The 52,132-nt window shown below is 37.1% G+C and overlaps 6 protein-coding genes and 1 non-coding gene across 10 annotated transcripts; 4 read left to right on the top strand and 3 right to left on the bottom strand.

Moving 5' to 3' along the window:
• Positions 1-8,934: 8,934 nt before the first annotated feature.
• LOC149405689 (bromo-adjacent domain protein, putative (DUF3527)) lies at positions 8,935-12,798 on the top strand. 3 transcript variants are annotated; one of them, XM_089607957.1, is made up of 4 exons: positions 8,935-9,126; positions 9,250-9,371; positions 9,843-11,230; positions 12,170-12,798. In XM_089607957.1, exons 3-4 carry the CDS (start codon positions 9,845-9,847, stop codon positions 12,512-12,514), a joined length of 1,731 nt encoding a protein of 576 aa, XP_089464083.1. In that variant the 5' UTR covers positions 8,935-9,126; positions 9,250-9,371; positions 9,843-9,844; the 3' UTR covers positions 12,515-12,798. The 3 variants fall into 3 exon arrangements, with proteins under 3 accessions (XP_089464083.1, XP_089464084.1, XP_089464085.1); XM_089607958.1 differs by having other exon boundaries at positions 8,935-9,136; XM_089607959.1 differs by lacking the exons at positions 8,935-9,126; positions 9,250-9,371 and adding an exon at positions 9,558-9,715.
• Positions 12,799-13,207: 409 nt separating this feature from the next.
• On the bottom strand, positions 13,208-13,279 carry TRNAD-GUC (transfer RNA aspartic acid (anticodon GUC)). Its single transcript has one exon. It is a non-coding gene; the product is annotated as a tRNA-Asp (tRNA).
• A 386-nt stretch (positions 13,280-13,665) lies between these two features.
• Positions 13,666-18,093, bottom strand: LOC149405687 (Mitochondrial substrate carrier family protein). The gene is made up of 10 exons (XM_089607956.1): positions 18,003-18,093; positions 17,494-17,601; positions 15,941-17,162; positions 15,735-15,853; positions 15,184-15,308; positions 14,959-15,058; positions 14,341-14,415; positions 14,169-14,252; positions 14,005-14,090; positions 13,666-13,897 (listed from the first exon to the last, which is right to left on the bottom strand). Exons 3-10 carry the CDS (start codon positions 17,109-17,111, stop codon positions 13,699-13,701), a joined length of 1,959 nt encoding a protein of 652 aa, XP_089464082.1. The 5' UTR covers positions 17,112-17,162; positions 17,494-17,601; positions 18,003-18,093; the 3' UTR covers positions 13,666-13,698.
• A 2,935-nt stretch (positions 18,094-21,028) lies between these two features.
• LOC149405686 (P-loop nucleoside triphosphate hydrolases superfamily protein with CH (Calponin Homology) domain-containing protein) lies at positions 21,029-28,323 on the bottom strand. 2 transcript variants are annotated; one of them, XM_089607954.1, is made up of 22 exons: positions 28,140-28,323; positions 27,419-27,523; positions 27,154-27,317; positions 26,967-27,065; positions 26,626-26,851; positions 26,433-26,536; positions 26,236-26,319; positions 26,018-26,095; positions 25,774-25,866; positions 25,614-25,643; positions 25,186-25,527; positions 25,027-25,108; positions 24,527-24,622; positions 24,255-24,428; positions 24,023-24,129; positions 23,740-23,918; positions 23,485-23,649; positions 23,145-23,398; positions 22,871-23,034; positions 21,892-22,451; positions 21,570-21,670; positions 21,029-21,464 (listed from the first exon to the last, which is right to left on the bottom strand). In XM_089607954.1, exons 2-22 carry the CDS (start codon positions 27,513-27,515, stop codon positions 21,385-21,387), a joined length of 3,279 nt encoding a protein of 1,092 aa, XP_089464080.1. In that variant the 5' UTR covers positions 27,516-27,523; positions 28,140-28,323; the 3' UTR covers positions 21,029-21,384. The 2 variants fall into 2 exon arrangements, with proteins under 2 accessions (XP_089464080.1, XP_089464081.1); XM_089607955.1 differs by having other exon boundaries at positions 28,145-28,311.
• Positions 28,324-32,240: 3,917 nt separating this feature from the next.
• On the top strand, positions 32,241-34,578 carry LOC149405685 (uncharacterized). The gene is made up of 5 exons (XM_089606449.1): positions 32,241-32,535; positions 33,358-33,424; positions 33,570-33,618; positions 34,098-34,142; positions 34,276-34,578. The coding sequence occupies exons 1-5, from the start codon at positions 32,293-32,295 to the stop codon at positions 34,340-34,342; spliced, it is 471 nt and encodes a 156-aa protein (XP_089462575.1). The 5' UTR covers positions 32,241-32,292; the 3' UTR covers positions 34,343-34,578.
• Positions 34,579-38,856: 4,278 nt separating this feature from the next.
• Positions 38,857-42,116, top strand: LOC149405684 (uncharacterized). Its single transcript, XM_089607857.1, has 6 exons — positions 38,857-39,278; positions 40,352-40,592; positions 40,638-40,811; positions 40,902-41,102; positions 41,220-41,536; positions 41,618-42,116. The coding sequence occupies exons 1-6, from the start codon at positions 38,857-38,859 to the stop codon at positions 42,114-42,116; spliced, it is 1,854 nt and encodes a 617-aa protein (XP_089463983.1).
• Positions 42,117-45,476: 3,360 nt separating this feature from the next.
• LOC149405683 (transcription factor GLABRA 3-like) lies at positions 45,477-49,797 on the top strand. The gene is made up of 8 exons (XM_089607952.1): positions 45,477-45,799; positions 46,806-47,063; positions 47,275-47,371; positions 47,477-47,491; positions 47,599-47,655; positions 47,751-48,437; positions 48,707-49,135; positions 49,216-49,797. The coding sequence occupies exons 1-8, from the start codon at positions 45,681-45,683 to the stop codon at positions 49,291-49,293; spliced, it is 1,740 nt and encodes a 579-aa protein (XP_089464078.1). The 5' UTR covers positions 45,477-45,680; the 3' UTR covers positions 49,294-49,797.
• Positions 49,798-52,132: the final 2,335 nt, after the last annotated feature.

Genomic DNA, 52,132 nt, shown 5'->3' with positions numbered 1-52,132 from the left:
GTATCAAGCTAATCCCAAAGTTAGCCATCTTTCTCAGTCTAAGCGCACTGTAAGGTACATCTCTGGAACTGCTGACTTTGGGCTCTTATATTCCTGTGATGCTACTTCTACTCGTGTGGGGTACTGTGACACTGACTGGGCAGGAAGTGCAGTTGATAGAAAAAGCATTTCAGAGTCTGAATATATTGAAGCTGGTAGCAGCAACACTCTACTCTTGTGGTTGAAACAAATGAGTGCTGAGTATGATGTCGGCCAAGATATCAAGACATTGTTCTGCAACAACATCAGTGGTATGATTATCTCTAAAACTCAACTAGCTGACATTTTTGCTAAGATTTTGGATGCTGATAGTTTTGGAGATCTTCGGTCCTCTATTGAGCTGTGTGTTATTGGTCAATAGCAATTACTGGGTCTAGGCCAGTATTGTCTTTTGAGGGCCTTTGATTATGATATGGTGTTTTATGTGGATGATTACTATTGGAATTTCTTCTCTTTTTATTCATGGGCCCATTTATCTGGTTGGCTCATTCGACGCGCGTACAGGGCTCTTATGCCATTTTGGTTCATAGTTTGGGCTTTGTACTTGCTCTGGCCCAGTTGCTCTCCTTTGGTTGTTCGGGAAAACTCTATCACTCTTTGCCTTGATGTCATGCAGCCATATTTTTTGAGCTTGACTAATCTCTCGGCTCAGCTTTTCTCACGACGATGTTTTGGACTTCTCTGGTTCTCAGCTCTTACTATTGACGATTTTCTGGTTAGTGTAACCACTCTTTGCTTCATGTTACTTTGTGGAAGTTATCTTGCAAATTTTGTCAGAGTTGTTGGAACAAGAAGCGGGAAGAGAACTTCTACCATGGTGAAAAAGAAAGTTATCGTGAAGGAAGCCATAGAGTTTCAGATCACCCAACGTGGTGTTCGTGTTAAGGGGATGTCCTCTAGGAAGAGTGCCGATGGTCAGGCCGGAGGTGCTCAAACTAAGAAGACTCTCCCTACAAGAGAAAATATTATTGCCAAGAAGAAGGGTGTGATGATTGCTCCAAGGAAGGCTGTTTTGTCAATCCAAGATGTCATTGGGTCTGTCTCTTCCAGGCATCGTCTGTTGATCTCTACGATGAAGATGTTCCCTCCTAAGAACAATGTTCGTTTTCTCCAAGTGAAGCTCCTCTTGTGTGGGTTTAAGGTATTTCTGGTTCTGTCCCTACTCCCCGTGTTGATTGAGAAAGAAAAGGAGGTTAGGGATGTTGATGTGATTGATGAGAACCCAGAACCTAGTGCTATGTATGAAGATGTTGTGGAGAGTGATTGTGATAACTTAGGATCTCCTCTTGTTTCATCTGATCTCCACTTGCTGATGCTATCATTGGATTTCTTGGTGCTTGCAATCTGGTCGGTGAGAAGGATGTCGCACAAGATGTCCTTGCATCTTTTGTGAAAACTGAGGTAGTAAGTGTGCCTCCTTGTGTTTCATCTGTGGAGATAGCAGAAGAAGTTGTTAGAGCTGGTTCCTCTCTGTTATATGTTCGCGTATGCTTCATGATAGTTTTCTCATGGACCCATTTTTCTGGTTGGCCCATTCGACTGTATTGCCGGGCTAAAATGCCACTTTTTCTCTTGAGCCTGAGACGGACCATGGCACATTTCCTGCTACAACGTCATATTACTCCTTGCCATGCTCTCCTACATGCAGATGGCTACTTTTTCGAGAAAAGATGGGAAGTGATCTATTGCCTTTTTCTTAGTTTCTCGCTTTGTTCTTCGCCCCTCTTTCACACTTTTTGCGTTTTCACCCCTTTCGACGGTTTCTTGTGTGACAGTTTTGTTCAAATTCCTTTCAAAATGGTTGGAACTAGAAGTGGGATCAGCACTACATTTCCTCCCAAGAAAGAAAAGACCGCAATGAAGGCAAAAGATGCTAAATCAAAGGGGCATGGGCTGGAGAGTTATAGACACGGTGTCCGGGTTCGAGGTTTGCGATCCAATAAACGCGCCGATGGTCAGGCCGGAGGTGCGATTACTGGGTCAATTCCTCATGAGAATCCATCACTCTCTGCCGCAAGAAGTGTAACGCTCAAGAAAGCCTCTCTCTCGATCATTGACATTACTGGGGAAGTAAGCTTCAGCAGGTCCTCTGAAGATGAAGATGAAGAAGAAGAAGAAGAAGAAGAAGAAGCAGAAAAGCGAGCCTGTGAAGAAGGATTTTTGAACTAGAAGAAGTTGAGACAAAGGAATGTTGAGAAAGAAGTCACTGACACCCTGGACGACTTTTAGGGAGTGGAGGTCTTTTGTCGCTACTATTGTCGCCGTCGGTGAATCTTTGAAGCCGGCACAGACTGTTCAGCCTGCTCCAAAAGATAAAGAGAATAAAGTTGAAGATGAGGATGAGGAAGAAGATGTGAAGATGACGATAATGAAGGTTCTGGCGGGACTCCTACTTTCTAGAGTCTCTCTGTTTTTGGTCTCTTTCAGTTGTTGTTGCTCTGGTTGATACACTCATTGGCTTCTCTTGGTGATCAGCCTCTGCTCTCATCATCGGTATGTATTCAGACTATGTTGTTTGTGGTTTCTATCTGCTGGTCGTTTTTGGTTCTCATCTCCTTGATCAGGCTGTTATGTTCCTCCCTCTGTGTTGGTCGATCCTTGCCTTTGGTATTGTTTTGAGGCAATCAGGGGGAGAGGCGTCATGAGGTGTCATTTATTTTGACTATCTTCTCTGGTCATGACGCTTGTATGAAAAATGTTCCTGGAAGTGCTTGCCTAAAAAATAGCCAAAGGGGGAGATTGTTGATACGTTATATGTTGGCTTTATTTTTTAGTGCAAGTTGTTTGGAAAGATGTCGGTCTTCATGGTTCAGCTTCTGGTACGACATCCTTCCTCCTGTGTGCAGACAGTATTTCGGGCAAGTTTCCAGTTTTCACAGATTGCCTCGCTGGTGACTTAATTATGAGATATTGCTTCGCTGCTGACTTGATTGCAAGATATTTGCCTCGCTGCTGACTTGATTGCAAGATATTTGCCTCGCTGCTATCTTCATTGCACGATATTCGCCTTGATGAAGTCTTTATTTTGTGATATTCGCTTGAGGCTGGGTAAGGAAACCCAAGATACCTTCCAGGATTGTACAGCTGCTATAAAAGCCATGCGCTCCCCCCTTAGCAGCTTTGACGCTTTATCAAAATACCTAGAGCTCCTAGACGTGCAAGACCGGCGGATTGGGAGGCTTTGTGTTTTGATAAGAGCGGTGTAATTCCTCAAACACTATTCCAGAAAGATTGAGTGTTTGTGAGATTTGGGTTTTGTGTTCTCGTGATTGAAGGTTCACGAACTGTTGAAGACTGAAGGTCATCCGAGCCAGGCGGTTGCTCGAAGGGTGGAATTGAGACGGAGCTCAAATTCAGGGGGAGTCCCTGACTAGGTGATCACTTGTGGTAATAGTCTCTAGGTTTTATTGATTTGTTGATTGTAATCAGATATAAACCTTGTGTGTACTATTGACTACAAGATAGTGAAATCATTTCCACTGGTAGAGTGCCACCAGACGTAGGTGATGTTGCACCGAACTGGGTAACCATATTGTGTGTCGTTTATTTACTGCACTGTTTGTTGTTTATCCATAATCTGTGTTCAAGCAAGTTGTCGGACACATTGTCAACACATTGTGTGCGACATCTTGTCTTTGCGACTAATCAGAATTTCATTTTCCAAAGTTTAACCCCATAAATGTTAATAATAAATCCTTCTAGTGATGCAGAATAGATCGACTAGCAACTCGAAGAATCTACATAGACCCCTAAACTATGCGTTCTCGCATAGAATTATGACATTCAATACAACGATTATCAAAAAGGACTTCGATTTTATGCTCTCTATTGCATTTTTTCCGTCTTATGTATACATGAGGTCAAACTAGGTAAACAAAGAGGAAAGAGGAGGTAAGAAAGGAGTCATTACTTGACATTTTCCAAAGATCTAGTGTCCTTTTTCTCGTCGAGTACTATTCTTTTCGTGAATCGATTGGTAGCGAGCGAGAGATAGTTTGAGTTTGCACTCGCCATTCTAGAGTCGAGGGCCAAAAGGCTTGCAGTTCGACCAGAAAAGGAAACATGAGATATGGAGGGATTTGTCAACCATGCCAGAAATAGCTCAGGTCAGTCAATAATGTCCAAAGTTGTGCAAGAGGGTCGCAACATATTTTTGCATAAAAAAAAATTCATTCATAATAAAATGCTACTAATGAGCAAAATTCAACAAAATAGAATATCACAATAATTAAATCGACTATACAAGACGAATGTGTCGCGTGAAAATCACCGAGACAACGATGCAGGATTAGACCTGCTCGGGATTTGCCGAAGCATCTCCATGTCTCTCAAGCGGGGATAAACTCCTACTCACCCGAGCAACATTCATCCATAAAGTACCTTCCAACCTCCCACCAGAGGACGTCCCATGCAACGGGGCCCTCCATGCACGCGGTTGTGCACGTCATGCTTCGGCTCGCTGGGCCCGGCTCCCTGAGAAGCTCGGCCGGTGTAAGTTACTCCAGTGGGCCATGCCCATGGTCGAATATAACGGGAGGCCCTGTGTGTTGTCTCGCCCGTCGCACAGGTCGATTCCATCAGAGAAGCTCACGGTCCTCTGCGAGAAGCTCACGGTCCTCTGCGAGAAGCTCACGGTCCTCTGCTTCCTCTGCTGGCCAAAGATGTTTTGGAGAATGAGCTTCGTCCCCATCGAAGAAGAACGACTTGCTCTCCCCTCCGAGTCGGAAATGCGCCTCTGGTTAACCCAGTGACGGCGTCCAAAACTCAGAGGGAGGAGGGTGGTTAAAAAAATAGGATTTTCTTGAGGAGAGAAAGAAAAAGGCTTTTTTTTTTGTTAAGATGATCACAACATGATGACGAGATAAATAGAGCCAACTACATTTGGCATAAGTTGGGTGTGCGATTTTTCAATGTATATTGCAAGTTAATGTATATAAACGTATGTTTTTGTTATCATATTTGAAATCATATCTTATTAATTGTGGTTTTTTCTATAAAAAAAATAATAATTTAAAATTTAGTGGTGGTGTTGACATTTATGCCAATAAAAAGAGAAAATGCCAATAAAACTTCAAACGATTTTTAAATTTTTCAAACTTTTTTATTTTTTTTCCAAAACTTCAAAACCAAACGATAATGATCATTAAGTAAATATAAAAAGAAAAATATAAAAATATTTTATAAAGAGTATTTTTATACAAATACATGTTAAAAAAAAAACCATACTTTTAAATTATTTTTAACTCATTGGATTTTAATCCTTTAAAAGTATTGGAGATGTCTTAGGAATAATCCCTATTCCTTTTCATTTTCGTGATAGAAAGATTAACACTACGCATTTGTTAGGGATTATTCCTATTCTATGACCTCCACAATGATTTTGGACCAAAATCAAATAAGTTCAATTTAATCCTAAACTATGACTATCTATTTTCTTTAAGTACAAAAATACCCTCAATTTTATTAACAATGCCAAACCTGTCGGTTTATTGACATTGATGTCAATAAACTGTCAGGTTTATTGACATCAATGTCAATAAACTGTCTGGTTTATTGACATCAATGTCAATAAACCGGCAGGTTTGACATTGTTATCAATAAACTAGCTACTGTCAACGACCCCGACAACACCAAACACATGTTATCAAAATTGGGAAACAACAGCTTTGTTTAAAAAAAAAATTTGGGCACCAAGAGTTAGAGATGCATTTTTAGTAACATAATTAACATCTCAACAACATAACCACGCTCGGCTTTGACCCATCGGCGCTGGGATGGGAAACGCGAGGACTTCTATGCACCACCGGGGGCGATTTCTCAGGCGAGGGTTTGGGTTTCTTGGCGGGGGATTTCTTTGTTTGGGTTCATCTTTCTTTAATTCGTTGAATTTCTGTGGTTTTTGAAGTTAAGAAACAAAGAAAAAACGATTCTCGCGATTCTGGAAAATTTTGAAAGTTTCTGGAAATTTCTGGGTTTTCGTTGAAGATTTATTGACATTGATGTCAATAAAAATGCATATTTATTGACATCAACGTCAATAAATCTTCAACGAAAACCCAGAAATTTTCAGAAATTTTTCAAAATTATCCAGAATCCCGATAATCTTTTTTCTTTGTTTTTTAACTTTAAAAACCACATAAATTCTACGCGGAATCCATGGCGGGCTGTTTCGGCGGACACTTCGAGGTCGCCGCCGCCGGGATGGCCATGGGCTGCTCTCCGGCGGCCACGGGCTGCTCTCCGGCGGCCATGACCGTCGTTCCCAGGAGCTTTAGCGTCGGAGATGGGAGAAGATGAAGGTTTGGGGATAGAGCTGTTCATAATGAATGAACAAAATGCTTAAAAAAAACATTCATGGATGAGAGAAATGGGGTTTTTTGGACGCAGAGAGAGAGAGGATGTGGATTGTTAAAAAAAAAAAAAAAAAAAAAAAACTGACTAGAGGGATAAGAAATGAAAAGAGGAAAAATAAAGAATAAGGTTAAAAACGTAATTTAATCAAATGGGTAGTCATAGATTTGGATTAATTTAGACATATTGGATTTTGGTCCAAAATTAGTGTGGAGGTAATAGTTTAGGAATAATCCCCATTTGTTATTGCGTTTCCAAAAAACACTACGCATTATCTACAAATCTAATGAGACAAGAGTATGAGAAGTACTGGGCTTGGTGAAACTCCCCAATTCACGGCCCGTGAAGGCCCATAAAACTTTTTCTATGCCCCATTTTATAAGCATAGTATTCACTATTAACTGTTTTGTTTAGTGTAGTTGTTGGAGATGAGCCTGCACAAAATTAAGAGTGCGAAGTTCAATTCAAAAACGTCCAAACAAAAATAAAGTCAAGTGAAGTAAATATCATTTGCACTGCATAACCAACCTTGTGAAAATTAATATTCCATGCCTTAATTGAAGTCCCTGACACTTTCTTTACTTAGTATTTGCTTGTGTCCACAAACAACCACTTTGTCAAATAAATACCATTTGCGGTTCATCTCATTACTTCATCTTTGTTGATTTTTTAAAACAAATTGAGAAAAAGGAAATAAAATAGTTGAGATTTAAATGTTTCACTTATTTTAAGTAAATGTGATTAGGTGGGTGGGTGATGTATGTATAAAAATGCGTATTTATATTTTGCGAATAAGTAAGGTCTCAAAGGATTTGGTATATTCAAGGTTTGTACAACTTTGCAATAAAATAGGAAGAGCTTTAAAAATCATGAAATTGTTGTTTTATTATCATAGTGTAGTCGTTTTCATTGTATAGTTATTATTTTATGTATTTTTCCAATCGAATGGCTCACTTGAGTTGGGAAACGGGAGGCAATTTAATAACTATCTCAAACTCTGATATTATAATATCAGTACTATCAAATTAGATGGAGATTGATGAATAAACAAACAATAAGAATTTTTATGATCAAAAGGTAAATTTAGGGGAAAGAAACATAAAGAAAACATTTGGCTTCAAACTTGGATTAAAATGGTCTAAAGATTCCGTGGGTTAGATGTGACCGACGGTCTTTGATCTTTATTATTATTTTATTAATCTCACTTCATAGGCCAATCACACAACATGCGGTTAAATGACCATTTTGGCCTCCACCATTCGAATCGACGATGTGCACTTTTTTTTTTTGTGTCGACACATTTTATGGCAAGAATACAAAAGTGTGATACCATCTTGTTAGTATTGTATTGTGTAATTCTAATTTCTATTTATATATATATATATACATAATAATGATATTGATAAGCAAAAATTTAGGAGGTACTTTAGAGTTTAGAGTCAAATTTCTATATAGGTTTGGAGTTTGGATTGGTCAAATACTTTCAAAACCCCATTCAATATGAATTAATTGAGACCTACCCTTTTTATGCTAGAGTTAAAATTTTACATTCTTTTTTCCCCTTTATATCATCATTTATTGTTGAAATACAAGTGAGAAGTCATTTTCTGGCTCTTTCTTTTTCAACTTTTATGTGCTATGCTACACCACGAGGTACTATTTAAATGGTGTATACAAAAACATCAAATTGCAAACGTCTAAGATTACATATTATTATAATAATAAAAAAAATCATTTCTCACATAATAATAATAATTATTATAATCATAATAATAAGAAGAACGTTGTGTAAGGCTTTGATTTAATTTATTCGACTCCGAGTAAATAACACAAATATCATAGTTATTGGACCATTTTTAGTTTCCAAATAAATTCTTAGGACCACTCAAAATGAAGATTAGTTAAAGAGGTTTGGAAGTTTAGGTATTTGAGATTTAATTATCAAATGGTCATACACAACATTATTTTATCATAATCCATAACCAAAAAGATAAGAAGAAAAAAAGTCATTATACAGCTTCGAGATAATTGCCAAAATGGCCGTGAGTCATTTATCTAACATTAATTCTTTGGTCCACTCAAAATGAATATTAGGAAAAGAGTTTGAGAGTTTAGGGATATTGAAGTAAATTTATTAGAGTGGGATCTACATTTTATTTTTATTTTTGTACTTGCTTCTTAGTTCTTACTTCTTAGCATCTCACACGATTCAATATTTTATTATCGTAAAAAAAAATTTATAAAATTAAAATTTAGGGATTCCGTGGCTCCTTGATGTTTACAATTCCCAAAAAAGCTTAAAAAATACTAAAATAATTATTGGCAGTGACAACAAAAACCTAGCTTTATTCTAATTAGTGGCTTAGCACCTCTTAATTAACACCAATTAAATTCCAAAACTACCCTATAAATCATAACCCATATCTTAATTCCAGTGGAGGGTAATTTCGTCTTTCAGCCACGTGCGTTGTCTCCAAGGTAAAGCCCAAATCAGCTGGTCAAAAACTAATATAAAAAGAAAAGGAAAAAAATATAAAAAAAAACGCACATACAAAAACAAACACTCTCAGCCTATGATGACTGAGAAAAAGCATGGATTTTTCACTAGACATGGACAGACTCAAAACAGTTCTTTGTCTCTCACTCTAAACCAACACATCTTCGAGTAATAATAATAGAGAAAGAGATGAAATAAAGAAGAAGAAGAAGAGGACCTCTCTCTCTCTAACATTTCAGGCACGATCGTGTCTCTCTCTCTCTCTCTCTAACTTTCTTTATTGCATTTCATCACTTTACACTGTACTTTCATTTGTGTCTGTTGGGTTTGCTTTGTTCTCAATGTTGGTTTTTTTTTTGTAGGTCATTATTGAGCAAGAGCTTTTTTATAGGCTTAATGATTGATTGCATTTCAAGGGCACGTAAAGAGAATAGTTTGTTTGGGTTTCTCTTTGGCTTCGCTTCTCTGGGAGAGATCTAGTGGGGTAAGTGAAAAAAAACTAACCCCATTTTAAGAAAATCGCTATTGCTTCTTTTTTATTTTAATTGTTTTTGCTTTGGTTTGGGGTTTTTGGGTGGGAGAGTAGAAATGAGAGTAAAGTTTAAGTCTTTATACCTTTAGTTACACTATATATATCTTTATTAGCTACATTGCTTTACTTTTAGAGAGTAGAGAGACATCACATAGCATAACTTGTGTTTTAGGTGTAGAGTTTCTGAGTGAAGAAAATTGGGGTTCTTTGATTTGATCTCAAAGTTTGGAATCTCTCGTTCATTCTATTTGTCAGCTTTTTTGTGTTTTATGATGATGATGATGAATTTTTCCAAGGTGAGTTAATCAGCCCTTGAGAAACTATTTGCTTTTTTTTTTTTTTTTTTAATTATGATTATAGAGTGAAGATTCAACTTAGGAGTTATATCTTTCCTTCTAGCTGAGTTTTTTTTTCCCTTTTTAGAAATGGAGTCTGATTGCGAGAAGAACGGCACGGTGGGTCTAAGCCCGAACACAGTTCTTCCGCTGAATCAGAAGAAGAGAATCCCGAGACCGAGACCCTCTTCGCGTAAAGACGAGATCTTGGTGCTGAAAGGTGAGTTCCGAGAGATCAGCTTCAGCCGGTACCACCGCAGCGTCTCGTGCAAGACCGCCGCTCCGAGCCGGGGCTCGCGGCGGGAATGCAGCTCCGAGATCAGGCGCGGCTCGATATACCAGAGCTCCGGTGAGGTCTCGAGGATGAGGGAAATGGGAGCCTCGGAGGAGAGGCGAAAGATCGAGGTGTCCCGAGGCAACGGAGGCGGCGAAAACCCTCCTCTCTCCATCTTCGACTCGCTGCGCGGCTCTTCGTCCGAACCGATGATCGGCGTGGGACCCGGGTTCTTCGAGATATGCTTGGACCCGAGTAGCCGGGGAAAGAACAACGCATCGGAGACCACGGCGGCCGCGGATTCCGGCGCGAGAATGGGTCGTCCTCTGAGCAGCGGCGACGGGAACGAGCTTCTTCCGGAGAGAGATTGCTCGTCCAAGCCCGGGCCCGCGAAGACCCGGTTCGGTCCCATCCGAAAGATGTTCGACCCGTTCGCAAAGTCGAAGTCTTTGCGAAGCCCCACGAAGCCGACCGAGACGCGCGAATCCCGGGTTTCGAGGAGCGTCGAGAAGAGGAACGAGCCGTCCTCGCCGGTCCACTTGCGAGCCCGTCTCAAGCTCGAAACGAGGCACGGATCGCCGTTCTTCGAGTTCTCGTCTCCGCCGCGGAGCCCGGACGATAAAGATTGCGTCTTTGTGGCCAAGGCGTGGAAAGCGAAGGACGCGTTCAACTGGGTCTACACCTTCCACGAGAGGGACAACAAGGACCGTCCGATCACGATCGGGCAAATGCAAGTCTCGAGCCGCCTCGCCTCCTCCGAGCTCAAACACGAGACCTCGATGGCCACGGAGTTCGTGCTCCACGACATCGCCCACGCGAGGCTGAGCGCTTCCGAGGCCTCGGATTCGCGCCCTTGGGCCGCGGAGAGCCTCGACGCGAGCCTCGAGATCGCGGCGATCGCGATGCGGGCCCCGCTCGAGAGGCGGGAGAGCCTGAAGCACAGGCGGGCCGACGACGGCCTCTTGGGCCTCTGCTCGGCCGGGCCCGCGAAGCCGAGCCCGTACGAGGTTGATGTGGTGATTCCGGCCGGGAACCACGGGCTCGCGGGGCCCGAGAGCGGACCGTCCTCGTTGCTCGACCGGTGGAGATCGGGAGGGCGTTGCGACTGCGGCGGATGGGACATGGCTTGTCCGATCACGGTCCTCTCGAATCCGCTTCTTCGGCGATCGGAAAATCGGATGCCAATGGAACTCTTTGTCCAGGTACTTCTTACTTCCTCAGTATATTTAGTTTATAGAAAATATTTGATTAGGTAAATAGCCACATTTACAGTTTGACATTGCTAAATAGTCAACGTTTCGTAAATCTTGGGTAAATATCCACTTTCATATAATTACAGACGTAAATTTTAGGTAAATAGCCACTTCCATTTATTAGACCACATCATCTTTATGGTTATTTACCTACTTTTTTGTTAATTTATAGAAGAAATTTGGGTACAATTCCACAGTTTACATAGATAAGAATTTAGATACACTATACTGAGTTAATATGTTACTTTTTTTTTTCTTCTTCTTCTAGTTCTTGATTTGTAGAAGAAATTGGGATTATCATCCAATTATCAATATGCACTTGAGTTAATATCCACAATTTACATAAACTAAATACGCTACATCTTGGTTGAAAAACGTTTATTGAAACCAAAAAAATTGGAGTTCTATTTAATTTTCAAAATTTGTGTCGATTTTCTTTGATAAAAAGTCTCAAATGGACTTTTATCGGGTTAGCCCTGATATTATTGATACTCTTGGTTTGTAATTCGACGGGTGAACTAATCTGCTTTTTTACTAATTAACCTAATTCTTCTCATAAACCGCAATGATTCTTTAGTGTACTAAAAACATGATTAAATAAACAAAATCTCTAGTTCATCTTTCTTAGCTCGAGAAGGAGCGTTAATGCGATATCTTATTCCGTTAAAACCATTTTAAGGATGAAACATTATCCTAAGTTTAGAGTCTAACTCCGTCCTTGCAAGCGACGACGGCGTGTTGTAATTTGATCGATGGACATCGAAAATCGAAAGAGACATGAAAAAGGAGACGGAACAATCTGCGTTCAAAAACTCTTTTGACTTTAAATGCATAATGTCCGGAAAAAAAAAGGTTTATTTATTTATTATTTTTTTTTACGGAATGCAGGGAAGTAAAGACGAGACACAAGCATTGACGATGACGGCGATCGAGGAAGGTGTATTTGCGGTGGATTTCCACGCTCGGCTATCGACATTGCAAGCCTTTTCGATCTGCGTCGCAATTCTTCACGGCTCCGAGGCCTCATCGGACGTCTCGGAAGAGAGGGACCGGAAGTTGTTACCGCAGCGCAATTCCCTGAAAACGATGATCGAAGAGGAAGTCAAGTTCTTGATCGAAGCTGTCACCGCCGAGAAGAAGAATCTAACGACGACGACGATGACTAAGAGGGTCAAAGAAAACCCGCCATCTTACGTTCTGAATCCACCGTTCTCGCCGATAGCAAGAGTGTAATTTAAAATGTAAAAAAAAATGAATAAATCCGAAGCTCAGAGGAGAAATTTTCTAGTCCTTTTGTAGGGTTTAATTTATAGCAGAAATAGAGTTTTTTTTTTTTTTTTTAAATAGAATACAGGGAAATAGAATTTTGAGAGATGGATTGTCAAATTTTTTTGTTATAGCTTGGGATTGGTGGTGTGTAAGAAGTGGTAGGATAATTTTAATTTGTATCGTTACTGTTTTTGTTATAGTTGAAATGTTTAGGAAAAAATAATAAAGTTGTGACATGAGGAAATTTATGGATCGCTTCAAAGTTATGTAATACTTTTTTATTTTGGGTATGAATAAGTTTGTTACATTATGTGAATGTTAAATTTGTCATATCAGACAGTCTGCAACGGCTCACCTGTGGTACAATTCCCAGAGGGGAAAAAAGAGTAGAAAAATGGAAGAATTTCCTGAGAAATGAAAAATGAAAATGTTGAAGAAAATATAAAGATAAAAAATATTAAGAATAATCGGCGTAATTTGGAAAGAAAAGGAAAGTTTGAGTGAAAAACTAAAAAATAAAAAGGTCAATTTTATTTTTGACCGGAGTGGAAAGGTCAATTTCTCCATTGCCTTGATTGTGTTGTCGTTTATCAATGGATTGTCGCTTATCGATGAATTGTCGTTTGCAACAGAGCTGGATTAAAAAATATAAAAATTCGCCGTTGCCGGGGATCGAACCCGGGTCACCCGCGTGACAGGCGGGAATACTTACCACTATACTACAACGACTTGATGAACTACACGATTTAGGTACAATAATTAACCTGTAACTTGTATGTTATCTAATCCAGCTTAGAATACTGATGAGTTTGAAGAACATCAAAATAAAGCACTTTTTTTGGTAGAAATATTAATTCATAATATTTTCCGATCAAAATTCTTATGTTGGAGTTTGTCTCTAGATGTAGAGTTTTTTTTTTTTCTAATTGATATGAAGCATCCATATAAAGCATGCATTTTGAGCCCTTCAAAAAAAAAAAACATGACTTTTGATCATATTTATTTAAAGAAACTTACATACGAACATTGTACATCTAATGACTAAATAACTAATAGAAAGCACCAAAAACAAAAAAAATCAATGTTTTAAATTATGACAGAGAATCCTCTTCCCCTTTATTTGAATTGAGCAGAGAAGCTTTTGTTTATCAAGAGACCACCACCGATGGCTTTTGGGACAAAGGCGATGCCGGTATATACGACTTTTCTTTCTTCTTCTCTTTGAATCCAATGCTCTCGGTTTCAGGCAATGCCGTGTCCAATGACAAAAACTTCTTGAAGAACTCATACGATGCGAAGAAGAGCGCTCCTTGAGAGACGTACATGACCAATCTCGGAGCCAATCCACTGACAAGACCCAAAAACAAAAACCCGAGAAAATCAGCTAAGAAGAAGTCATTTTGCCTTCTCAAGATCGGAAAATAAAATAAGAAGGGCGTGTGTGAAAATGTCACCTGTACAGCCCTTTCAAGCCTTCTTTTTTCCCTATCTCTATCAGAGCGTGAGTCACGCCGTTGTATCGGCTCATCGCTCCCGGGACCTTAAAAAAAAAAAAAAAAAAAAAAAGCAGCACATTTACACAAGCTCTCAGATGATCCATAATCTGAGTTTGACAAACCTGAGTCTGTAGCCTTGTTTTCACCACGTCAAATGGGGTCGTAAAAAAGGCAGCGGTGGATCCAGCTAGTCCTCCACAAACCAGCTGCAAAAATAAAATAAATAAAAAAACAATTATATTGTGGTATCAGAGTTTAGGTAACGAGAAATATCAAACGGGTAAAGAGTCGGACTATCTGTATTGGGCTGGGTTGAGTTTTGTGCGATGACGATGAGGTCAGTCTCTTTAAGCTTTCATACGTGTAGAACTGCAATCCAAATAAAAGACGAGTGTTAGAAGTGTGATGAGTTATAGCTCACACTTTTGTACAAGTGTTTTTCATAATGAACATCGAGGTCTGGCTCTGATAGCACGTTAGAAGTGTGGGCTTAACCCAAACCCAAAAGCTAGCTCAAATCTGCTTACAACTTAAATTGGTGTGGGACATATTCTAAAAACCAGAAAGAAAGAAAGAAAGAAGAACTTCACAACAATAATTAAAATGACCTCAACTACTAGCAACTTTGATACACTTGACCAAAATAAGTCAAACTATGTTTTTGTACACTTCTACTAGTAAGTGTAAACCTATATATTTACAATTATTGTTATTTGTAATCTTATAATTCTACAGTTTATAACAACTGTACACTTTCATGTCTACGGTTACCAGTAGAAGTGTCCAAAAACATTGTTTGGTTTATTTTGGTCTAAAGTATCAAAGTTGCTACTAGTAGCAATTTCCCATAATTAAAAGGCTAACTATCAAACTATTGGGGACCATTTTAGAGAAGGGCGTTCATGTAATAACCTTAATAATCGAGTGAGGCACGTTCCGGAAAAGTACAGCTCCCCAGCCATTGTATAACGAACGCAAGCCCCCGTTTTGAAGAATCCCGACCAATGCGCTCCTGCGAATCAACATAGCGAGCAAGAGAAAGGTCGGTCATCAAATTATAACGGGTCTTAAAATTAATACCGCAAAAGGACCTTTAAGGTATATATATTATAGGGATATATACATATATATATATACCAGCAGTTGTTATAGTGAGAGCCAACTTGCATCTGCTGCTTTATGCGCTCGCTCGGAGTGAAAACAAACGAAGTGGCAACGCTTGCGCAACCACCCGCCACGCAATGAGCGACCGAGTAGTACTCCTGCACAAAAATGAGATTTACTTCTGGTAAATCGGTTACGCGCAACGAGAAAGACGGTACATTTTTTTAAGGGTGTTCTAGGTAAATTGAGAATTGAAACTAATGGATTTGCAAAAATAGCAAAGGTTTGTCTAAAATTAGTGAAATAGCCACAAGTTTTTTTTTTTTTTTTTTAAATGCGCTTTCTTTGTCCTCGTCAATATATATTTTGACAGTGGAAAATTGCTTAGTTTCAAAAGGTTATTTTGTATGAGTTTTTTTTTTTTTTCTTTTTTTTTTTAACGCTAGAAATACGAGTACAACCCGTTTTTTTGGTTCATCTGTTATCCTCTATCTCCGCCTCATTGGGGATGAAAAAAAAATGCAGAGAGAGACCATAAGACAAACATGAGATGAGAGTTGAGAAGAAAATGTGTTGGGAGGTACTTTTGGTAAATGGGGAAGCAGAGCTCCTTTAACAGATTCGTATGTATAAGTGTAAATGGCAGATATTGGAGCCGAAGACGTAATATTGGCAGCGATTCCCCGGTAAAGTCCAGTAAAACCTGAAATTGACTGCATACATCAGTCAATATTTCTCAAAAGACATGAATCAGTCCAGATTTCAACCAAGATACCAACTAGTAAATTACCTCTCTCGGCAACAAGTGATCTACTGATGTTGAATACAGACCTCTGATCTCCATGGCAAGCTTGAACAACAGTCTTGACTGTGTCAACGGGATGAAGACAAAGGCTGACAAACACTCCGGCGAACGCCCCGGCAAAGGCATGCTCTTGCTTAGCGAAAGAGAAACAGGGTTTTCTGTTCGCTTCTACAACGAGCTCGTTCCTAATCGAATCTTCAGCGAGCAATCCTTCGTTTTGCTTGCCTTTCGTGTCGGACCGATTATCGTCATCTGTACCGTTCTCGGAATCTTCTGATGCATTGTCTACGACGGGGTTCGCAAAATAATCTTTATACAGATCAGAAACCGTGGAGCTCAGATTAGCCATGTTTGGCTCTCGGCGAGCCACGAGAAAGTAATCCGAGCACAGAGAGGATCTTGCATTCATCTCCGATTTCGCTTCCTTAAGCGATGGGAAATCACAAGATTTGACTGCCCGAGAATCACAACCGAGAACAGTAGAGGCCGACTTAGTTCCACTACTGATTCCATATCCTTCGGGTCGAGAGTTCGAGCCAGAAAAAGCTATTTGTTTCATCCACCCGTACACACTTTCCAATTCCCACGATATTTCTACACTGGGAAAGCCCTGATGCCTCCAAGGCTCTTTATTTATTTTCGCGTGACCCTGCGGTAACTTCCAAAACGACGAACGTTCCTTCTTTTCACCGAATGGTTCAGACACAGACAGTATCTCGGTCACTTTCGTGAAATCCGTTTGCGTTTGGGAAGAAGACTGGCTAGCGCTCCTCAGGTCAACGCAGAAGTAACTAGTCCTCGACGACGAGGAAAGACTCAATCTTCCGATTCCTTCCGAATCTAAACGAGCCAAGGTAATCTCATCTTTTTTGTCACGAGTATCGTGAATAGAACCGCCAGTTCGGGAAGAGCCAAGAGGACGAGCGGCGTAATCCCATATTTGGCCGACTGCCGAGACGAGCTCGGCCGTGCTCAATATCTCGGGTGCTTTGGGATTGGATCTTCTCGTGTGTTTCTTATCGGCGTTTTGAGAAAGTGCAGAGCTGTATTCCTCACGAGGAAAATCAGCGATCTCGGAGAATGGCTTCGCAACTGGGCTCCAGCTGTATTTGATCGAGCTGTGACCACCTCTCGGATTGTCTTTGCCTCGGTCCATATTTTTCTCAACCCGCTAAAAGAATTGATTGGCTGTATCTCCTAATACCAACTGAAAATACACAAAAAAGGAAGTATTTGAAACCACCAAAGCTTTTATCCATAGAAAAGTTGTACACGAAAGATGGGAACGAGACTGAAAGCAAGAGATAAAAATCATAATGATTAATGGGTTTAACCCGAGAAAAATAACACGACGACAGTTTAGGAGCTAAAGAACACATACCTAAAATCTACTAAGATCTTCCCAAGCATTTTTTTTTCTACTAAAACAGTAATAGTAAAAATGGTCTCACATATAGTTCAATAGAGTTTTCTTGTAAAAGTTTATAAAAAAAAAATAAAAAATTAGTCTCAAAGATACTCTCTAAAGTTTCAGTTACCTGGTAAATTCTTTGAGAGTGATTCTGAATGGATCAAGTCAAAAGCATTTAGATCACACTTCACCGATTGACTAAGAACGAATCGGACACATCAACAGAACCCGAATCCTGCAAAAAAAAAAAAAAAAAAATCACAGTAAAAAGCTTGTTTATCCTAAAATTAGTGAAATTTAAACTTGAGAGAACATATACACAGCACAAACGCAAGAGAGCAACTCAGAAAACTAATTCTAGTCACGAGTGACATGAAAGTCAACGCCGCAAGTTGAGTGAGTGACTATGTAACTTCCAGAGATCAACTAACCAAAATCGAAGATTGACAATGTGGTTTCTAAAACTTCACATTCACGCTACGAAATCACAAAACGAAACAAGAACCTCATTTTCCTTTGATTTCACTATCCTTTCTCATCAACCAAAAAAAAAAAAAACAACTGACATGCTAGAACTCTTCAAGCTTCGGTGAAAAAAACGAGAGAAAGAGTGAGAGAGAGACAAAAAAAAAACACCTGAGCTAAAGCGAGTCGCCGAGAGACGAAACCGAAAGCTCCGTGGAAGCTCAGTCGAATCATTTTTGTTTTCGAGGGAAATCAAGGTTGTTGGGGTTTATAAAGAAGCGAAAACGACAACATAAACTTTTTGAATCGGCGGGCAATATCACCCCTAATCCGACAGCGAATCAGATTCGGACACCGAAGCGAAGCTGCCGTGAATTTTCCTGTGTTACGGGCTGTACCGTATGAGTTTTGGACCTTAGTTACAATCATCATTTATTGTTAAGTACCGCCTATTTACCCTTTTATTTTAGAGATTAGTAACTAATTAGGTCACTTTAAACATGTGATTTTAGATCTAGCCTACGTTTGACAATTTTTAGTGATATAGTCAAATAGCTTATGTGGCAATAATTAAAGTCTGATTTACCCTTATTTATTAACAAATTCGACATTTTTTCTCTCCCATTTTTTTTCAAATAATTTTTTTTTTTCATCAAAAATTCGTATCTTTCTCGTACGAACGCGAAATTGAGTGATTTCAGATGCTACAAATTCATGGCGTCGAGATCTGCAAAAATAGACATATTGTGTTTGATGAAAAATTATCTTTAATGCATCATATTTACGTTTCCATTTATTTTTTTGATAATTTCAAAAAATTTAAGTTATTTTCATATTTAAGATAGTAACGAGATTTTTCTACATCTATGGTATTAAACATGATTTTTCATCAAACACAATAGTTCTATTTTTTAAGATCTCGACGTCACGAATCCGTAGGATTTAGAATCACTCAATTTCGAGTTCATATGAGATAGATATGATTTTTTGAAGTTTTTATTTAAAAAAAGTGTAGGAAAAAGTAAGAGAGAGAAAATTACGAATTTGTTAATAAATAAGGGCAAATCAGACCTTAATTATTGTCACATAAACCTGTTGGCTATTTCCCTAAAAGTTGTGAAACGTAAGCTAAAAACAAATTTCATAACTTCATTTTCGCTATTTTGTTACGCTGTCCTTTAGTTTAGGTGCAATTAAGCTAATAACCTCAATTGTCCACTCTCTTTTTAAAAAAATAATCAAATTTTAATTTTATTAAGAAAATAGTTCATCCGGTCGAAGTTCATTAAATTAACTGAACAATTAATTTAATGAACTTCGGTTTGATAGACTATTTTCTTAATAAAATCAAATTTTATCTAAAATCTTAAAAAAAATGAGGGATTGATTAATTGCAATAAATTGTTCTTTATTTTAATTAAATTTTTATTTTTAAATAATTAACCCACACAAAATATACGTTTGATTGGTAGTTAATAATTAGTCAATTTAATTACTTGATAAGTGATAATAAAAATATAAATTAGTCAATTTGATGATATCACAATATCATTAATAATATAAGAGTGATTAATTTCTAATTATTAATAAAATATTTGTTATATAATTTTAACGTTTAAATAAGACTATTTAACTATCTTACCTTTTTTTTTAACAGTTTCATTTAAATTTTTTTTATAGAAAAATGAGCTATTTACAAAATATTTGAAAATTGAGATATTTAATATTCAGTGTGAATTGAACTCGGACCTTCTTAAAGAATTTGTTTAAGTGTTATTGTTTTAGCCAATTAAGAATTGTTAGCATTTTATTATAAAAGTTAATATAAATTGTTCATAAGTGAAAAAATGGAAAATTTAATATGGAGTGACTTTAAAGAAGCAGATTTGCTGAATATGTACGTTAGAGAATTTTTTTTTCTTCTGCAGATTTTAGTTATTTTATTTTTCTCAATTTCTTGTTTCGTTATCTACATATTGAATCCGCTTAAAAATTCATTTATTAATATAAAGAATAAAGAGTCACTTTATATTTTCATTTTTCTCATCACTTATATGATCTTTCAATGGTAAATTGGCTAAAGCATCAATTTGTGGGTTTTGAACCTTACCATGACTTTAGAGAAAAGTGGAAATTCGTTTTTCCATTATTTTTCAAACAAATTATAATTATTAGTATCATGTATTCATATTGTCAAATATAATTATTAACTGTTAATGGAAGTATAATTGAAATGTTGATTTTTTTTTATATTGTGCAGGAAAATATTGCTCTATTTATGATTCTTGTTATTTTATTTTGAAAATTTTAATTTTGGCGAACCTTTTATTTAATTTTGCTTAAAGTTTCTATTGAATATACAAAGAATAAGTTTGTAAGATTATCCAGTTTTCATTTCTCAATATTCTCTTACATGCTATTTAAAATAAAATAAATAGAAACTCAAATATTTCAAAGTCTTATGTAATCCATTGAAAATTATCTGTTTTATAAAATATTTGAAGTTTCATACTTCATTGAAATGTATACATGAAATGAAATTTTTTATACTTGAATACTAAAATTATCCTAATAGTTAATTGGTCTATCAGTCTCTCATTGATCTTTTTCAAACTAAAAAAATCAAAACTCATAATTAATTTTAATTATATGCATGGCAAACTACACACTTACAAAAAGCTCCCATTGTTAAAAATTTTATTGAAAAAAGTATAATAATTCTGTTAATAATAATTTATATTTCTATTAATTTTTAAATACATTATAACTATTTAATGGTTTTTACTACACTAAATCAATGAATTTAAATCATCTTGAATACACCTAGAGAAAATGAAGATATTTGTGTAAATTCAAAATAACTAAATTTTAATTATCAATTAATGACAATCTAATTAGTATAACTTAAACATTAGCTATGTCCTATTTTCTTTTCTTTTTTGGCAATAATTTCTCGTCCTTTTAGACTCAAAGATTTCTGTGTCGGCTTCTGTATTAATGGAATACGAGTAGGTAGTATATGACAATACCTAATCTTTTATCTTTTGGACTCATTTGGAATGCAGCTTCCTTTTTTTTTCTTTTCTTTTTATTCTTTCTTTTTTGCCTTTTTATTGGAGCTCGCATTACTATTTGATCACCCCTTTTGGAATATATATATATCAAACGCAAATTGATACAACATTTACTTGACCGAATTAAAGGGGGAAAAAATGCAATTCAGATGAACACATAAATGTCTACATCATATTCAACTATTCTACAACACAATACAATATATATATGTAGCTATCACTATTTAAGTTAGTTTCAATAGTTAAAACAATTAAGATCAAGTTACACACTAAAGATCCTAGAACAAGTACCTTCTTTTTTTTTTTCTTTTTTTTTTTACAATTTCCCAGTTGCCTCTTCCAAAATATTAGGACAAAAGGAAGTAAACATAGGAAGAATTGGAAACACAATCCAATCAGTTCAAACAGTAATAATCAGCTGCAAATATTATAGCTCTAACATCTCTAATAATTACTACTATCAGAATCCGAGTTTCTAGTCACTGCCATCGCTTGCTGTAAGATCTCGAAGCCATGGGTGATGAACTTCCAGGAATAGAAGTTGGTTTCTTAGTAGCACCTGTCATCAATCACGATGACGAAAAAAAAAAAAAACATGATTGTGACTAGAGTTCTTGAAAGGGGAAAAAAAAAAAGTTAGTACATAGTGAGACATATCATATACCTGACAAAACCTTTGGTGTAGTTCTGGGCAATGACGATCGAGATGATTTTATCGACGCTAGCTTCTGAGGAGGCTTAGGGAGTTTCGACGGCACATTTGCCCTGTTTATATCAATATTCATACCATATTATTCATAAACTCAGTTCACAATTCGAGAGCTGAACCAACCTACTCAGCTCACACTATTTTACAAATAAACTTTGCCAACTCTTTAATGACCCGCCCTGGCGAATTATTTAGAAAATGTAATTAAATAAAATTAGTAATTTAACCCTTCCGGGTAAAGGCAATGGAACACTTAGAAGAGAGAAAATTTACTCACTTCTCTGTGGTCCCGGACTGAGTTCTCTCCGGCTGACTCGTCGTGGCCTGAGTTTTCTGAGTCTTCGTGCTCTCGGCTAGACCACTCTCGGATTTCGTCTTCTCCGGCGGTTCGGGGAAGAGAGTGTACTCCACGACGCTGCAAATCGAGCCCTCGGTTTCCGTTCCCATCGAGAGACCGCCGTCCGATATGTCGCTCAGCCTCTCCTCCGAATCCGCGTCGCCGAACCCCAAGAGCTCAAAGTCCTCGTTCTGGCTCGAATCTCCGATCTTTGGCTGCACAGAGCACTCTTTTCGGTGCCCGAAATCCGCGGCGGAGGAGTGCTGAGACTCGCTGTACTCCGAGCAGTTGTCGTTGTCCGAAGCGGCTTTCTCGCTGAACGCGGACCCTTTTGCCCCCGTGAGCCGAGGACTCCGTCGAGGGGTCTCCATCGAGCGTCGTATAGGAGAAGCGGATCCGTATCTTAGCGGGCCCGCGCTGTGCTTCACGCCGTTTGAGTTACTCTTCCAGTGTTCGATCTCCTCGTCTTTTTTCGTGACCACGTCCTTAAGTGTTGCCACCTGAAAAGAATCAACCGCAATTTATCTTTAGAAAAAACACACATAAAATTTGACCAGGTTAACTAACTCGCAAAAGTCAACCATAAAGTCAATCAAGGGATAGCTTTTTAGCAATTATTAAACCATAAGATTAATGTAACAGTAAACAGAAAACTGAGGAGATGATAGTGATCGGCTTAAAAATGCACGGCGATGTTTTCCTCATTATACAGTGAGTCTAAGAGAGGTAATAACATATTAAAACTAAAACCAAGCACAGATCAGTAGAACTGCATGTAATGCAGCTCAAACAACACCAACGGACTTTTAAACTACCATTTTCCATGAGGTTTAAAATTGGAGATAATAACAAACCAATATAGATGCGTGTTTTACAGAAATACTAGAACAGACTCCAAAGAAAAATAAGATCTGCGTACCTGTTCCAAGAGTTCTCTAACATCTCTACCCTCTTTGTTGCTCCGCGCGGTACCTAATTCAACACCAGAAACTCTCTCCGCAAATTTCAGTGTACTCACTGTTTCAGAGTACGATTCTACGTCGGGATTCAGCTGCACAAACATAAGCGTCTTGGCTTGACCACCTACGATTACGAAGTAACCAAAAAAAAAATTCATCAACACGAATACTATGATAATGTACAATAGTCAACACAACATGGAGAAAAAGAGAGATATGAAAAGACGGGCGTACCTAAGGAACTCTGAAGTACTTGAGTGAGTTTGCTGTTCCGGTATGGTACGTGAGAGCTCTTTTGCGCCAGAGCGAAAATCACATCTCCGAGAGCCGACAATGACTTATTGATGTGTTGAGCTTCTCGAAGCCGGTCTCCAGTTGCTTCAGAGCGGTCAACTCTCTCGCTGCCAGCAAGATCCACCAAATGCAGGCTACCCCGAAGAACGGCATTGGTCTTCGTGTCCGAGCCTCGGACGTGTACGGTCAGAACGCTGAACCAAAGCAATCAAAGTCAAACAGAGACTATCAAACGCTCGAATGGGTGGCGAAACAAACATCGCGAGGAGAAAAACAAAACCTGTGGGATCGGCTACTTCGTTCATTTAGGGCCGTTGCACCGACCGCTCGGTTCATTAGCCCGATGTGCATTAACTCAAGAACATCTTCGGTGGAATTGACTGAATGCATGCTTGCGTCTGGAACAGCTAACCCATTTGGTTGGGCAGTATTCCAAATCCCAAGTGTGTGCAAGTTAAAGGAAAATAGTATAGCAGAGAAGAGACGTCGTAAAACAAATACAGAAAAGAGACAAAACGATAGAAATAAAGGATATCTTTTCTGCGAGAGCTCGTTCGAGAGTAAATCGCGGACTTGTTCGTTATATATCTCCACCATCTGAACACCAACTTCGTAACTAATGGAGCTTTTTCTGATCTGTGAAATTTGGAAAAGATCGCTCAGTGCTCGATAGTTGACGCCCCAATCCGCGGTCGACGATATGCTTGGCCCACTCTAGAAAAAAAAAAAAAAAAAAAAAAAAAAAAGACATACGTGTTAAATAACCATGAAATTAGTAATGTTCACTAGATCGGTGAAAGTTTAAACAAATTACGTACCATCGTATAAGTCTTTCCTGAACCCGTTTGGCCGTATGCAAATATGCATACATTATATCCATCAAGAACTGAGCGGATCAATGGTTGGGTGTCTAAGAAAACCTCCTCTGTTGATAATGAATTAAAGGTTCTCATTAGATGTACCATATAAAGCCAGTGGTTCCAATAAAAAAACAAACAGGAAAAGTTCAAAGAACTTTGAAAATTGCTTGTCGGGCAAGTAACTAGTTACCTTGAGTAGAAGCCGGACCAAAAACTTTGTTAAATTTGAAAAGCCTCCGAGTCCCTTGTTTCGAAGGATTCGCAATAACAAGCTCACCGTTTTCGCCAGCATATTCAACTGTAGTAAGTTTCTTGCTTTGACCGGAAAGAAATGGCCTTATTCGGCAATACACTCTAATATTACCTAAAAAAACCATAAATAACTTGGTCTAAGGAACAAATCGTCAAGTTTTTAAACACAACATATTATGCGTGACATGTGAAAATGGCTTAAAGGTGTACCTTTCAAATCCTGAACTTCATTGTATAATTTTCTATTTTCTGCAAGAACTACATGATAATTTTCAGCAGCGTCCGTAAGTCCTTTAAGCCTTCCACCTATTCGATAGAAAAATGATAGGGTCACAAATGTCTGGCCCAAAAAAGAAGGGAATAAAAAAAAATAATCAAAAGAGAATACTAAGCAAAGTACACCACCATAATATTATCATTCTTTTTTATCGATACTTTTTCAGGACTCAAACCACAACCTTTTTGGTCTTACCACTGACCTACCTCTCTTGTCAGTCACCAGAGATTATCATGAGTGATATGATGTTTAAAATAAATAAATAAATAAATAAATTTGTCAAGATTAGTTCAACCAAGAAAGCATTAATCTAAGAGCGTGCTAGATTAAGGGCTCTCTCTATTTCTTCTTAAGTAGCAGATTACCAGTCATAAAATCATAACTTTGCCAAAGATAAAGAAATTTAAATGATTCAATTCAGCAAACACAGTACCCAAGTACGTAAATTCCTCGGAGCAACTTCTTTTGTTCTTCAAGACTTCATGTTTTGTGGACTCCAAGGCCCTTCTTAGCTCCTACAAACCATCATTACATCTCTTTTCAAAATTAGCATCAATACATAATAAAGATAAAATTAATAGTGAAGGCATACCTTTAGAGCTTCATTTTGTATATTTATAAAGTTCTGGTAAGTACGCTCTTTCCTTCTCCATCTCTTTGATTTAGATTCAGCGAATGACTCTAATTCTTTCACCTTCTTCCTAGAATCTACCAATTCAAGCTCAGATTTCTTTAACTGTTTCTTCAATTCTAGCTTGGCTTCCTTTGCATCTTCTTCTAACTGCACACACCAATTTTCATGTGTTCTTTTGGTAGACTCAAGTTCTTCTCTTAGCTTTGAGATCTCAATCTCACAATCTTCCTTCTCTTTCCTAATAATCTCCACATCTTTCTCTTCGAGTTTTTTGCTCTCCTCTAATCTTTGCTTCTCAATCTGCATTAGCAAAGAAGAAGAAAATATATATTTAACGAGTGAAGCAAGAAAATATCACTTGTAAGCTTAAGGATAATGAAATTCACCTTTAGACGCTGAAGCTGGTCCAAGACAACCTATATGAAATGAAAATCATAGAATAGATTAAATAATGTGTAGAATTCATCCAGCACAGCAATAGTCATTTGAAAAAACACAGTTCAATATATTCATTTCAATTAAGCTGAAAGACATAATTAGATGTACCTCATTTTCTTCACTTGTCCCAACTGCAAGCGTTTCTAAGACCTTTAGTTTTGATTGATACTTCTCTTCACGAGTCTTAAAGAGATTGTTTTGCTACAACATCACAACATTATAAACACTGAATCAAGAACTGCAAAATGATATAAATAATAATAACAATAAATAATGAATAATAAAAAAATACTTGATTTGAAAATATATCCAAACTAGCAATTTAAATTTTATTTCGGGAAAAAATAAATACATTTCGGACGATGTTTGCTTGATTTGACATTCGCAGCTCAATCACTTGCATGATTTTTCTCATCACATATGCAACTCGCTGTACACAACATGTACAAAAACACAATTTAGTATAAAGATATAATGACCCACTGGGAGGAGGAAAAAAAAAAGTGAATTTGCCAACAGCAATCCATGCATGTTTAGCAATATAGATTATGCACCCATTACACGACATACATTAGGAATGTACTCATTCTTTCTGTGAGTGCTGTCTTGCAAAATCTGATTCAGCGTATCCAACAGCGATTGTGTCGATGTGTTCTACACAAAAGAAGCACAGAAACTCATGAGCATCACTGGACTTAAAGGTCTCAATGAAGATGAAAAGATGAAAAGCTTAATAAGATGATAAGATGAAAAGCTTAATAGCTTACATCAAATTTATACGAGTTAATGAATTCCAAAATACTAGCTTCGGAGAGATCAGCATAACCCCCGTGCTTCAAAAGTATCTCGCGAAACTTCTCCCCAAGTTGCTCTAATTCAAATATGAACCGATTGGTAAACGTGAAATATTAACAGGAAAAAAAAAATGAACACTGTCTAAGGAAGTGTCAATAGTAATACCTGGTAAAACAATATTTTGTAAACTCTGTGTTTCTTCTCCGTTTTCAACAGCGTGTTGACGATGCGTTGATACATCTTCTCGTAAACAATCAATTCCCTCCAAAGACTCTCCATCCGACAAGTCCCATTTCTTTCTCGTTTGACTTCCATTATACTCCTCAGAATAACCGCAGTCAAAGGCCGATCTAAGTGTGCTTAGACATTGCAAAACGGGTGTCATAGATCCCTGTAAAAACAATCCAGTCAATTCCACCCTCGTTAAGGTTTAAAGATTCATAAATATTCTCAACTAACTAAGTTAAAACACAGTAATAAACTCCCTGTGGAACTAATTAACATACCTGCTCTAGGTCTGAAAGCTCAAAGCTAGGAAGACCTAATTCATCCATGGCGGCCAGAAATCTTTTAACGTTTGCACCATCGAAATCAGAACCGTGTACCTAAACCATGAATACGATCATCAGAGTGAAAAAAAAAATTGAAACTTGGAGCAGAAAATCTAAAGTATTACAGTATAAGATATCTTACTATTTCAATTGAACCAGGACACAATGTATTCAAAATACTGCATAAAACAGCCCCGTCAACCAAGCAAGCCCTCAAATCCTCCGTTGACGTTTCTGCCGACAGCTTTAGATGTGGAACAAGATAATTTAACCACTCCAACAGAGATACTTCCTGATTACCATTGCCTAATCAGAGATTACAGGTTATAAGTTAGGTTTCTTGTATAAAAAAAATTCCAGAATCAGACCAAAACCCTTTGAAACCATTTGATTTGGACATCACTTGCCTTGAGACATGTCATCCATATGATATTCACCATGAACCCCATTTGAACTTTCATCTATTCCATACCCACCATTCTGTGGCTGGAAATCGTAGCTCATGTTTAAACCTACGAGAAGACACAGCTTCCATGAAAAATTTCTCTGAATTAACATAATTAGATAGAGAAATTTAAATTAGCCTGAATTAGATATCACATTATTTAAAAAAAACTACGCAGAAATTAAGAAATTTTTAAATTAAGGAAAAAAACAAAAAAAAAAAACAAAAAAAGTATCTGACTTCCTAACTCTGAAAATTAAGGTTTACCCAATGCTTTCATTTCCTAAATTGAATAAAAGAATAATTAAAGATAATTTCTGAAGTAACGATCTTTTTTTTTCCTTCTTCTACGCTTGTCTGCCAAAATTCTATACTTCAAAGTTCTTGAAATGAAAATGTCCATTCTTTTCAAACAAACAACTCTATTTCTCCTCTGCGAGCGAATATAATTCCCAAACCGAAAAAAGAAAAACCTCAAGCCTCAGTAGCTCAAATCTCGCAGTTCGAGGCCGTAGAATTCAAAAAGCCAATCTACATTGTTGATTATCGAGCGAAACGCAAACCCACAAATCATTAAATCGAAACATTAACAATTCAGATCCAGTAAAATCCAACACTTTTCCCAATAACATACAATGAGACATCGAGAGAGGAAGATAGAGAGAAAGAGAGAAAATGCGAACCCTACGAGAGACGAAAACCGAAACGAGTTTCAGAGATCGAGCGAAACGTAGATTCTTCTCATAAGCGATCCGATTCCATGATGAACAATCACATTCTCATATTTTTCCTTTTCTTTTTATTTTATTTTATCGCAGGAGAGAGAAAAAAAAAAAAGTAATGAATGAAAGTTGAAACTTGAAACAAACAAGATAGAGAATGGAAAGAGAGAAATGGATATAATTTTTTTTTCGAAGCAAAAAGGTGAAAAAAAAAAGTAATAAAACGTTGATTTCTGGGCACTAATTGTATTTAAAGATAAATAACAGGTTAAAAAATTTAATACGGTTTTTTTAAAAAGTGTTGTTTTTGCTGTGTTTTGGGGGAATCGTCCACGATTATCGGATTGTCGTTCCCGCCTTGTACTATTTGGCTTTTGGTTTGGAGATTTGTTGATTTCGAAATAATGAAAATTAAATAAAAAAAACAATATAAAAAAATTAAAGAGTAAAGTTGTCATTTCATTATTCGTCACTGTCTCTCCGGCCTAGCCAAACAAAACAAATATATATCTCTTTCTTTTTTTTTTATCAGAACAAATATATCTCTTTCTTTCATATCTTTTTGGGGTTTTGATTTGAATTCTAAACTTTAGGCTTTCAAAACTATTTTGCGGGAAAAATAAATAAATAAATAAGCGTGTGTGTCAGGTCACGGGTTTGCCAGGCGCGTGGATGTGGACGCGTTTGTTATTACATGCAAGTCCCGGCAAATATAGTACCGCCAAACTGTGCGTGTAACCAATTTAGGAAAAATTAAAATTATCTCACTAATGTTAAAATTGTTGACGCAGGCTGTTCCAAACTCCCAATTAACGCTAGGCTGTAACTTGTTTCCACTTATTCGATCTATTTAATATTTAATTGGCAATATATAGTGTTAAATTTGAACTCGGGTTTATTGGGCCTCGGCCCCACATAATCTTGAATCTACGAGGTTTATTCCCTTTCACTCTTACATCTTTAAATATTGGCCCATTTAATAAATGGGCTTGTCATAAAATACCATAATTTTCAACATAAATGGTACGCTGAGATAATCTATTAATTCATAGAGAAAAGGAGGTGAATGTGAATTTTGAAGATAGGAATTTAAAAAAGGATTTTTTTATACGAACAACCCATTTCAAACTTAGTGTTTAGTAAAATAGTCAATGTTTCATAAACTAGTGCATTTTAGCGATTTTATAATGTAAAAATATTTTCAAAAAAATTAATCTAAGTTTCTAAACGTTTAACCCACGGCACTTTCTTATTGATTCACTATTCGATAAACCAGAATAAGAAAAAGAAGAAGAAGATGTCAAAAAATTTAATCTTGATTTCAAAATATTCAATCCACTCTTCGATAAAGCAGAAGAAGAAAAAAGAAGAATATGTCAACAAATTTAATCTTGCTTTCCAAAAATTTAATCAACTGTTCGATAAAACAAAAGTATAAAAAGAAGAAGAATGTGTCAAAAAATTTAATCCCGCTTTCCAAAACTTTAATCCACTGTTCAATAAACCAGAAGTAGAAAAAGAAGAAAAATATACCAAAAAATTTAATCCCGATTCAAAAAATTTAATCTACTGTTCGATAAATCAGAAAGAAGAAGAAGAAGATGGTGGTGATGACAATTAACGATGAAACCACTTTTTTGGCCGTCAGAGATCTGGTGATTCTCTTCAAGGCGACCTTGGGCGAATCAACGACGGCCATGCGAATGGTTTCAGATTCGAAGCTGAGCGAGGCTCGGGATTCCCACCTGCTCTGATGATGTGTACACCGCCGTCGAAACCATCCTCAACGCATTCTTCTTCACTCTGGTTGCGCTGGCGGCGAATTGGAGCTCCGACGTGTTTGGGACGGCAACGACGGAGGACCATCGGAGAGCACATCGGATGATGGAGTTGAGGGATTAGGGTTTGACTGAGCGAAGAGAAGATAGAGGATTGTTGATGGTGAATAGCAAAATCAATATGAAGAGCATGATTGTGTATGAGTATTTTGGGGGTTTTGTCAATTTTTTGCTATTTTGTCTCAACTTTGGAAATACCTACTACATTTTGAAATTGCAAAATACTAGAAGGTGTCCCCTTCATACTTCTTACATATACATCAACATTAATATATTGAATAATTTTATAACTCTTGGTTGGATGAGTATTTCATATCGATACTTTTGGTTTTTTGTAAGGAAGTATTTCATATCCATAGTAGGAACACACAATCGAAGTTTGTTATGAGTCTTATGACATACTGAGTGAAAGGACAAACTAAGAGCATGAGCAACATGATGAATAACAAAAGAAAATTTTGATTTTTTAAACTTGCTAAGTTATAAATAATCGCAAATATTTTTTGATGTGTATAGTTTTATCATGTTTTTTTTAACAACAGTGCTCTTTCAAACACTTTTTTTTTCTCATTCTCTCACTTTTCGCTCTTATCTATTCTCTAACTTTTCGCTCTTATCTATTCTCTAACTATCTAAGTTCTCAGGCGGCCTCCGGCGAACAAGCGCATAATTATTAAAAAAAAATCATTTTAACTATATCATTGAAGAAAATATTAAATTTTATCAAAATTAAGCGAAAAGTGTCGAAATTCCATAGAAGACTAGACGGGTACCCGGAGGAAGAGTTTGATCTTCTTGTCTTGCAAAAACAGAGCGATGGGCTGAGCTCGCGGCCGCAACCTGACCCGCTTCGATCCTCGACTTAAGACCGGACTTGTTGGAGCCCAAACTCTCCAGCTAAAACCGCATGGCCTGCTGGGATTCCTCTTGTTGGTTCCCCTTCTGTATAAGGATCTTCATAAGTGTTTTTAACTCGAAAGGACTCACGAACTTGTTTTGACTTGATTGGTCGAACTGGTAGTTTTCTTTTTGGATCACACTTACTCGAATTTTTGGAGCTGAAAATCATGATAATTTTCATAAATGGTGTCAAGTTGTTGATGTCAAGTATGCCTCGTCAACAATCACGAACTTTGATGAAATGAGATATGTCATTCTTTTATTTATACGCGACGTGGGTCTCAGGATTTCGTCGTATGATAATTAAAATAATTTTTATTCGATAGTTTAAAGAGATAAATAAACAATTTTATTAATCTAACAAACAAATACATTTTTACAAGCTCGACTATTAGAACACGAGGTGGTCGAACTCAATGAATAAATGTATTAGATTTTTGAACGAATCATGCCCTCGATTATCTTAGAATGAGCTTACCTTATGGACAAGCGTCATTGACTTCACCTCGTCATTCTCGTATAGGTGTTCTCATTCGGATGCGTGTTCGAACGAATAATGAAATCTATGGTCTTTAACAAAGACCGTTTCTTCCGGGGTGGACATATATTGATTTTTCCCTTAGCTAACGTTGAAGAGATGTGCTTATCTATACGTTGGGCCTTAAGCCCAAATGATTTATTTTAACTTATCTCGAGGGAGGTTGGCCATGTCAATTTTGCAGTTTGAGTTTATGCTACAAAGCTAGTCTTTGGCCTTAAGCCCAATGATGTTGGTTTGAGACGAGGAGTTGGATTCATACACTCACAATATTCTTCCTTGACATTCTTGACGATGGAACCGCCACTATTGTCCACCTTTTTCATAGCTGTTGATTTCGCGTTAGATATTTTTGTTTTCACAATTCTTTTGTTATATAAGGATGAGATTACTATTTTTTATGGTTTTAATTGTTCAGATACTCGGACGTCCTTTCTCGAGAGATGAATGTTTTTTTAGGTGTTTTGATTTATCCATAAAACTTCAAGAGATTTATAAGGGGATCATATAGTTGCTCTAAATTTAATGTTTATAATTATCTTCCATCCTTTGAAAATTTGCAGACGTAGTATTATCATTTAATTATAATGTTGAATATTTTAGAATTTGACGTCTTAACTTGTTAAAAAAAAAGTTTGATGCTTATATTTTTTTTTTCGTAGTATTGTATTGTTGACATTATGCAATAAAATTATAAAAATTAAGGGTAACTTTTTGGAGAGTAAAAAAAGTTCTTTATTTTAATATGATAAAAAAAAAATTCGAAATCTGCCCAATTAAAAAACAGATGTAAAAGGCCCGTATAAAACTGCGCTGTACCAGATAAAAACCGCGGGAAATGGAGGGAGCCAGCGAAGACTTTCCGATGAGCTCCGAAACCCTAACGCCGGATCCAATAGACGTCGATCCGCCGTCCATAGTCCCGGAGTTCGTTTCCGGTGATGACTCCCGTACCGAATCGGAACCGCCGCCGAACCGGACGGATATTCTGAGAGCGATCGAAGTGGTGGAGAGAGACTCTCTAGCGATCTCCGATAGCTTCACTTCTCTGTTCGCTTCTCTTCGCGTTGCTCTAGCTGAGGTTCGTTCCTTATTCTTCTATGTTTGAATTGCGACTAAGCGTAGGAAACCCCAAGGAATTTATATTTTTGGGAGTCTAGCCGATTTGACCTCATTTTTAATTAGTTCGTTCGATTTGTCTTCAGAGAAAACTCTGTTCATTGATTGTATTGAGAGAAATTGAAGGAATTGGCAAGAAATTGAATGATTATGATATAGTTCATTAATTTTTATAATTTCTGGTTTTACTTAGAATTTTGTGAGTTTTAGCTCTGGTTAAAATTTGAAGTTTTGAGAGCATTTCTTCTCTCGTTCGATTAGTTTAAAGAGAAAATTGAAAGGTCATGATTCGGATTGTTTATAACAGTCCTAATTCTTCTGGTTTTTCTGGGAAAGAAACAGTTGAAGAGTGAGATTTTTCGAGTTAGGCCGTAACAGACGACTAGTCAATTGGATAGACTTTTGCCTTTTGATTTGAGCCATTTTTCTTCCGAATCTCTGTTTGGATTGTGAGAGCGTGAATGCATTTGTGATTTCGAAGAGAGAACTGAACTATGGGATTCTGTGTGTACTCTTCTCAATGCATATCTCCTTTTGATGCTTGGAATTCGAGAGTTTGAGTCTCTGTTTGGTTGGATCACGAGAAATTCGAAGAATGTCTAAGTCTCCTTTTTTTTTTTTTTTTTTTTTTTATTAATTATTGATCTAAGTCTTTTCGTGTAATCTTAGTTCAGTTTTGGCTGCCAAGGAAGTTGAAAAAAAGAGAAGGGAAGAAGAGATTTTTTTCCCTTCACTTTTGTGTTTTTGACTTTTTAGTTTTTTAAATCCAATGTTATTATTGCAGATTACTAGTAATTCGGTTGATCACGTGCAATGCTTCAGTGACGCTGCCGGTCGTCTTCAAGAATCCGGTAAGAACTATATAAAGCTTCCGTTTATATAAAAATTACGGTTTGTTATTTTTTTTGTTTCTCTCTTTCATTGTCTGGTGTTTAGGATTACTCAATCCCTAAACAAAAAGATTACAGTTTTAAGTGGGGTTTCATATATCTGCAGTGCTTGATGCTTCAACAAAGGGAAACCGATATATAAATTCATGCCTCAGGTATTTTTTTTTTTTTTTCAAACTCTGTGTTTTATCCAATGAATTTAAGAAGTAGACGTTACATGCTTGCTCGATTGTTATCGTGGCATCAATTTATGAGGTTTTCTGTCATTGGCAAAAAAAAAAAAAAATTTGCCAGGTCCTGAGAAATTACAATCAAGTACCTATAAAATGTTTGGTGGGCTAAAGTTTCGGTTTCAGCAATTGCAAGGTGAAAGAACATTTTTGCCCTAAATGCCTTGAGTGACAAGCCATTCATTCGGAGGATTATTGATGTGGTTTCAAACTAGAGTGTGCCTAGAACTCTGAAACTAGATCTTCATGGCTATATTGGACTAGGCAGTTCAGATTCTTATGTGACTAAAACAATAAATAAGATTCAGTCTAATCTTGATATTCAGGAAATTTGGCTAGGCCTTCCTTCCTAAGAAAAATATGTTTTTTTTTTGTTTGTTTAAATTTTGAATATTTTATGGCAGATTAAACGAGGAAATGAAGGGCATGGACAATCTAGCTGCTCAGCTGTATCCTTGACATTATTAATCTGTAATTTGGTTTTTATTTAATTTTTATTATGCTTAATACTAAGGGTAGATATTATTTCCACTCCAAGTTTTTCGAAAATAGTTTTTATAGCTCTCCTTAACGCGATGGAAGAAAAATCTTAAGGAGAACTGTTGACATTCTAGACTCCGCCGTGAACAAACTCCTCCGAATCCCTTGACTTCGCATTTTTACCTTTCTTTCGACGTATTGGTTAGATTAAAATCAGTACCAAGAAAATTTGTGCTCTTCTTTTAAACACTTTGCTCAACAAACAAATCAACCTCTAGCCCCATGGCTAAGAGCACCCAGTGAGTAACTCTTTGGAACATTTTATTTTGCCTGTATGTACCCAAGTAAATTTGGACTTAAGCTAATGTTATTTTTATTTTATGAAATGGTATTATTTACTCTGCATTATTTGTTGCCTGCCAATTGACCACTTTTTTTTTCCCCAATTGATATATTATGACCTACTTTTTAAGTAATGGCAAGGGTAAAAAGACAAAAAAAAAATAGACGCACAAAAAAAAGCATGTCTTTCATGTCATAGAGTCGATCTCTGATTTCTATACACATCACATGAGATGAGAAGAAACATGTTCTTAAGCAAGGTGTAGCTAGTCAACTTAATTTATCATTTATCATTTATCATTTATCATTTATCATTTATCATTTATCATTTATCAATAAAGTATGTTATATAGTAGCAACGGCATGGTTTAGTTGCGTGCCTAGGGTTTAGTATCTGGCTAGCTAATCTCATCTGATTATATTATAAAGCTCATAATGTAGCCATCTATTTATTAAGGTAAGACAATATTTTTGATTCTTGAGAAGGCTAAAACAATGTGCAAAAAGTCATAGTTCATTGCCTCGAGAAATCTACCAACTCTTGTTATGTAATTATTTAATCTCGATGCACTAATTGAAGGCATAGTGTTACTAGAAATAATTGTGTGCCTAATAAGCAACAAAATTATTTTGATTTTTTTTTCTACGTTGAATTTATCTGTTTATATACTGTACTCAACCAAAAAGTCTTCCACTTTTTCCATCTCTCTATTTTATTGTTCCTTTTAAGAGTGATAGTCTTTCTTTCGAAAAAAATGCTAAAATTGTTTTACTTCAAAATTACAAACTCTATTATTATCATTATTATAAAGTTTTTCTTTTAAAATCTCAAGATATATAGCTATATGAAAACTCAAATTTTATCATATAATTATTTTTTGGTAAATTTTAAGTAAATAGCCACAAGATTTATTAATATAGTCCGGAAGATGTTAATAGTTGTAAATAGTTATAAATAAATCATCGGACTCAACTCAAATGGCATAAATGAAATATTGAAAACGTCCAAACAAGATCAAATGATTATTATGATTATTTATTTAAAATTTATAAAATATTAACTATTTAACAAATTTCAAAATTTTGGTGACTGAATTAGCTATGAATTTGATTAAAATTTCTAAACTTCGTCTCTGTCACTTAATGAATTAATCACCATATTTCTTTCTCCTCAATCCCAAAACTCAAATTCCACTTTAGATTTCCCGAAATCTTAGCTTAGGTAGCACTATCTGGTTCCTTGAGATCTCCTATAGTGTAATGGCATGAATTCAATCTATTTTGTGGAAAAAAAAAAAATTCTTTATCATTGAAGTGTTTTTTTTTTCCACCAGAAATATACAGTACCAGAAAAATATAAAATAAAAATAATTGAAATTAATTTTAATGGTCCAAACATGGTTAACCATAGATAGCTATATTTTTATGTTAAAAAAAAAAAACTTTATAAAGTAGCCGTTTACCTCTAAAAAAAACTGACCAATAATCTCGAGTTCTTAACTTGCACCATAACTTACGTTCCATCTATAAGCTTTCTGGTCACATACTAATTTATAAATTTTATAATTAAAACCATTACAAAAAATAATTAATAAACCAACGACTCGTGGACTTGGTTCGATTCAAATCAAATCTAATCAACTATAAATATATTAGAAAAATCAGTGGAATCGGTTACAAGGAAATGAACATTGTTTAAGATGCGACAAAATTGCAAGAAATATATTCAATGTATTATCGTAACATTAATTAATTTTGGACAACCGTAAATAATACGACCCATATATGGTACGAGTACAACCAACTAACGTATTACGTGCTCCGTCTAATAATTAGTTGGACCATAATAAATGTTTATCCCCACCGCTCAAACAACTGAAAATAATATTGATTTTTTTTTATTGGTGTTCTCTTATGATTTGATGAAGTGAGTACGGAATCCATGGTATATTATTAAAAAAAATGGTATTTAATTCCCTATATATGCATGCTATATATATAATATGCGCGCGCGCACACACATATTACGAAAATTTAAAATAGGGATTCAAACAATACTACATAAAATTTGACTGAAAACATGAGACAATTATGAAACATTATGCAATCTAGTTTTATATTTATTATTTATATTTACTTAGTAATAAATACGGACACTCTACCGTATAAATGACCTTTTAAGGTCTAAACCTAAAACCTTCACTAACTTGTTACTCCATCAACTAAAGTCCAATAAAAATTTATTTGCTGGCCATCCTAAGTTATCCTAAGTTAATTATATTACAATTATACTTTTTTTTTTGTTAATAGATACTTCGTTTATTTGATTTAGGCACAGCTACACCCTCATTAACAAAGATAACTATTAATTCTCGTGGTTGCGAGATTAGTTTCAACTAGAAATGTTACACAATCTTTACATAGAATTTTATGATTTAACCTCAATTTCAAATTTCAAATTTCAAATTTATCATGATATACATTGTTTATTTTAGACTTACTCATGATTGTGAGTTTAATTAACTCTATAATATAATTATATACGTCTTCACTGCTACAAAACGTCTAATTAACGTCACTAAAAAAACGATGGCATTTTATATCATTTAGTTTTTAAATATAAGATAAAATGTTTGTGATCGTACTACCTTCGAGCAAAGTGATTGCCGGCGGAGGATGCGTAGTTGACTAGTAGGTACAAGAAATCTCCCAACTCCACTTGTATATATAATTTAAATATTCATATACATAATTATATACAATCCCACTCGTATCTCTTTGTCTGTTATTTTATTCACCTCTTCTTTTTTTTATCTTCTCTCAATTGGTTCCCATTACATTTTTATACTCAGATATAAGAACCAACTATGTTTACATATATTTATTGAAATAATTAAACTTCGTTTTAATTTTATTTGATCTTTTTTTAATGCATAAAATGGCTTCCCACGTAAAAGCCAAAAAAAAAAAAAAATTAAATTACAAGAGAACTTTAGTTCAACGGAAAAAATTTCAAAATCGTTGAAAAAAAAATGAAGAAAGTGGATCACAAACACCCCACAATATTATAACGAAACAATGAGTTATCTGCCTAGGAAAAAAATTGTGGTTCATATCTAAATAATAGACCAGAAAATTAAGAAAATAGCAAACTTAAATGTTTGACGTTGATAAATAGCCAACGTTTGATAAATCTTAGGTAAATAGCCGTAAATAATGTCGTGACCTAATATATGAAGTTGACTAATTTATCTAACATTTACGTCTGTAAATACATGAAAATTGTTATTTACTTAAAATTTACCAAACGTTGACTATTTAACAATATTAAATGTTTAAGTTGGCTATTTTTCAAATGGACCCATAATATAATTAAACACCCACACTGATCAAATATATTCGGTGGTAAAAAAAATCAGATCCACGTTAAGATCATTAGAACATAAAAACAAAATAAAATGAAGATAAAAATATCTCATTTGGAGACACAGCTGAGAAACACTGATTTGCACGACGTAGACAGGCTTGCACTCGTTGAGCTGGTTACGATTCCAATCTCCAGACAATGGCCGCGAAGAGTCGAGAAGCTCTTGCTCACAATGAACTAACCAAAAAGCAATGAAGACATGGAGAAAAAGAAAAAATACATCCCGCAAATCGAGAGTCCTCCGTTAGTTAAGATCACTAGAAATTTATGTTTTAGAAGAGGCGACGGTACGAAAAATTTAAAACACCAACTATTTTGTTAGAGGAAGAGAGCGGCTAGAGCTTACTTGTCAAAATGATAGGCCTAAGATTTTGTGCCCAACTTATTTTTAATTTTTTTATTATAACTTATTTTTATAATTGCTATTTACATCTTATCATGTATTGTTTAATTCTATTAGTTTTTTATTTTTTATTTTTTTTTATTTTTTTTTTCCGTTGAAGGTAGTAAATAAAAATCATTTTTCCGTTTTCTGTTTATGAGTGATCTCTAAAATTTAGACGATACAAATTTAAATTGATGAGATGACACAATTTTTGGTGTAGACTATTTACATCAATTTGATGAGATGACCATACAATGTACGATTTTTACAATCTCTAAAATGTTTGAATATAATCAATCGTACATTGTAAAAATGAAATATTAATAAAGAAGTCTGTAACAGATATGCAATAAGGCGAGTTATTTTCTTTCTATTTTTTTTTTAAATAGAAGTTTGTTTGTGTGTGTGTGTGTTTATTTATTTAATTTTAAACACATCATTGCTAAAATAACCACTTCTATTTTATTTAATGACTCGAAGTGGTGATAGATCAAGGGGGCCAAGGCTTCTCGAGGATTTCAGAAGGATGATGGAGGATTGCGATTTGGGGGATCTGGGGTTTGAAGGTGATATCTTTACGTGGCACCGCAGCGAGGATCTTCTCAGTAGTGCGGGGAGATTGGATAGATGTCTGGTCAACCCGATTTGGTCTGGCGCCTTTCCCTCGGCTTCGGTAAGGCACCTGGAGTTTCGGGGGTCTGATCATCGGCCCCTCCTTTTGTCTACATCGGGGTCGTTGGTTAGGGGGCCGAGGAGGAGGCCTAGACGGTTCTTTTTTGAGGAGTCCTGGTGTAGTGACGAGGGCTGCGAGGAGGTTGTTAAGGAGGCTTGGAAGGCGGACGCGGGGGAGGGGGGGATCGGCGGTTTGGCTCCTTTTCTGGCTCGCTGCCGTGAGTCGCTCTTGAGGTGGGGTTCCGCTAGTCGGAGGGGTTTTAAAGACCGGATCGTGAGGCAAAAAGACGTCTGAAAATTCTGATTAGTCGCAAAGACAAGATGTCGCACACAATGTGTTGACAATGTGTCCGACAACTTGCTTGAACACAGATATGGATAAACAACAAAAAGGCAGTAAACAAAGAACACACGATATGGTTACCCAGTTCGGTGAAACACACTTACATCTGGGGGCACGCTGCCAGTGGAAATGATTTTCACTATCTTGTAGTCAATAGTACACACAAGGTTTATATCTGATTACAATCAACAAATCAATAAAACCTAGAGACTATTACTACCAGTGATCACCTAGACAGGGACTCCCTCTGAATTTGAGCTCCGTCTCAATTCCACCCTTCGAGCAACCTCCTGGCTCGGATGACCTCTAGTCTTCAGCAGTACGTGAACCTTCAATCACGAGAACACAAAACCCAAATCTCACAAACACTCAATCTTTGTGGAATAGTGTTTGAGGAATTACACCGCTCTTATCAAAACACAAAGCCTCCCAATCCGCCGGTCTTGCACGTCTAGGAGCTCTAGGTATTTTGATAAAGCGTCAAAGCTGCTAAGGGAGAGCGCATGGCTTTTATAGCAGCTGTACAATCCTGGAAGGTATCTCGGGTTTCCTTACCCGGCCTCAAGCGAATATCACAAAGTAAAGACTCCATCAAAGTGAATATTCGTGCAATGAAGATAGCAGCGAAGGATATCTGCAATGAAGGCTCCAACGAGGCAGATATCTTGTAATGAAGACAGCAGCAAGGCAATAACTCAGCAATAAGTCACCAGCGAGGCAATCTGTCAAAACTGGAAACTTGCCTGAAATACTGTCTGCACACACGAGGAAAGATGTCAAACCAGAAGTGACAACATAACACCCGACATATTTCCATACCACTTGCACTAAAAAAATAAAACCAACAAAACAACGTAACAACAACGTCCTCCGGCGAGTGAGAGAGGAAGGGCCCAGGAGAGACGTGGAGGCTATTCGGCGGGAAGAGCGTCAGCTGGATGCGCTAGAGGAAAAAGAGAAACTCTAAGTTTTGGCGCCAACGCAGTCGCGCTACCTGGTTAAAATGTAGAGATAGAAACTCTAAGTTCTTTCACCGCAAGGCTTCTTCGAGGAGGAAGAAGAACGAGATCCAGGGTCTCTTCGCGGAGAATGGAGAGTGGGTTGTGGGAGCTCGCGGGATCGAGTCGGTGGTGGTGTCTGACTTTTCGGACATCTTCTTATCCCGGACCATTACTGACGATATGAATTTAGCTTTACTTACCCCTTTTACAGGTGATGATGTGAAACAGGCTGTGTTCTCTATGGAGGCGGTGAAGGCCCCATGAGCTGATGGTTTTCCGGCCTTGTTTTACCAGCGCTTTTGGGATATTGTCGGCGAGGAGGTGATGGGTCTATGTTTGGGTGTGTTGAACGAGGGCAAGCCGGTGGGGGATATCGACAACACGATCATCACCCTCATTCCCAAGACGGATAAACCTGAGAGAGTTCGCGACTTCCGGCCCATCAACCTCTACAACGTTGTCTACAAGGTAATTTCGAAATGTATTGTAGAGCGTCTTAAACTTACCATGCCTTTTGCTATTTCAGAGAATCATAGTGCTTTTATTGGCGGACGTCAGATCTACGACAATGTGATGATTTGTTACGAGGCGATCCACACCATGCCTCGGGGCAGATTCGGAAACGGGTCGTGTGCGGCTCTGAAGATCGACATGGCCAAGGCCTACGATAGGGTGGAGTGGGCCTTTTTGGATTCGATGATGCTTAAGCTCGACTACGATGCTCGTTGGGTGGAAAAGATTATGCGCTGCGTGGCTTCGGTAAGTTTTTCTTTTAATATTAACGGCGAAGTTCGTGGTCATGTGATTCCAGGTAGGGGGCTGCGTCAGGGGGACCCTCTCTCGCCATTCCTCTTCCTTTTTTGCTCTGAAGAGTAGCAACTTATTAGGGGAGTTCGGTTCGGCCGTCAAGACCTCTTCATCACCCACCTCTTCTTTGCGGACGATAGTCTCGTGTTTTGCCAAGCCACGAAGGGGGACTGTGAAGAGGTTGCTCGCTGCCTCGCGGAATACTCGAGGGCCTCGGGTCAGGTGGTCAATTTTTCTAAATCCGACGTTTCTTTTGGCTCGGATGTTGACGAAGCGGTCGGGGTGGAGCTTGCGAATATCCTCCAGGTGTCGGTCACGGCGTGTCACCAGCGGTACCGGACTCCCTACGGCGGTGGGCAGATTGAAAAAAGGATATCTTCGCCTATGTTCGTGAGCGTGTCTGGGAGAAGATCAACTCGTGGCGGGGGCTTTTTTTCTTGAATGCCGGGAAAGATGTTCTCATAAAGGCGGTGCTTCAAGCAATTCATTCCTATGTCGCTAGTTGTTTCTGCATCCCGCAGGGGCTCGTTGATGATATACATAGGGCCATGGCTAGCTTTTGGTGGGGGGGGGGATCAAGTGAGTCAGAAGAAAATCCACTGGTGGAAATGGACGGAGCTCACGGTCCATAAGGATAATGGTGGTCTTGGCTTCCGTGATATTGGGAGATTTAATCAGACTCTCCTCGCTAAGAATGTTTGGCGTCTCCTTAAGAAGAAAATCCACTGGTGGAAATGGACGGAGCTCACGGTCCATAAGGATAATGGTGATCTTGGCTTCCGGGATATTGGGAGATTTAATCAGACTCTCCTCGCTAAGAATGTTTGGCGTCTCCTTAGGCGGCCGGATAGCCTTGTTGGACGCGTTTTCCGTGAGAGCTATTTTCCGATGGGTAGGATCCTTGAGGCGTCCTGCGGCTCATCGGGGTCCTTTCTTGGAAAAGCCTTTGTTGGGGCAGAGAGGTGATCCGGCGTGGTTCGCAGTGGAGAATCGGTATCGGTGATTGGTGATAGATGGATTCCTTGTCCCCCTTCTTTTGGTTTTGAGGATACTCCTGTTATTCCGGAAGATATGCGGGTCTCGGAGCTTATGTTGAGTACGGGGGTTTGGAATGGTCCTTTGATCGAAGCCATGTTTTCACCCGAAGACGCCGACATCATTACTAATATCCCGTTGAGCCGTAGCGGCGGCCCGGATGTGCTTCGGTGGCATTATACGAAGGACGGCGAGTTCTCGGTCAAGAGCGGCTACCGGGTAGCAATGGACACCTTTTCCCCGTTGGCCGGCACGTCGGGCCCTTCCGGGAATATTGAGTGGTGGAAAATCCTTTGGAGTCTCAAGCTCCCCCCTAAGATTAAAAGTTTTGTTTGGAGGGTGTGTCGTGGATGGATCCCGGTTTGGGCTAATCTTGCTAAGAGAAAGATTGTGACCGAGATTCTCTGTCCTATTTGTTCGTCTAATGTAGAGACTTTTTTCCACGCCATTTGGGGCTGCCCTTGGGCCCGCAAAGTGTGGAAAATTGGCGGTTTTAAAGATCTCTTCCCTTTGTTCCGTGACGGCGATTCGATAGGGCTGCTCCTTGAGGTCTCGAAAGTTCTTAAGGTACGTAAACTCGAACTCTTTATTTCTTTAATTTGGGAACTTTGGAACCACAGGAACAACGTTTGCGCCGGGAAAAAGGTGTGGAACCCTGGGGACCTCGTGGAGTGGACGGGGGGTTTCGTCCAAGACTTTTGGAAAGCTACGACCGGGACCCGTGGGGCTGGCCATACTTGCCAAAGTCGGAAGTGGAGGCCCCCGCCGGAGGGCACGGTTGCAATTTCTGTCGACGCTACGGTTCGCCATCACGCTCAGAGGTTCGGGATTGGATGCGTCGCGCGGGCCTCTTTGGGGGTGGTTCTAGGGTCGGAGATTGTCACCTGGCATCAAGGTCTCTCCCCTCAACTTTCGGAGGCTGCGGCGATTCTCCAAGGTATGATCTTTGCGTTGGACTTAGGCTGGAAGAATGTGATGATCCAATCTGATTGCCTCGAGGTGATATCGAACATTCGCCATGGTATTTCCCCAATCTCGGAGCTTGGTACTTTCGTTGATGATATTTTGATGCTTAGGCCTAATTTTGATTATCTAGACTTTGGTTTTCATTCTCGGGAGTGTAATAAGGTTGCCCATAACCTTGCTAGTTTTGCTCTTAATTTTGAGACGGGCGCCCGGTGGATGGGCTCGGTCCCCCCTTGTGCTTTTTTGGAGACCGAGCACGACCGCCGAGGTATTAGTCCTTGACTGTAACCACGATTTTTCTCCGCCATACGTGAGGGTTTTAATGATATTCTTCCCGTGGTGCCGCCCACGGTTTAAAAAAAAAAAAAAATATGAAAAGCAACAGTAAAGTTACCACATGAAATGCAATATAGAGAGAATTACAGGACTAATGTTTTTTTAAAGACTTTTTTTGAAAAAAATAATAATTGACGTGTAATTTTTTTTTTTTTACTATATTGTACGAATTGTTTTGTGTATTTATTTATAATGATAGTTCTTGTTTTGTTTTACAAATTTAATTTATTTTTGTGTTTTGGGGTGATATAATGGGGTTGTGTTTGGAACTTTGGATAACCAGGAATTCATAGGCGACAAAATTGGTTTTGAAATATACTTTCGTAGATTTTGGACCATACTTTCATAACCACCAACCTAACTATAGAAAGCTACGAATGTCTAAAATCTAAATACACCAGTATTTTTGTTGCTCCAACAAAAATAGAAAAAAAAGGAGCAACAAAAATAGAAAAAAAAAACAAAATATAAATAATTAATAAGTCACACCTCCAAATCTTCGAATTCGAAGTTCCAAATTACCCTTTTCAACACATCCAGCTAAGCCAGATTGGTTGTAAATTTAATAAAAGATTTTAGTATTTCTTCAGGTTGGTTGGCAAAGAGAAATACACATACATTTTTTTTTTAATACGAGTTTAAGATGTATGACAAGCTATTGCGTCACCTTTTTTTTTTTTTTTTTCTTCTTCTTCTTCTAATTATTCACGTTATTTAAATGTTTAATAGCCAAATTCCTTCATAGACATAAAATATCAAATACATACAAAGAAAACTAAGTAGAGACTAGATAAAAAAAAAAAATTATACCCCCTCGTACTTAAATCCTCCTCGAAAAATAGTGTTTCAGCTTTCAATATAATCGCTTTCTATGCTGAATTGCACATTTACATAATTACATTAGAGAAGGAAAAAAAATTAAGTCGAGCCGAGCCGAGCCGACTAAGTCAATGACAATGATGAGATTATGACGTTTTATTAGATTCAGAGCCAGTGCTGTTTCTCAATCTCACTTCTCAGGCTTTCATCAATCATCATATGACGATATCTATTTTATTTTTTTTATAATGACGTGACGTGTTAAATTTTATATAAAAAAAGAAAAAATAACAGTCAAGGGTTATATCCGGAAGATGAAGATTCTACTATACCAGAATTAAAAATTAGAGTAAAAGCAGCGAATTATACTAAAAATATACTTTAAGAATATAAAACTGCAAATAGTCAGATAATAAGGACCGACTGACATAATAATTATTCTTGTTATTTTGTTTATAATTTTTCACCAAATCCAACCATTAAATGATTAAAGTATGTAACGCCACCGAGAAAAATTGATGATTTTTGCGTGTTGGGGCCCTCATTTTATTTCATTTAAATTAACTTCGCTGCGCAATTATATTTCATATTAAAATTCATAAACAAAACAGTATATCAGTTGTTCACTTACTCAAGTTTTTAATTATAATTAGGAGCTTCTTTTATCGTTTTGCCTTAAAAAATTAGGAGCTTCTTTTAATTATTATTCTTTAATATATTTCGTAGACCCCTCACTTCCGAGTCATAGATCCATGAGAACTTCAATAATTATTTTTAAAATTTTAAATTATAAATTCAGCATAGGTTTTTGTGTGTTTAAGACATAGGTTTTAGTGTGTTTAAGATTTGGAGAATTCTCTGAAGGCAATTATTAACAAGATGAAGATAATACATAGCTTTTTTTAAAAAAATAAAAAATACAAGATAATGCATTTCTTTTAGCTACTATCAGGCGAAGATTTTGGTGTCTGTTGTCACCTTTGATATTTTGTTTTTGTTGATAGAATTTTTGGAACCACCCAGTTTCTAAGAATTAAACCTAGATTCTAAATTTTATTTTCTAGTATATATTATTTATTTTAGCTCCAAAGTTTTATTCCTTTTATTTTTTCTTCCGTCCTTCACTTGTAGTATCACTATCCAAGACCATCTTCACTCTAAAGTCTCTAATAGTCTAATATCACTGTCTAAGACAAAGATGATTTATGTTTTTTTATTTCTTCTTGCTCTGAGACACAATTCATCTATGATTATGTGTTTCTTGAGCTAAACTAAACACATGTACTTGCTGACATATTTGATAGATTCTGGATACTGAAGAGTTTAGAAGTGAGTGAGTGTATTTTTTATTTTTATTTTAAGTTGAAAATAATTATGGAGCTCCAAAGTGAGGAGAGAGTGATAGAGAATTTGAAGAGACAACTTGCCAAAGCTGTGAGAAACATTCAATGGAGTTACGCCATTTTCTGGTCCATTTCACATGAACAACCAGGGTATGTACGGACATTCCTATCTCTACTCTATTCTCCAATTAGTTGAAACTCGTCTGAGTTAAAGCCTAATTCAGGAAACCCTTCTAAATAAATTGTGGTTTTCAGAGTAAAACAAGATAAAGTTTCAAGCTTTGTAACGATTTGAAACTAGATTTTGTTAAGAGTTGGAAGAAAAAGGCTCAATCTTTTTGGGGAATGTTTACATAGTTGCTCAATGATTATTCTTGGCACAGTGCTAATTTTTTTGTTTTTGTTTTTTTGTCTAGAATTAAACAGGGGTATTGTATGTACTTGTTTGCTCATCTCTACTCTATTTTCCAACCCTAATTAAGGCAACCTTTAATTTAAAATGTGGTTGTATTTTTCAGAGTAAAACAAAATAAAGTTTCAATCTTTACCAGTGTCTGAAACTGGGTTTTGTTGCAACTGAAAAATAAACAAGTGTAAAGTCTCAAGCATTTTGGGGAATGTTACATACGAGCTCAATGGTTAATTGTAATTTCTGAGAAAAACAACACAGAGTTTCAATCTTTATAATTTTCTGAAACTGGGTTTTGTTTCATTGTTTAAGACTTGGCACAGAAAGATTTTTTTTGTTCATAAAAAGTGTAAAGTCTCAACCTTTTTGGAAGTGTTTACATATGAGCTAAATGATCAATTCTAGTTTCAGAGTAAAACAACATAAAGTTTCAAAACTTATGATTTTTTTGTTCTCGAGCAATCTTTATGACTTTCTGAAACTGGGTTTGGTTACATTGTTCAAGACTTGCCATGGAAAAAAGACTTAAAAAAGGTGTGAAGTCTCAACATTTTTAAGAAGTTTACGTATGAGCTCAATGGTTAGTTGTAATTTCAGAGTAAACCAACATAAAGTTTCAATCTTTATGATTTTCTGAAACCGGGTTCAAGACCTGGCATAGAAAACAAATAATCGTAGAAACTCGAGCTTTTCTGGGGAATGCGCTCAATGACTTTTGCTTGACTAGTATTTTCAACCATTTATAAGGGTGTTGGAATGGGGTGAGGGATATTATAATGGAGATATAAAGACAAGGAAAACACTACAAGCAGTGGAACTCAACGCTGACCAAATGGGTCTGCAAAGGAGTGAGCAACTGAGAGAGCTCTACGACTCTCTCTCTGCCGGAGAGTCGAGCCAAGTGGTGCCTATGAGGCCATCGGCGGCTTTGTCCCCCGAAGACCTCTCCGATGCAGAGTGGTACTACCTTGTTTGCATGTCATTCGTCTTCAATCTCGGCCAAGGGTACTAAATCTTTTTCCTTACATTTATGCATTTATTTACGTACTTATTGATTTGAATGTTGTTGAGAGTTTTGGTGCGACGAAATTTGATAATCATGGGACATTGTAATCTATATGTGCCGAATTTTTACGTATGTATGTCTTCTAATGTTTATTGTCATTGATCTATGAATGATATTTACGAATTTTCTGTTGTTTTTTTCTTCTTTCAGTTTGCCCGGGAGAGCATTGGCCAACGATCAGCCGATATGGCTATACAACGCCCATTCTGCGGATAGCAAAGTGTTTAGCCGATCTCTACTCGCAAAGGTAGTTGTTTTTCTTCTTGTTCTTCTTGTTTCTTGAATAAATTGCCTTCTTAAGTACATTGCGAGAAAGCTGATTTATTTTTTTTGGTCTGCTTGATTTCTTCAGAGCGCGTCGATTCAGGTACTTAAAACTCGAGCTCTCTCAAATGTACTTTTATATCCTGCAAAAACAGAAAGATGTTGCTAAACTAATTATGCAATTTCTTTTTTCGATTTTGGTCCTATCAGACAGTGATATGCTTTCCGTTTCTCGGGGGTGTCATCGAACTAGGCATGTCAGATCGGGTACTTCTTTCTTCATTTTTTGGTCTCGAAAAGATCCCACTTCAATTTATTAATCTAAAGTTGATATGTGTATTATTGTTCCTAATCTTATGAAGGTCTTGGAGGATCATACACTTATTCAGAACTTTAAGAAATCAATCATGGAAGTTCCAAATCCGAACCCCAAAGATCTGAACTTTTTGTCCCCAAGTAAGAGCTCGGAAGATTTGGAGCCAAACAGACCAGCCAAGGAATCGATAATGGTGGAAGGACTTAATGGAGCCACAGCTTCTCAAGTGCAAAGCTGGCAAATCATGGACGACGATGAGCTCAGTAACTGCGTCCACAACTCGATGGACTCGAGCGATTGCATATCTCAGACTCTTGTGGAGCCTGAATCGACAACACACGAGACGAAAATGAAGACGAAAACGAGTGCTTTAGCCGAAGACTTCCACTACCAAGGCATCATGGCGACTCTCTTCAAGGATTCGGACCATCTTCTCCTCGGGCCACAGTTTCAGAACCTTAACCGAGAATCGAGCTTTGTTCGTTGGAAGAGAGGAGGGTTTCGGAAGCGGGTTTCGAGAGACATGGCTTCTTCGCAGAGAATAGTCAAGAAGATCCTTATTGAAGTCCCTCGTATGCACGTCAAGTGTGATATCGTATCGCCGGAGGAGAACCGGAACGACGAAGAAGTCGAGGAAATCGGAGCCAACCACGCGGCTTCGGAGAGGAAACGGAGGGAAAGGCTCAACGAAAAGTTTTCGGTTCTGAAAACAATAGTTCCTTCACTTTCAAAGGTATAGTTTTAGTCATGTAGCTATTTAGTGAAAACGATAACTACTATTAGCGCGTCAATGACTCTAATACAGGTGAGTTCGACCACGTCATGTGGGTCCCACCTGTATTAGAGCTATTAGCGCGCTGATGGTTATCGATGCTCGTTTAGGCCTTGTTTGACAACATTTTTGAAAACCCTTCATTTTTTTTATTAAGGCTTATTTAAAATAACTATTCGGATATAGATGTGAGCTTAAAAGTAGAAACATTTTGTTTTTCTTTTCGTTAGGATGACAAAGTATCGATACTCGACGACGCGATAGAGTACTTGAGAGAGCTCGAAAGAAGGGTCAATGATTTGGAATCTCTCCGAGAGACGCTCGACTCGGAACAAAACACAATGGGAAAATCACAAGAGACCAGAGAGGGAACGTCCGATAACTACGGGAGCAAGAAAATCGGGGGCGGGAAAAGGCCTTTGGCCAATAAGAGGAAAGTTTGCGATATCGACGAAGTGGTCTCGGAGACGAATCATGCCTCGTCCGAAAATATAGCCGTTAGGATGAAGAACAGAGAAATCGTGATCGAGGTCAAGTGTCCATGGAGGGACGGGGTGTTGCTAGAGATAATGGACGCTTTGGGCGATCTCAACATAGATTCGCACTCGGTTCAATCTTCGACGATCGAAGGAGTTATTTCCTTGACGGTTAAATCCACGGTATATTATTCGATCTTCAATGCATATAGTCAAAGATTATTGAAGTTCTCAACGGCATATTATTTTTTGTTAACTTGCAGATAAAGGGATCAACGGCTGTGTCGGCAACGATGATCAAGCAAGCACTCAAGAGAGTGATTCGGTCGAAGATTCTGTAGATTGTTTTGAAGATGGGTTTTTTTTTTCCTTCTTTTTTATTTTCTTGCTTTGTAGTGTCTAATAAAAGTCTCTTTAGTCTTTCCTTCTAAATAATGTAGTTTTCGTTAACTAGTCTATGAACACCTAACAAATATTGTATTATCGCATTAAGTTCACATTAGACATTGCTTCTCAGTTAGCTCTATGTATGTATCAAAGAAAAGAAAAAAAAAATCTTAAAGATATGTTATATAAAAAAGGTGAAAGCTTGATCGTGGATCTGACTTTGTGGTCGAGGACGAGCAATGACGAGTCGTCCACGAGCATGAACTCGACGATGCTGAGATATGACTTCGTGGTCAAGAACGAGCAATGGCGAGACCAGCAATTCGATTCCGGACATCGACAACGAAGGATTGCGATGTCTCGGCGGCTTCGGGAGGAACTCCGATTGTAAAATTTAAAAAAGAATAACACAAAGAGGAAAAAAAAAAAAAAAAGCGCTCGATACTGCAAATTCGAATTAATGCATGAAGTTATTACGTTGAATACAAATTGCTCTCTAAAAATAGGGATTATTATACAATTCGTTGTTCACATGTTTTTTGAAACAAAAATAGATAACTACCTATTTCACACGTACTCATATTCCATTTAAATTATGAATAACTACTTTCCTTCAAACAAGAAATCATATCAGCATAATTGATTGAATTTAAATGGAAATTAAAAAGTTAAACCTATAGAAATTTATAAGCAACTAATTCACATCAAATTTATTGTTTGCTAAATAGCGTCACTGTTTGGTTAATTATAATCAATTAGCCACAAATTCTATTAACAATAATTATTTGACATTTTTTTCCAAATAAAACCCGCCAATTTATTGTAAATAAAATATAAAAAACCCACCCATTTATTATAATAGGTGGAAATTATTCGGGTAAAATTGTCAATTTGATTATTGTTAATAGATACGGTGGCTAATTAACCATAATTAATCAAACGTTGGCTAATATACAAACTTAAAGTTTCTATATGGAAGTAAACTATTAAATCTTTTATTTGTTGTGTTTTAATAGTTGGCTATATTATATTTTTTTCAATTTTTATTGAAAGCATATAAAGGTTAGTCATGTAAATTTATTTCATATTAAAATGTTCAGGTCATCTAAAATTACTACAATTGAAACTTTAGTGAAACGTTGGGTACTTTGTAATATCAACGTTTCAAATGATTTAATTTGTATAATTTTTCTTAAAATAAACAAAGGAACATAATATAATTTTTATCTAATAACAAATTATGTAGAATACATAAAATAATTTTCACAACTTGATGTTTAAAAAACATCTCGAAACAGCATTTCAAAAATACCAAAACAGTCAATACAAGTTATAACAATCTCCAACATAAAATTTTACTTCTTAAATCACGTTTGACTATTCTCTTACAACAGGGAACAAAGAAAAGCACAATATAAATAAATAAATAACAATCAATCATCAAATCAAACCCCACCAAATTCCAAATTCAATCTTTTATCATCATAAAGGAATTCTTTGACACATGCCTTGTTCTCTCATGTATAATCCAAACAAAAAAATAAAATCTAATAGCCACGTTGAATGAATATGAATATGAATATGATATGATCATATCATATCACATTATGGCTCTTAATCTTTCAAATATAAATTATGAGATCTTTGTGCCATCAAATCAAAGAGCATCAACCAAACCAATGCCACAATAATAATTGAAACTAAAGGCATCAACCTATAATTTTGAGAGAGAGCATTTCACAAATATATAATTAAATTCAAATTAGTTTAATGTATTTTTTATTTCTCAAATAGTAAATATTATTATTTATCATATGCATATACATTAAATATCATAATCGTCCATTTTATGTTTATTTTTAATTTTGCACGATAAATATAACTAACCATCATATGCATATATAATAAATATTGTATGAAATTCTGATTAGTTGCAATGGCAAGATGTCGCACACAATGTGTTGACAATGTGTCCGACAACTTGCTTGAACACAGATATGGATAAACAACAAAAAGTGCAGGAAACAAAGTACACAGGATATGGTTACCCAGTTCGGTGAAACACACCTACATCTGGGGGCACGCTGCCAGTGGAAAGGATTTTCACTATCTTGTAGTCAATAGTACACACAAGGTTATATCTGATTACAATCAACAAATCAATAAAACCTAGAGACTATTACTACCAGTGATCACCTAGACAGGGACTCCCCCTGAATTTGAGCTCCGTCTCAATTCCACCCTTCGAGCAACCTCCTGGCTCGGATGACCTTCAGTCTTCAGTAGTACGTGAACCTTCAATCACGAAAAGCACAAGAACCCAAATCTCACATACACTCAATCTGTAGAATAGTGTTTGAGAGAATACACCACTTAAAACCAAAACACACAGCCTCCCAGTCCGCCGGTCTTGCACGTCTAAGAGCTCTGAGTGTTTGATCAAAAGTGTCGAGGCTGCTAAGGGAGAGCACACGGCTTTTATAGCAGCTGGACAATCCTGGAAGATATATCGGGTTTCCTTACCCGGCCTCATGCGAATATCACAAAGTAAAGACTCCATCAAAGTGAATATTCGTGCAATGAAGATAGCAGCGGAGGATATCTTGTAATGAAGACAGCAGCGAGGCAATAACACAGCAATAAGTCGCCAGCGAAGCAAACAGACGAAACTGGAAACTTGCCTGAAATACTGTCTGCACACATGAGGAAAGATGTCAATCCAGAAGATGAAACATAACACCCGACATCTTTCCATACCACTTGCACTAAAAAATAAAGCCAACAAAACAACGT

Source organism: Urtica dioica, chromosome 2 (genome assembly GCF_054948205.1).
Source record: "Urtica dioica subsp. dioica isolate 48M chromosome 2, U.dioica_male_clone48M_v1_H2, whole genome shotgun sequence".
Classification (NCBI taxonomy): domain Eukaryota; kingdom Viridiplantae; phylum Streptophyta; class Magnoliopsida; order Rosales; family Urticaceae; genus Urtica; species Urtica dioica.
Note: the sequence above shows the minus strand (reverse complement) of the source record. Positions and strands in the feature narration are given on the sequence as shown.

Excerpts from the sequence above, each read along its gene's own strand:
- LOC149405684 (XM_089607857.1), top strand. The coding sequence starts at position 38,857 with ATGGAGGATTGCGATTTGGGGGATCTGGGGTTTGAAGGTGATATCTTT. Across the intron at positions 40,593-40,637 it reads CTGTGTTCTCTATGGAGGCG|CGCTTTTGGGATATTGTCGG; the intron begins GTGAAGGCCCCA and ends TTGTTTTACCAG. Across the intron at positions 41,537-41,617 it reads AAAAGGATATCTTCGCCTAT|GCGGTGCTTCAAGCAATTCA; the intron begins GTTCGTGAGCGT and ends GTTCTCATAAAG.
- LOC149405685 (XM_089606449.1), top strand. The coding sequence starts at position 32,293 with ATGGAGGGAGCCAGCGAAGACTTTCCGATGAGCTCCGAAACCCTAACG. Across the intron at positions 32,536-33,357 it reads TTCGCGTTGCTCTAGCTGAG|ATTACTAGTAATTCGGTTGA; the intron begins GTTCGTTCCTTA and ends TTATTATTGCAG. Across the intron at positions 33,425-33,569 it reads CGGTCGTCTTCAAGAATCCG|TGCTTGATGCTTCAACAAAG; the intron begins GTAAGAACTATA and ends ATATATCTGCAG.
- LOC149405683 (XM_089607952.1), top strand. The coding sequence starts at position 45,681 with ATGGAGCTCCAAAGTGAGGAGAGAGTGATAGAGAATTTGAAGAGACAA. Across the intron at positions 47,064-47,274 it reads GTCTTCAATCTCGGCCAAGG|TTTGCCCGGGAGAGCATTGG; the intron begins GTACTAAATCTT and ends TTCTTCTTTCAG. Across the intron at positions 49,136-49,215 it reads CCTTGACGGTTAAATCCACG|ATAAAGGGATCAACGGCTGT; the intron begins GTATATTATTCG and ends GTTAACTTGCAG.
- LOC149405686 (XM_089607954.1), bottom strand. The coding sequence starts at position 27,515 with ATGAGCTACGATTTCCAGCCACAGAATGGTGGGTATGGAATAGATGAA. Across the intron at positions 27,066-27,153 it reads GTCCTGGTTCAATTGAAATA|GTACACGGTTCTGATTTCGA; the intron begins GTAAGATATCTT and ends TTCATGGTTTAG. Across the intron at positions 25,109-25,185 it reads TACAAAATGAAGCTCTAAAG|GAGCTAAGAAGGGCCTTGGA; the intron begins GTATGCCTTCAC and ends GATGGTTTGTAG.
- LOC149405689 (XM_089607957.1), top strand. The coding sequence starts at position 9,845 with ATGGAGTCTGATTGCGAGAAGAACGGCACGGTGGGTCTAAGCCCGAAC. Across the intron at positions 11,231-12,169 it reads CAATGGAACTCTTTGTCCAG|GGAAGTAAAGACGAGACACA; the intron begins GTACTTCTTACT and ends TACGGAATGCAG.
- LOC149405687 (XM_089607956.1), bottom strand. The coding sequence starts at position 17,111 with ATGGACCGAGGCAAAGACAATCCGAGAGGTGGTCACAGCTCGATCAAA. Across the intron at positions 15,309-15,734 it reads TGCTTCCCCATTTACCAAAA|GAGTACTACTCGGTCGCTCA; the intron begins GTACCTCCCAAC and ends ATTTTTGTGCAG. Across the intron at positions 15,059-15,183 it reads TCTCACTATAACAACTGCTG|GAGCGCATTGGTCGGGATTC; the intron begins GTATATATATAT and ends GTTGATTCGCAG.